Source organism: Ammospiza caudacuta, chromosome 1 (genome assembly GCF_027887145.1).
Source record: "Ammospiza caudacuta isolate bAmmCau1 chromosome 1, bAmmCau1.pri, whole genome shotgun sequence".
Lineage (NCBI taxonomy): Eukaryota > Metazoa > Chordata > Aves > Passeriformes > Passerellidae > Ammospiza > Ammospiza caudacuta.
In genome coordinates this window covers 23145160-23216774 of record NC_080593.1, presented here as the reverse complement: position 1 = coordinate 23216774, position 71615 = coordinate 23145160, and the positions used below count along the sequence as shown (strand labels likewise).

Genomic DNA, 71615 nt, shown 5'->3' with positions numbered 1-71615 from the left:
TCTACACAGCCATGATTTAAGTTCACCTGTCCTCAGCTGGCAGCTCCCTGTCTTTAGCCCAGATACAGTATCAGAGTGCATGCTCAGTCCTGCCACACTGCTGCATGAGTAAAAGGGAGTTGCTTAAAACCTGCATCATTAGACTGGCAGGGAATGCCTATGTAGGCAGTTATACACATTTTATATAGGCCAAACTGTTGACAAGAGCTGTGAGATAGTGGTGGAGGCTCTGCTGAGTAACTTACTATGAATTTTTCAACAGCAACTCACAGTTCTGCCTCACTACTCCTGCCTTTCAGAATCAACTGTCCAAGCATACAATTACAGAAAGCAGAAGACTTTTCAGCTTTCACATTTTTCACTCCAGAGCAAGTGTTAATACTGCTTCCTTTTCAATATTACCACTGTCTGCATACCTACTATAGCCTCTTGTCCATAGAGATGCTGAGAAACAGTCTCAATGATGGGCCTTTACAAAACAAACAAAAACTTAAAAAAATAAAAGACAATTCAAGTTATCAGTTATCCCTTCTCTGCATGATCAAGATATTTCAAAGAAGCCTAATACGTAACAGGCACTGAGCATTTACCCCAGAGTGTACTTGAAGCTGGACACTAAGAATTATAGTACCTAAAAATGAAGAGATACTTTGCAAATTCTTACTGAGTGCCATTCAGTTATAAACTCCTCCTGAAATTTCTTCCAGTTTATTATACTACACTGAGCATATCTATCAAATGCTCAAAGTCACAAACCAATCCCTTAAGTACCAGAAGTTCTGTTTAATGCATATACAGGTAACTGAGTTTCTGTATCACAGAAAGGTTACAGACATGGCTGCAAACAAAAAGGCAACCAGATCTGATCCCTCACTCTTCTTTTATACCTGCAAACATCCAATTACCAGGGAGCTCCAGTTTTCAGGCAAGGAATTCCCATGTATACTGGAAAAACACTAAAAGCATTATCAAGCCATACAGCTAGCCAGCATTTTATTGATTTATAGACAAATAAATGAAGTTCAATTTGTTTCCTAAGAAACCATTAGGCAATTATTTTATGCCATCTAACCCTGAAGAATTGCACTGGAATGTGGACACTTTCATTTAAGTGCTGATCACAGCCTAGATTCCAAAGAAGCACTCTGGAAAGAAACAATGACAACTACATTTATGCTAAAAACTACCTTATTTGTCAAAAAGACAGCATTGTATTGTTGCTAAGGATAGCTGAGCGTGGGCAACCTTCTCTTCCCATGGTAGTAAACTTTTCAGATGGCAGGTCACTAACAGGAGAGCCCCTGGGTAGGGGGACCAGAGAAGTATTTCCATTATGATTATTTTAATATGATGCTTTAGTAAGGTCAAAACAATCAACTTGCAAGAAAATGGAACTATAACAAATGAACTTCAGGGCTAAATCTAATATTACATCAAATTTTGCTCTCCTCAAGCTTGATGCTTTTGCTCTTCTATAAAGAGCTTGCCTTTACCTGGACAAAACTTCCATGCAGACAGGGCATACTCTAAGATATGTATCCAAGATAGTATCACTTCAAGTGTTACTCCAAGATACAGCTATATGTGAACCAGCTGGAATAAACACGACTGACCATTTTCAGAAACCTGCTGTTTCTGAAAATTCATTTGCAGTAGTAGATTACAGCAAATAGGCATATTACCCACCATCCCTTCCATAAAGGGAGACCTATCTCATCTTGCAAATATTGCTGGCTTGATGACTGTAATTATAGCTTCAGGTCCCTGACAAAGAGAGTAACAAAACAGGTGTTGTCTTAATTAGATGGCTTCAGTGCACTTACCAGCAGTGTCCTCAAACCAACAGAAACCTTAGCAACTTCTGTAAGCAGGAAAAAGGTGTTACTGCATCTAAGAAACAGAACAAAGAAAGAGTCAACATCACATTTGTTTCATGCAATTTCAGCAACAGCATTTACACTGCAATTCAGGAATTAGGAATATCAGTTATGTTTGCATTAGGCCAATTACACCACCTTCTACAATTTGCTCTTATTTAAAAAACACAACTCAAACTACTTTTTTTTTTTTCTTTCTTCAATTTTTTTCTCCAGAGCTTGTTCTCTATCTATTCATCTCAAAAGACAAAGGTGCAAAAAACTGCTTCTCTCATGGGCGTTCCAAGACACAGAGTTTGCATCCTGAATTTTATGTTTTTAGCAAAAAATCCATAAGAAGTCATACAGAATGATTCCTGCAGATGTTAGGTTCCAGGCTGCACTTAACCAGCAGTGAGGAAAGGGTGCCATGATTATTTTATGTCAGAAAACAAAGAACAAACTCTAAATTGTTTATATATCTTGTGGGTCTTTATTCCTTCCTGCCTTCTACACAAAGGTTTCAAGGAAATTGGAGAAAACCAGGAAACACTGGTAATGCCTTTTCAATGGCTGTCCAGATTTTCCAGAGGAAAAGATCCTCTTGTGGATTTTCTACTCCCACATCTAAGTCCCAAGATCAAATCTGCAGGTCATAATAGGTAAATCACTTTACTACTGGACAGCATCAGACCTCCAAATATGTCAGTGTGCAACTGTTAAAAGTTACAACCTACAGCCAAATTAGTTGGGCTAACACGTGCAAAGAAAGAGTTTATTCTAAACTACCCATATCAAACCCTGAAATATTATTAAATTCATATATGAATAGGCTCCATCACCTACAAAAACATCAAAGAAATCCTTCTATCAAACTATCTAGGGCAAGAAAGAGACTTTACAACACAGCCATGAACCCTGATTTTTTCATTGAATGAGAAAGAGGGTTTCAGATTTGGAAACTCATTAATAAGAATGCTATTGCACATAAGACACAACTGCAGTCACACAGCCTGGAGCAGCAGCTTTTGTTCACCAACATTACTTATGAATTTTCAAGCTTTTTGTGCACTTTGCAGCTGAAGCCAAGATAAACACACAGACCTCCCTCCTCTGCAGGTTCACACCCATGAACAACCACAACAACATAATTAAGTAGGAAATTAGTGCAGGCAAACAAAGATGTCAGAGGGAGCTGTGCCCAGCCCAGGAGTCCCTCCCATTAAATGATGAAACTTGTGTTGTAATAAACAGATTCAGAGCAGCTATGGAATATTCCCCAATACCCAACTCATTTTTGCAGAAATGGAGTTTCTTTTGGTTTTCTCTTCCTCTCCTTAGTCCATCTGATTTTACTGTCTAATCCTGGTGGTGTTGAACAACTAGGGACCTCAATCACTTGTTAGCTAGTTGTCCAAGGGAAGAAAATACACTTTGGCCAGATAAAACCCTGCCTTGCCTTAGATTCTTGCCTTCAGCTTCTTCCATCCCAAGGATTTTAAAGCTGTACTGTGGAAGGCCCTTCTATCTGATCCACAGAAGCTACCATTCCTAATAGCACCCCTTAGTAGGGACAGATTTTACGCCCTATTCTAAAGATCCATGTTGCTGTAAAGAGATGCTAGCTGAAGCTGGTTAAAAACTGGTAAGTCATTAAAGGTCCACAAGATAAAATAATGAAAAAAAAGACAACAAAAGGACATTTACTATAGACATAATTCAGAATTTAGTAAAACCAGCTCTGTTCCCTTGCATGGCCTTGAGAAGCCCACGGTCTGGGAAGCATCACTGTTTTTTAAAGCCCTGTAGGAGAGAAGCATTCAGTATAATTCGTCAACACAAACCACTGCCTGACTATCCACAACAGCATGAGCAGTTCAAAATTTTTCACGACTTTTGACTAACTGGCCACCGGAACCGGAGGCCTAAAGCTCGCCAGTTTCAAGGGACTGCCTCAGAACCACTGCCACCACTCTTTGATTCTGGGAATCAATCATGCAGTTCCACGTTCTACAAAACTCCTTTTAAAATTAAATATAGATGTACCGGGTTAGAACTAACGATCGTAGCTAACAAATTAGGACTTCCAAGAAAAACTTGAAACAGGGGTAATTATTTTACCGACTGAATCGGAAAGAGTAGCTGACGCACGGAGAGAACACATAGCGTCCCCCCCGGGAAGCGCCGCCGATCCCCGCCCGCCACAGCGACCCCGGAGTCGCGGGGGAGCCGGGAAGCGCCGCAGGGCCCGGGCTGGCCGTGCCGGGGCCGAGCCCGCTCCCCGAGCCCGCTCACCTTGCCGCCGCGCTCAGGAGGCGCCATGGCCGCCGCTCCGGCCGCGGAGCCGCCGCGCTGAGGGGAGGCCGCGGCCGCGCGGGGCCTTGTGGGGCGGGACGGCGGCGCCGGCGCACTGCGGGCTCGGCTCTCGCTCCGGCCCAGCTCGGCTCCCGGCCGCCCTGCCGGGCCTGCCCGCCTGGGCTCTCCGCTTCCTGCAGGGTGGAAAACTTCGCCAGCGCGGGCTGGAAACGGCGATGGTCTAAAACACGTCCCTGCGATAAGGCAGCTGACCGCAGGTCCGAGGAACCCGACTGCGGCAGGCAGCTGCGGCCCACGGCGGACAGCTCCAGTAAACCATGCTGCCTCTCAGGCCAAACACACCCCCACTACCCCTTAACCTCACTCATTAAGACCAGCTTTCACAAAGTCTGGAAAAAACAAAATGCTATTTTCAGCTATGAAATAGGGAAGGGGGCTCAGGGGTGATGATAGCGCTGTCCAACCCCCTGAAAGGAGGTTGTAGCCAGGTGGGAGTCGGTCTCTTCTCTCCCAGGAAACCAGTGACAGGCTGAGAGGAGATGGCCTCAGTCTGCATCAGGGCAGATTCAGATTGGACATCATGAGGAATTTCTTCACAGAAAGGGTAATGGGCTGCCCAGGAAGGTGGAGGGAAGAGGTGTTTAAGGAAACACTGAATGGCATGGTCTAGCTGACAAAGTAGTGTTTGATCATTGGTTGGACTCAATCTCACAGGTCTTTCCCAACCTAATTAATTCTGCAACTCTGTAAAACAGACGGCCTATTCTTAGCATCAGTGAAAGCATATTAGCCCTGAACACAGTAAAATTAGAGGAAAATCACAGTGAGAGCCAATACCAATGATAAAATAGACGCATTATTGTGGAGGGATAGAATGTAAGAAAATAGTGCAGAAGGCAATCTCACACCTGAGGAGATGCAGCTGTACCAATCACCAAAGATTAGGAACAGGCCTGCCCTTAACAGGCCACAGCTGTGTCCAATACAACAAGTGCTACAAAAGAGTGGGGTAGCTGGGTGAGGGGAGAGTTGGAGTTTGTTGGCTGTATTGAGAAGAAGAAGGAATCACTGCTGTGGTGTGGAGCTGCACATGAAAAATCACCCAGAAGGTATGCCACTTTTGCAATAAGATGACAATGCATTATGACAAACCATACCTTTCCTCCCAATTACTGCTTTAACAAAATCTAAAGAAGCAGGGTATGATACATATATTACAAAAGCAAACCAAACTAGAAGGCTTTGATGTATTCAATCTTATTTTGCTTTACAAGCAATTTAATAGCTTTGAAGTAGAAAACGCCCTGACAATACAGGACTTCAAATTTTTTTAAAAATTAAAGTGTGATTGTGACTTCTTGTAATATATAATCTAGAACACTAAATATTTCCAAAAACATACAGTTCTGTTGAGAAAAAGCCATTTTCTTCACCGAAATGTAACATAAACCAAACAACTCCATAAAAGGAGGGGATCACAAATTAAGCAAAGGAATTTGAAATCAGGATTTATACAACTAAGATGACTACAGTAGGCACCAGCAGGTGCCAAAAAAACCTCCAACATCAGTCTTGCTTTTTGTGCTCCTACAAGTCACTTCCTAGTAGCCATTTATATGTGTTTTCCTTTAAATTCTTAAAACCAACAAAGCCTGTCACAATAGCAGAACTTAAGTTCACCTTAGAAGGCCCAGACCCTGGAAAATTCCTCCATCAGGAACTTCCTTTGGTTCTTCTGATGCCCACAGGATATGCAGAGTTGTTGAATTTGCTCCTTTGTGCAAGTTATATTCCCTCCATTTCTCTCACTTGGCAGAAATATTCCAGGGATCCTCAGTTGTTAAGCAGTGCTTTGAGTTACACATGCTTTGGTCTTTACATTGTTGAGCTTTGTAGCCAACATAAATAAAAAATCCCCTTGTCTCTTTCTCAACTGTGCCCTACCCACGTGCCTCAACAAATGGAGGGAAGAGGGAACAATTAAATGGAAAGTCTGCACAAAGGTTTCATGTGCACAGTTAAAATATTAAATGTGCTGGATCCATTCAGGAATGTCAGCTTCTATTAATTTGTTCTTCTTTGGAAGTTTGTAAAAGCAGGAGTTTCTTTTTCCGATATTCTTCGTTCACCTGCTCTGCTTGCTCATCTATGGATTTTCTTAGACATGTTTTGAGTTCCTCAATTCCTTCTCCAGTATATGTAGATACAGGAATCACCTCTCTGAATTCAAGAGTATTTTCTGGAATCATTTCTTCCTCTAGTAAGTGAAAGAAGTCTGAAAATTTGTATATAAAGTGTTAGTACAATCCCCAAATACTGTATCACTACAAAGCCCATAAAATCCCATTAAATGTAGAAAATAAACTTTAATAAATTACAGTTATAAACATGGCTGCAATTAATATACATACTATCTGCACAATTAGTCTTCTCAAATCTCAGAAGACAAGCAATAATATAGCAGTTATACCATTCTTAATGCTGCCATGAGAAGATTCTATACACTTCCAGTGAGCACAAAGAAACCCCAAGTTGCAAAATATGAGAGAATATGGTCTTAAGCTTTTCTGGTTTCTACACTCCAGGAAAGAGAAAGCAATTCACCCCAATGCAACTGGAAGACTAAAATAAACCTACATAGACCTTTCCAGAATTTTCCCATGTTTATGACAAATGGTACATGTGTCAGTGCCTGTGAGGAGACCTTCTGTGCAGGTTACTGTTATTCCAGACACCTAGACTGGAAGCTTACTCTCTCATATCATGGTTGGGAAAGATCATCTGGGATATCTCTATTTTATTACAATCTTTTCCAAACAGTGAAGCCATTACAAATGCATAAAAACAGAGCTCTTAATGCAGGAAGTGATTTTAAACATATGTTCAAATAATAAATTTAATAGCTGACTTCAGTTTCAAACAACTCTCTGCCAATGCAGAGTTATCCATATGAAATCTTACTACTACTTTTGATGAAAGTTATTACTGGAATTTCCTTTACCCTGAGGGTTCTCTAGTTGTGTCATAAGTTCATCCAAGTTATCCTTTGCACAAGGCAAATCCATTTTATTGATGGCAAGAAGTGCAGGCTTTGTTACAAGTTCCTCTTTGTACAGCTCCAGTTCCTTAAAAGAAAAGTAAATTTCCCTTAGTAAGTATCTGTAGTTTAACAAGGGCTACTTCAATTTTACATCTCCTCTTGCATTTGTTTGATTGCCCAAATAGCCCTTCTTGCCCAAGCAGCTGTGAGTTTGACTCAGGTGCTCAAGGCTGATATATTACAGCACAGGAGAAAATAATGTTCAGTGATTCATATTTTTGCTCAAAAACAGATTTCAGGTAAACAGGTTAGCTCATTCTGAAATGCCAGTTACAGAAAGAATGAGAGTTTTGGTTTCTGCTTATACTGACATCTATGAACACAAAATCAATTTCAGAAAAACTTCAGACTATAAAACATATAAGAAAATCCTTTGCAGAGTGTTATAATTCTTAAATATTTTAATATTAGAAAATCCCAACCTGAATAAACTTAAAATAAACAGCTATACCTGAAATGCATAAGATTCATGAACTTAAGTCACACAGTTAGAGATAAATTTAAAATGACATAATATGTATTATTTGAATCAGAAGCATAGTTAAGAGGTGCAAACAGTGAATGTCTGCAAAGCTAGGGCCTGATGTTGGTCTATGCAGTAAGGGCATCAAGGCAGGGCTTTAACTGTAACCACACATTTCTACTTCTTAAAATGCTACTGGATTGGGGAACTGAAAATTATGTGTCTTTTTACCTTTACTTGACTTGTAAGAAATATCCCACATGCTGCATAGATTAATCAATTCTATTAATAATTGGTACCCAATATAAACTAGAGCAGTTTAACCTGGACAAGTGAAAATAAAAACTTCATCATTTTGGAGAATCTCTTTGGTCACTGGCCTTATAATATAAAGCCAGAAGACACCCTAACATTTGAATGTTTCTCAATCAAATCTGAGCCATCCTCTTGACTCAACACATAACTACAGCTGTCACACAGGAAGAGGAGAACTTACCTTTGTTAGAAGCAATATCGTTTCAAATGCTGTTCTGAACTGAGTCTTCATAGACAGCTGAAACCCAGAAATATCAACCTGGAAAAGTTACACAAAAAACAAGTTTTGTGGTGTAAAATTTTGTTACAGTATCAAGGTACTCTCAATCAACTACTTTGCCCTGGAATGTCCATAGCAATGTGTTCACTCCTGGGCAAATAACAGAGAGCAACTAAACAGCACAGAAACATCAGACACTGCAGGCACAAACTGGTTAACTCTCATACAGTGTTTCTCAAAGGCCTGTTTTTTAAACTTATGGGAATCTTACAGAAAAAAACCAAAACATGCTTTTGTTATGCTTGGAACACTTCACTATTCTAAATTAATCAGAAATTTTCAATGATAAATTCTATTTAAGAACTTAATTTATCATTAGTCATTTGAGTGGTCCATTCTGTAAACACAATTACAGCTATATTTATAACAATCACACAAATTATAAATTATTTTCTAAATTCCAACTACATTGCAATTAAGATATATTTTATTTATTACACTTTGATTTCAATAAACTGTAACTTTTATTTAACTTACAACTAAGAGAAGTTGTTTGGTTCTCTCTACATGTTTGAGAAATTTATGGCCCATTCCTTTGTTTGCATGTGCACCTTCAATCAGTCCTGGGAGATCAGCTACTGAAATCTAGGAAAACAAAAGTTTCAAACAAAATACTTCCAGTGAGCAAACCCAAGGACTTTAAACTATCAACAGTGATTATCACTATACATGGACAAAAGAACCCAGACAAAATAATATGCATTGGCTGTTTCAATACATTTACAATCTATTATTAGAAGCAGATTAAACAAAATGCTGCTATTACACCAGACCTGGTGCTCCTCATGTCTCCCATTTTTTATAGCTGTCTGCAAAGTACAAAATAGAGGGTAATAATACCTCAGCAGAGATCTTACAAAATGTAGCTAATACCTGAGAATAAAACAGACTCTGAAAGGTGAGCTTAGGCTATCACATTTGCAGAGAATTCAAACTGTCACTGAGACAGCAAATAAAGTCTGTTCCTTGTGGCTACAGAGTATCATTACTCCAAATACAAACCCACTTAACAATGCTCCCCTGAGCATGAGCAGCTACAAGAATTTGATTTCTGCTCTTCCACTCAAATGAGACTTTGATTAATCAATCAGCTTCCAGACAGAGCCCAGCAAAGACTGCCACAATGAACAGGGACCTTGTCACTTTCTCTGCTGGTTGAGAGACCTGTTGGGACAGCTGAGGCAGACCAAAAAAAAGCAGAATGGTAATGAAACCCCGAAAATGGCTACTCAGTAAGTCACAGAAAGCCAAGACAGAGTGAAGTAAAGAAGAGCAACGGTAGGATCTTCAAATCTATCTAATGCCCATTTAGACAGGAACTGGATTAAACTGAACAGTCCCTGAAGCCAGCATACCATAAAATTTCCAGTGTGCTACTTAGTGCAGAAGGGGGCTCAGATACTCTGGTAGAAAATGTAAGTGATTCTGCTAGTTTTCATGATCTGGTACTGAGACCCGAAACCCAACTCTACTCAGGTCCTCTGCTTCTGTGTCTTTATTATTTTTTCCCTGCAGTAATGACAGACAGCACTGGGAAACTTGCACATATTTTTTTTTTTATACTGTACTAAGATAAAATGAGCAAATTCTCACATATCTCTTTAAAAATATCAATGTTCTTTAGGAAAAAATGAATCATTGTCCTTTGAGTGATACAGAAAAGACACCTCAATTATTGCTGTTAATTACATGGTTTATGTTTTGGCTTCAGCAGTTGCAATATGGAAAGTACTTCCTCTTACCCCAGAGGTTCCCCTTGATCACAACCCTTAGTTCCCTTGACTTTAGGAAACAAGTATTTTGTCCATATAGTTCCTATATAGCCCCCAACAGTTTGGTATAAAAACCATAAACTGTAGAAATGGCCAACAAAAAGGAACACTGGCTATGACAAGAAAAAGACTTCAGAAAAGAAAGCCAGGAGTTCAAGTAGATCTCTTGCTGGAGAAAAATACACCAGTATGAGCAAGAGATCCTCACTCATGATAGACAGTTTTTTGAAAGGGCTATGAAAAATCCTGTTTATTTGCAGCATAGCATTCCAGGATAAACTACCCTAAACTAGCAGATAAAATGAGTATTAAAAAAAAAAATTCTCTTAGACATATTGCATCTCTGCAGGGAAGCAGACAAACTAGACTTACTTTCTTTAATACACAGTTTACTTGAAGTTTGTTAAATTAAGGTTTCAAGCATCAGCTACTGAATCTCCCTAGCATTAGTGGTTCTGAAAGCAGAAACAATAGTTTTTTGTCTTTTCATATCTGAGGGTTATGTTTTTCTGGTTAACTCATCTGAAACCCTTTTATACACTCGCCTTTTATCTTGAAAATGATGAGTCCAGTGCTGCATGTATCATACGTTTCAAAAACAAAGTAAAAGCACATCAAAGAAGATTCAAGCTTGAGGAATGAAAATGTTTGCTGCAATTTTTAAGTGAAGCTGGGGTCCAAAATCTATTAGCCTCTCTAGTCTCATTTAACACTGGTTTCCCCATCAGTGGATACCGTAGAAAGGATTCCAGGCACCCCAGAATTAATCTGACAACTTTTATCTGAAGAAGCTGGGTGGAACAGAGCTCACAAAAATTCAAGTGGTAGGGCCATAACTCCAGCAGTCTTTCACAACCACAGCCTATTTCAAAAGGAACTGGACCCAGGTGCCTCACCTCTCAGGTAGTGCACTATCCTGGCTGTTCAGGTAATCACAATCACATCACACTATTTCAGTTTTAATTCAAAAACCCAATCCACTAAACAAAAAATCCTCTACACCCCCAAAAACAAATCAAACCAACAAAAACGCCACAAAGACAAAAAAAAAAAAAACCTAAAAAATGTTAGAACAGCCAATCTTGAAAGTCATAACAAGAAGTTATGGTGGCAGGGTTATAATCACAAAACTCCCTGTCATTCACTAACGTAGACCTTCAGCTATTGGACAAATCTGCCATTATTTGCATTCTGAAAATTACTCAGTCCAGAGCTCTCTGTACAGGCAACTTGCAAGAAATTCGCTTCTTCTAAATAAAAATAACAGGCTGATTTCTGAAACAATGATTTTTTTCCAAGTCCTAAACTTTTAAGAGTACACTAGGACACAGCAATCTCAATTCCATAAACAATTTCATATCTCTAAGATTGTAAGCCAGGATTAGAACCACAGAAGGGAGGGAAGGGAAAATGGGAAGCCATTTATTAAAGTGACTTGAAATAAGCTCTACATCATAATACTGTATTTGGCTATGAAACTCTCTTATTATTACTTCATAAAACAGTATTTTTCTCACAACTCCTGTTAAGCCCATGCAATTTCATTTGATATGGATACACATATGAAAATACCTACAAGTTTTCATTCTCCTCCTGAAATTCTGTTAAGTAACATAAGTAGTCAGTCCTTATAACTTTAACAAACAATCAGAGTGAGGTTTCATACCCACCTGCTTATAATCTGCATACATGATCTTTCCTAGTTCAGGCTGTATTGTTGTGACTGTGGCAAGGGGACAGGAAGAAAACAAAATTGGTTTCAACATTTAAAAAAATGTTAAACTTACAAAACATTTAAATATTGTAGAACTTTCTCAGTGTATTTAAATTAAACAAATGTGCAGTAGCAAAAAAAATTTAAAAAAGGAAAAGGAATAAAGAAAAAGCAAAATAAGATAAATGAAAATTAGGCCAAAAAAATCCAGTGCTTCACTAAAGTCTTATCTCTTTCTGCAGTTCTGCCCCAGTCATTCCAAAATGGGAATAGTGAAGGTAGAGAAGTCTCAGACACAAAAACTATTACCTAGACTATGGATTAGCTTCCAAACAGGGATAAAACAATGACAGATAAAGTGAGATAGGACTCTTCAAACTGAGAAAAGGCTGTAGAGAATTGGGGATGGTGCAAAAAGGTCAGTAGGAATTACTGGTACTTGCACTCTTTAATTAAAGAAGTTCAGATACTAATTTGAACTTACTGATAGAAAAAAAATAAAAAATTTCTGTCTGTTTTTCAGTGGACAGATTAAAATGCCAAAACCTTCTCTGTTGCAAGTGACAGTAAGTTCTAAAGCTTGTAAGATGTTTAGCCAAAGGAACTTGACAGTACGTATTCTGTAGGCTGAGGATATTGCACACCACAGAGAGTCTCAGTTGCAATAAAAGGGGCTGAGACAAAAATAAATGTTAAATAGAGCCTGCATTAACAGGTTGAAGCATTATGGGGTGTATACATGAAAAACTGAGATGGGTAAAGAACTGGACATTGAGGCAGCAAATATCTCCTTGAAGTATTTCTTATAACTAAAAAGCCAGGCAACATTGCTACCCTATTCTTTATTATAAACTTTTACTATAAGCAAGTCAGCAAAAAGACTTCTTTTCTTTCTCAGGAAATATTGCTGCTCTAAAAATAAGAGTAGGAACTTACATGCATAATTTGCAATCTCAGGTTTGGCATGAGAAATCTTGCTTAACAAGGATGACTTTCCTGCATTTGGAAACCTAGAAGGAAAGTCAGGATTAATACACTGAATAAACACCTACATGATTCCTGTGTATTTATTTCCAAATATGCTCTTTGATGCTATCAACTCATTTTTGCACTCATTTACTCAGACTATTTCTTTTTTAACAAAACAAACAAGCCCTAGATCATTATTATTTACTTTTTGACATCAAATCTGAATAATTTTTCTAAATCCAACATCCAAATCCAACATCCTCCTAAGGATGCAGGCAGGAGAGTTATGTAAATTCAGGTGTAATATATTTAAGGGAAATCTTTCAAAGTCAGTCAGACAGAAATACAGCATTACCATCCAGGTACACTTGGATTCACTCTTCATGTGCTATAGCTAATTTTGTAAATTATGCTTCCATTCTAAAAACCTGTCATGCAAATATATCTTACCAGCTGGATTTACAGTCTCTCAGCATACACATCAGGGTTTACAAAGTCTACACTATAAGTACCAATGCTACCTATGCTAGAGTTTAGCTAACAGAGCAAAGCAAATGTGAACTCAGAGAGAGTGGTTTTAAGGCAGTTGTATGAGGGATCCTGAAATAATTCCTAACCTACCTGTTCTGCTACCGAGTAAACCTAAAAGAACACCTAGGAGCTGGTCTGTGCACACCTGTCTGTTATAACATTTTCACTTTACCAGGGATATCCATACCTGCATCCTACAACAAGTGTTCCTTAAGGGATACACTAGCTTTTACAAAAGCTTCTTCACAGAATGCATCTACCCACTGAAATGAAAACCTAAGTTAAGACTGAAATTGTAACACCCACTTGTTTTAAAGATTAACCTGAGCTAGAAAAGGCACAATAGCTTTGACGCACGTGAAACTTGAAGTTAATCCTGACACTCAAGGGTAGACTACAGTCCTTATTCTTAGCACATACTCCACCCAGAAAGTCCACACAAGACTTTGTTCCAATCAAATTCATAAATATTCATCTCAGAATGATCAAAGAAAACTCTGTCTACAGGGAACTCAACACAGTCACAAGATACAAAGGCAGGTGTCCCACAGAAAACCAAACAGTCTCCACTTGAATGCACGGAGAACCATGGCCTGTTAACAAGGCTGGTACTATACTGTAGGCCTTTATAAAGGGGCTGTACATAAATATTTCTTAAAAAAATGAAAGCAACCTAATGGCTCTTGTATAAATAGGGAAACTACTGAGTGCAGTTTTCATACACTCTGATGTTGAAAGGTGCCTTAAAGACATTCCACAAGGTTACTCGGGTCATATACTCAAGAAAGCACTTTGTTACTGCTGAGGTAGATTATGTTCTTTGAAGTTTAAATTGCAACCTAGACTAACACATCACAACCTGTACCCAAACTTGATGGGCCTTTCTCAAGTCTACATAGTTTTTTTTACCTGATCTAATAGCAAACCACTCACAAAAAAGCAAAAATAGCAAACACAAAGAGATCAAAGTACAACCACAACCACTGGAGGCTGATTCATACTCTCAATAAGAAAATTATATGCTTCTCTAATTGACTGATAATGATTTTTGTGTCCATTTTGAAAGCAAACTGTCAGCTGAAATACAAGATTAAAGAAGCATCACCATCATAAAACTCCTGTACTTTCACACTGATCAAAACAAGAAAAAAATTCTGTCATGTAATTACTGAAGACCAACTGAAAATTGTATAACTTTAGAGAAATTTTATACTGTCAAAATTATTTGTAATAAAAAAGAAAAATATAGTTAGTCTATCAACCTGTCTTCAAGTTTCCATTTTTTATCCATGCTGTCTTCAAGTTTCCATATTTTATTGGTATATACCAGCAAAACTATTTGCACCTCAAACTCATCATTTCATGTTTCCTGTTTTTTATTAATAAGGACCACAGGGCTGATTTATGTTAGCAGATGCTGAATAGAACAAGAGTTGTACTGCACTACAAGTGTAGGCTGTTGAAAGCTTTCTCCAAATAAAAATATATTTATCTGCATTGTTATAAAAGAGCAACATGGACATGCAAGTCCTCCTCTTCTAGTTTGTAATTACTTCCTTCCAACATTACAAACTGGTTTTTTGGGAGAGTAGGAAACATAGCCTTTGGCATTGTCTTCAGAATTGCTACTGAAAGGATCTACCTGGGCCAGTGCCATGAAGGTAAACAAGCAATATGCAGTGTTCTTGGCTCTGTTTTGCACCTCCTACCTACTTAATAAATATTGTGCTAATAATATTGTGACCATCACCACAACTGCTAAATACAATTATATTACTAATTATGTATTATCCTGATTCATGAAGCCCTTCACTCATCAAAACATAATGAACACTTTCAAATGTTAAAATTAATTTTAAGAGCTTTAAACTCAATCTCATTTTTTCAAACTGCAAATAACTTAGGTGACAATGCAAATGTACAATTAACACTCATCATCCAAACACCCAAATTTCTTTGAAGTCATATCTGAAATGTACTACTTTGTTTTCTAATATTAGTTTTCAAACTACTGTACTTACCCAACTAAGCCAACATCTGCTATAAGTTTCAAATCAAGGTGAACAGTTCTCCTCTGACCTTTGCAAGGCAGAAAGTTTGTAGCCAAAGAGCCTCCAAGACCTCCACGAGCTGCTAAGAATCTCTCTCCTGCTGCATTAAGCTCTCCTGAAAATAAATTTGTTAGTGAAAAAACACAATCCCTTGCAGTAGCTCACTTGTGATTTTCCATTTAAATGTCTCCAGTTATAAGACAGTTTTGTGTACTCCTCCTTGCAAGAACTGTGCCCTCAAGGTGATGGTGATTTTTTTCCTTGTCTGGCAACAAAGGAAAACCATCACACCCAGTATCCTTCTCTGTCATACAATCAGTCACCTCAAGAAAACTGCAGGCAGGCCAAGTATGGCCAAGATGAAGGTTCTGAACCCTCCAATATTTAATTCAAGAATGCAAGGAAAAACATTCATTGATAGAGATGTGGCTCCCTTCAGATGGCTCACATTTTTCCATTAAGATGCAGACTATGATATCTCCCTTAGGGTTAAAATAATTAAAAAAAAAACAAAAAAAAGAACAACACTTGAATATCTTTAGCCCCATGATATGCCTGCATCATAAACAAATCTTGCAATACATCCAATGTAGTTAAACATCCAAACCAGGGCAATTTGGGAATTTAGTTTGAATTCTAACAGTCTGAAAAGAAAAAACTCTGAGAAACTGCGAAGGAACCATTGAGAGCTATTCCAAGAGTATTGAAAGAGATCTTCCTGGTGAGTAAAAAACAGAAATGCATTTTAAGTAACCTATAATTCAGCAAGGATCTTTGTCTTTTGAGCATTTTCATAATTCAGTAAAGATATAGGGACACTTACTTGGGTTTATGGAGACATAACTTATGTGAGTCATGAATGGTTCTGTGGAGCATCAGTATGGCTTCCAGCCTTTAACACTTGTTTCCAACAGCAAAGGACTTGTATGTAGTGATACAGATCAACTACTCCTAATTTCTGGAAGGGGTCCCTGCTTTTCCAACAATTTTTACAGTGTATTTGTCAACTCTTTGCCCAAACAAAGAAAAACATAGACATATTTTGGAAAACCTCTACCCTTAAAACATCCTACTATTAGAAATTCACCAGATGTTGTCAATAAACGTGACAAACATTAGATACTTTAAAACTAAGCAAAGGTTCTTACCAATCTGCTTGCCATCATCGTCAACAACTGAAATTCCCAAAGGCACATGAACTTCACAATCTTTTCCTTTTTCACCTTTTAGAGCTTTAACACTGGGAGAAATTAAACCATGCTTAGTACTTTAGGCTGACATTTTGCTTTTTGGAAAAGATGTCAATAACAACTTTCATTAAATAAATTCTTACCTGCTGTTGGCTCCTGTTCCAGCTACAAATCGCTTCTGGGGATATTTCTCCCTAATGCTCTTTAAGGTAGTCCTTTCTCGGGCGACGAACCAGACATCACCACCTCTTCCTCCTTCCCCTCCCAGGTTAGGATAACCCATTCCACCGGTTCCTCCTCTCACATAAACCCGCAAATCGTCTATGAAGTTGCTGTACTAATAAAACAACAGTTTCAACACCAGTTAATTACCTTCTCTTTGTATTTCGCTTCACAGAAATACAAACCCACGTGTAAAACCGCTTGGACTGATCTTTCATGGCATTGGATGAAACTTCAGAAAGCAGAGCGTATAGTTTTTAATCAATGTTTGGCATGGCTTCCTCGGCAGCGACCCCTCACGGCGCGCAGGGCCCCGGGCCGGGCCGGCGGAGTCCCGCGTGTGCCGCCAGGGCGGGACATCGCCGCCGGGCCCTGAGGGCGCTGCGGGCAGCCCGGGCGGGACGGGACGGGACGGGACCGGACCGCACCACCCGGCACATGGGAACTCCTGAAGAGGCCCCGCAAGCGGGACCGCGGCTCCCCGCCAGCCCTCCCCGCCACCCGAGCGCCGCCTGCGGCACCGTCCCCACCGCTCCCCGCGCCGGCCGCACTGACCTTCCGCAGCACCGCCGCGCCGCACCGCACCATGGCGGGGGCAGCCTCCGCCGGGCCCGAGCCCAGGCCCGTGGCTGTGCACAGGGCACGGGGCAGGAGGGCGGGTGAGCTCCGGGGACCGCACGGCGGCAGCGCAGAGCCGGCCCCGCAGACGCGCAGGCGCGGCCCGGCCTGGCCCGGTCTTGGGCTCCCGCCGTCGCCGCCGCTGCTGCTGCTGAGGAGCCGGCGGCCGCTCCGAGCCCCGGCGCTGCGGGGCCGGCGCCGCTGCCTGGCACGGCCGGGCCCCGCTCCTGACACGGCCGGGCCCGCACCTCGGGCCGAAGGGCGGCAGCGACGCCGGGACCCGCAGGGCCAGAGGGAGTTAACAAATCGTCTGGAGAGTTACAGACGATGAGAACGGGTCCTGCCTCTCCAGTGAAACAGGCCTCGTAACCTCAAAGGAGGGACCCTGGGCAAAGGAACACCTGGGCGTTTATTGCGCATTCCTGTTGAGGAGTCGGCTCCTGCTATGTCACTGGCCATCTCTTGTCCGTTGATTGGCGCCACAGGTCCCCGTACCCTTTGTAATGCAAGGGATTGGTGCCAGTTCATGGGCTTTAGAATCCCGCAGTGGGAGGTAGCGACCACCAGTACACCAAATGAAGACTGAGCATGTGGACTAAATAGTATAGGAAAGGAAATAACAATTTAAGCAAAAGAAGATAGGATGCTAATAAATTACTAGATAACTTGTAGCTAATGAACTGTGACTTTGCTTGCTAAAATGTATATATATAAAATTTTGAGAATTGGTGTGCTTGATTTGTGGAAAATTTCCACCTTGCACCCTGTGCAGAATAAACTGTCTCCTTTGCAAAAGAGAGGTTTGAAACCTGGCTCTGTCTGTATTTAGAGAGCCCCTAAATTGGCAGCAACAGGAGTGCCTGAGAGGAGAGCCCCAGCTGCAGGAGCGGCCGGGTTTTGGTGAACAGCAGCGCTCTCCAGCAGCGTGTTCTCCTTGGAACCTGTGTGCTGGCTCGAGACAGCATCTGCTGTTGGCTGTCCCCATGCAGCCACACTGCTTTAAAGCTGTTGGTCATACTGCCGGTGTGTCCTCCCTCAAGCAATTGGGACCTGATCTTTAAATTATGCTAATTTTCAGGATGACAGTTTAAAATGCATTACTTTAATAAGGTTTAAAGTACTTTGTAGTTTTTAAATGGTCATAAATAAGAAATTATTTTGTAAATTGTGATATCAGTAAGGTCTGAAGAGTAAAATTGGTGAAAAAATCATAAGAGTCATAGAGTGGTTTGTATTGGAAGGGACCTTAAAGATCATCCATTTCCAATTCCCCTGTCATGAGAGAGACACCTTCCACTAGACCAGGTTGTTCCAAAGTCCTTGTCAACCTGGCCTTGAACACTTCCAGGGATGGGGCATCCACAGCTTCTCTGGGCACCTGTGCAGTGCCTCCCCACCCTCACAGTAAAGGACATTTTCTGTGTACCTAACCTAAATATTTCCTCTTTTGGTTTGAACCTATTGCCCTTGTACTATCACTACAGCTCTGGATAAGTCACTCTCCATCTTCCCTGTACAGCCACTCCACATACTTAAAGGTTACTCTGAAGTCTCAACACAATCTCTGCCGGGCCAACAGCCCAATTTTTCCTGGTCTGTCTTCAGAGGGGAGATCATCCCATCCCCTTAGCAGCTTCATGGCCTCCTCTGGGCTTGCTTCAACAGTTCAATGTCCTTCTTGTGTTGGGGACACCAGAACTGCACATGGTGCTCCAGGTGGAATCTCATGAGAGAAGAGCAGAGGAGAAAAATCACCCCCAAGTTCTTTCATAAGCTTTTATTTTGTAGGTAAATATTTCTTAGACAATATGACTATGGTTTTTTGTGGGTTTTTTTAAAGCACTAATCCTCATCAAAAAGTAAATATTTTCCTGTTCCTTTTTACAGCTTTCCACAAGGTTTTACATTCTTGATTGCACCAGTTATCTGCCTGAGAAGAATCATTAACATTTACAGTAACTTAATACTAAAAATTACTTTAACAATGCATGTTATCTAGAAAACAGTGGTATGCCTTATACATTCTAAATGGCTCAGCAGAATATTTAGGTTCATGTGAATGGCAGAACAGAAATGATTACCCCAGCAAAAAATTCAGAACTCCCATGTTGTGCTTTCAGATCATGGGGAGCACATCTGCAGTCCTGAAGCAGGTAATATGTGAAATCTGCTGGGAAGTGTTTTGAACTGATCAGATAAGAATGTCATGACTGGAAAGTAGCAAATGTGGGCCTGCCTTGAGGCATTTAACTGAGGGCTTGCAGGCTGAGACTCCTCTTCTGTACTCAGATGTCTCCAGAGGTCAAACCTCATCATGAACAGCTCCCTGCTATCTTCATCTCTCTCTCCAAGTCTTTGAAGTTAGGTCAGCTGAACGTGGACTGTAATTGCTTATCTTTGAAAAGAAGAAAAGTGACCTGGCCAACCACAGACCCTAAAACCTGGTCTCAGTCTCATTGCAAAGCTTTGGAAAAACTCAAATTTGCTGTATTAATTCCCAAAAACATTTGATATGGTATTACCTGGGAAGGAATGAGCATATTGGGGTTAGGAGAGAAACTGAAAAAATGAGATAGCCACAAATAAGGTTGAAAAGAAACGTGTCAGGCTTAAAGGGTTTGTTTTAGGATGGTCTTATTTGATATTTTTTGTAGTAGTCCTGATAAAATCAGTAAGAAAATGCTCATGAAATTTGGAAATGAGATATACTTAGGAGTCACCATAAGTACAGAAATGTGCTACTTTTCGTTGGGATAGAGTTATTTTTTTTTCACAGTGACTTGAATGGGGCTGTGGTTTGGATTTGTGCTAAGAAGAGTGTTGATAATGCAGGGAATTTTATTGCTGAGCAGGGCTTGCATGGAGCCAAGACCTTTTCTGCTCCTCACCCCACTCCACCAGTGAGTGGGCTGTGAGTTCATGGGAAACTGGGAAGGGACACAGCCAGGACAGCTGGCCCCAGCTGACCAAAGCATATCCCATACCATGTGGCACCATGATCAGTAAAAAAGGCCAGGAAAGAAGAAGGAAGGGAGGAGAACAGTTCAAAGTCAAGGTGTTTGTCTTCCCAAGTGACTGTTAGGTGTCACAGGGCCCTGCTTTTCTGCAGAACACCAGCCTGCCCATGGGAATGATTCCTTGTTTTGCTTTGTTTGCTGCACGGCTTTTGCTTTCCCTATTAAAGTGTGTGTATCTCAACCCACTTTTACACTGCCAATTCTTTCCCCCATCCTGCTCGTGAGGGAGTGAGGGAGCAGCTGCATGGTGCTTAGTTGCTGGCTGGGATTAAACCAACACAAGTATCTCAGGAGATGGATTTCATTTAATGTAGGGAGGTATTAAAGTCATTGTGTAAGGCCCTGGTGAAATCTCATTTGGGGTACTGTGAACACCTAATCAATTGTTCTGTAGCTGAGCTACTGTTGAACTAAGAGAGGGCTAGAGGGAAGCTGGGTTCATCATCAGAGACCTTGAGGGCCTTGCAAAAGAACAGATCTTAGAATCGCTCAGCTTGTTTACTGCAATAAAACAAAACCAGAAAGGAGACACAAGTGCTATGTATAAATATATCAGGAAAATAAACATAAAGGATGAAAACCATTTAAATGAAGGGGAAAGACACAAGAACAAACAGATATGTACTATTCAGTAATAAATATATCAGGAAACCAGAATCATGTTTCTAGTCATTACTGCAATTGACTAATGAAACTGCTTTTTCATGGAATTAGTGGGAACAAAACTATTTCTATTTTTAATATGGCACTTGATAAATGTATGAGGTGATTGTACAACAGAGGGTTTTTTGTAGTGGCAGGGAACGAGTCCCTGTCATTCAGGAGGATCTTGCTGTTCTGTGTTACCATGCCAATTCATAGTACAAACAGCAGAACATTTTGTGCAGGTTTGTGATTAATAATATGGGAAGGACTTGTCAGTTTTTTCTGAATAGTAGGCAAGGTTCTGAAGTCCTTATGAATGCAACAGCTAGACTGTGTTACTGTGACTTCAGTAAACTATATGATGTCAACATTCTATAGAAAAGAACAGAAAGAAGGAAGTAAGCAAAAGAACTTTTAAGTGAGACGAAAAAAGCACAGGTAAGTTGTAGATAGTTCTTCAAGGATCAAGTGACAGGCCCAGAGCCCTCCTTGGATACCAGTACAAGTATGTATCAAATTACACCTTGGTTTTGTGCTGTGTTATGCTTTTGTAGTCCACAGTGTTTGAATTTAATCCTTTCAGCTGTTAAGAGCAGCCTAGTCTGAAGCTGCTCTACTTTAGCAGAGCCTTAAATTCAGTGTGCTGCACTTCCTTACTGTGCAGCAGAAGATGAATGTGTTAATGTGGGGACTGGCCCAGAGGTGCCAGCAGTACTAACCAGTGTTAATTGATGTCATGTAATCAGTCCACAACTTGACCTCAAAAAACAGAAATAGAGGAAAGATGGTCTCCTATATGTTATGAGTTAAAGGTGTTGAACTTATTGACATAACACTGTATTTGTTTCAACAGAGAGCAAGTTTACACCAACAAGCTCATGCCAGCAGGGAATTAAGCAAAATTTCATTTGAAATGTGGCATTGTGCATTTTCTGAAACCATCAATAACATTAAGTGGCTCATCACACATACATGATGCTAAGAATTACTGAAACAGAATCATTTAACACACTGAAGTTTGAAGATATTTAGATGTTTCATTGTCTAAATACCTGACTTCAGAAATGTATCTGGTCTCCTGAAGAGACTCTGTTTGCCAGGGCAGGACGATTCCATCACCTTCCTCTCCTGCTTGCATCGTGTGTCATACTTGATTTTCAGTAACAGGGCAGGCTTCATTGTCAAGCCTGATGGCAGAACATCACTCTGTCATTTTTTACTTCAGAAGCTGCTAATCAGTGATGCAGAAGGTGACTCAATTCTTTATCCTCAGTGAATCAATCCTGTTTATGAACAAGTGTGCCTACGTCACAGATATATATATATATATAATTCAGTCACAAAAGGCTGGGAGCATTTTAAAGCTTTCCAAACTGACTTATATATAGTCAATGCATATTCTGAGTTTCATGATAAGTAATGCTTCAGTTCCTGCTCTTTCATTTTTACTGTGTACTTCACATATTTGTATATGATTGCTTGAAAATCACAGGGGTACCACTACTCAAATCACCGTTTCACCCCTCTGTTTCTTTTCTCTCATGGTATAAATTACTAAGTAGTGCACTGTCATCAACTCTAACAAGAAGAAGCCATAAAATCTCTTCCCCCAACAATTTTAGAACTTCCACCAGCAGATTTTTGAAATTTGCTTTATGTGATGCAAGCCAGTCAGTCTCAGACTTTTTCTCAGTCTAGAAAAGAATTAAATTAGATGGAAATATGTAGAAAATAAGCAGAAATATTTTAGCAATACAGTTTTATTTAACATAGAGTTGAAGTAGTCAAAAAATGAAAGTTGTTTTTTCTTTCCTTGCCTTTCTGAACGTGCACATAGCTGGTAAGTTTGCATAATGGTCTTTTTAATCAAGAGAAATAACTTCACCAACATACCCAAGGTCCAAATATTGTAAAATATTGATGTATTAATTTTACAGTTTTATGGGGAAAGATAAAGAGAGATTTACCCAACAGCAAGGGTACACTCTTCAGTACCATAAAGTCCCACTAGATGGAAGCACTTCAGCTGTCATAATGGAAGGAATAAATAGAAGTACAACAGTTTAACACACCTGCCATGGGAAGGTATCACTGCTGGAAGAATTTTGAGGGAAACATTTTATTTTGCCCAGATTAAACCTATCAACTAAAAAATTAAAAATCACATAAATAGATACTTTTACTATAAGCCATATGAGCCATCTAATAAAACTCAGTGTCAAGCAGCTGTGCTGGAGTCCTTGGGTTTATATGTAAGCTCTATGCTGTATGCTGCAGCTTTGGAATTTTTTTGGAAGCCCTGCAGAATTAAGAACACAACACAGTTTTTCTCTAAATCCCATTTACATTTAGTCATTATCTCAAAAAAACACCTTTCCAAAGTACATGGATATGTTCTCTGCTTTAAGGATTTCCCCTTCAGCCCAAGCTTTTATGTAGCTTTCAGATATGTTAGATGTTACAAAGTTGGTCACAGATTGATTTTTCTTGACTTTCCTTGACTTTTCTTGTTCTGAAATAGAAATTTAGGTGATTAACTTAATAAACATGATCAGTGACTGTCTTCATAATGCTTCCATCCTACAAACTTCATGTAACATTTCACAGGATTATTAGTTTCCATTTTGATCTCTGCTAACTTTAATTCATGGGTTCATCCTTGTTCCAGGTGGCATTCCCCCACAGGTGATGATCCCTCACTGCATGACTGACAAAGTGGATAACATCAGAAAGGAAAATAAAAATAGAGAAGTCAGCCTTCAGAACCTTTTTCACATAGAGATGGGATTTTTTAAGACATTATCATTGAATCTTCATGTAGATTCCTAAGAGAACATTGTTGACGAGGTGACATTTTAAAAGAAGTATTTTTATTTGAAAAGATTTTCCCAACAAAAATCTATTCCTCAGCGTTTTGATTTCTATAGGTGTGTTCTGCAAGTACCATGTTTTAGGACTAAAATGGTGGATTTAACTAGAAAAAGGAAAAGAGGAGAGTGATAAAAATGAATTTATAGGATGAAGAAATATGATGAAAGGCTGCATTCCGTGGCTGTTGGAGTAGAAGGAAAATCACTGTGTTTGCACCAGTAGCCTGTGCTACACCTAGATGTTTTAAACAGAAATGAAATGAGAAGGCATTGAAACAGCCAAGCAGCTGTGGAACTGCCCACCTCTTTACATGCCTTAAAATGCCTTTGAAATTTTGGCAGTTTCACTGTGACATTGACAACACTAATAAGTTTGATAGTGCATAAACCAAACAAAAAGGGAACATTTTCTTAACTTGAAAACTTACTGAATGCTGTTTTTTATTAGTGATACAAAGGAGCTCACTTAAAGGTAAGTTCTTTGTGAAGTCTTTCTAACACTTTAATTTCTTTTTTATGAACACTGCCTTAGAATTTCAAGGAATAATTGCCTCTAACAGAGCTTTAGCTCCTTTCAATGATACAACGAGTTCAGAGATAAACTAACTATATTCCTGTCTTGCAGATATTTCCTTCTATTTAGTTAGGTAGGTTCAAACATGCCATACTTTTTGAAGCAAGATTTTGAAACAGTGTTGACATAGCTTAGCTGGTAAGGCTTCCAGAAAATACAAAATTATTGTGAACATTACAATATGTAATGACATGAACATTATAATATGTTCACGACACTGTCATTTCAGAGCAGATTTGTATTTGTGCTTAAACATTCTATATTTTGATTTTTGACAGAAATTACTAAATTTCTACTTGAAAAAACTATCTGACTGTTCCTGTCATGTTGAACTCCACCAAATCATGTTGTGATTAACCCTTAGCAGACCCAATTTTACCACATATTTGTTCTTTTTCATTACTTTGAACACTGTCCCTGCATGTTCTGGTGGGCAAACGAGAACGTGCATGGAAAGCTAGGTTTACGATGGGAGTTTATTAGATGAGAGTGTTCCTGTTCCTGATTAGGACTTGCTATCCATTATGTTTGCCTCCCTCCGAGAGCCCTCTGCCCCTCCCCGAGGGCAGTGTCTGCAGGTGATGCCCCAGCCCAGGCTGGGCTGACGCTGGGCGCTGCTGCAGAGAGAGGTGGGGCTGCCACAGCTCCCTCCACCCTTCCCCCGACCCGAGCTCAGCTGCTGCTGCTGCCTTGCCAGTGGCACAGCCGTCCCTGTGCACTGTAACCTCGGCATCCTCGGAGCATCCAGCAGCTGCCAGGCACTTGCAGCCCTCCCATGAATGTCTCTCTTTATCTCCAAGTGGCTGACTTCTCTTTTTCAAGGCTACTGCTTTCCATCTCCTCGCTCAAAGACTGTAAGTACAACTTCTGCTGTGGCTCTTTAGTTACTGCCTCTGTGAAATTCCTCTCTCTTGTGCTGAATAGTGGGTTACTAGTTCAAAGTCTCTGACGTTTGTTGTGTTCTCTGCTCCTGTTTGTGCTGTTCAAATGGGCCTTTAGCATTTCAGTTTTTAGCTGGATTAAAACATGAAATCAGAACAACTGAAAATGTTGGTTGTTTCCTGGCTGCCGTTTTCCTACTTTGTAGGAAATTGCCAGTGTGTCCTTCCTCTGAACGCTGGTGCCTAAGTGGAAATGAGAAGAGAAGCATTTCCATCTTTGCTTGTTTGCTGGAACCAGTTTTCTAAGAACCCAAAGAAGAAAAGTAATGCATGCTGATAAACTCTCAGGATGCTGAGGCAGGTAATCCTGCTGCCTGTTGAAATGTAGCTGCCTGGGCTTTTAGGAAGGAGCTAAGTTGGAGGGTATCTGTCCAGCTCAGTTCCTTGGGTTCAGAAGCTGAAGTAAAGGAATACGTGATTAGGGACCTCAGGTGGCTGCAGCAGTGTGACTGATTACACATTCAAACTAAAAATCATCCCAGGACCCTGAGGCCACAGCAAAAAGGCCTATTTCAAGCTGTCCTGGTTCTGACCCAGTTTGGTGTGACTGTGAACTCCATGGTGTCAACCCAACTCTGTATTCTTACAGACATTCCACATAAATGTTGTATGATCTATGGATTATTCCCTCTCTAATTCCATCAGTAGGAGTTGCAGAAAGGATGTCAGTGTGTTAGCACAATGTGCTAACACAATGTGATATTGAAGATATCACAGACTAGCTTTTAATATTGACAGTGACCAGAGATATTTTGAGTGGAAGAGCACACTTGCAATTCTGGCCAAATTCCTAGTAAAATCTGCACAGCTGCCCAAAATGTTGCCTTTTTTCTGTACAAAACCTCACATCATTTTTGTAATTGTATTTTACACTCCAAATTGGAAACTGTGAGAATAAGCATGGCACCAACTACTTAAAATGGAATTGATTCAGGATACCAAAATAAGGGGCACTGTCTGAAAGTTTTGACTGAGTTTTTTTCAGACTTCTTCCTATGCTTGTCTTTTTCGTTTGATTTGTTTTCTCTTTATGTTTATTCTCCTGCTCCTCTGCACTTTATCTTGATAAAAGGGACTGAATTAAAAAAAAAAATAATCAGGTGTTTCAGTGCTGTTCTGTTTAAACTTTATTCAAGGATATAGAATACACATCATAGGAAGACTGCATTTTTCCTAGGGGGAATCTCTGTATGGTAAAGAATACATTCTCTGTAGCATTTGAAGTTCTTATTATGCCTCCTGTTTTATTGCTCTTTCCATCTCCAATTCTCCAGATACTTTCTCTGTTTTCCATATATACTAGAAATAATAATGCCAAATAATGCCAAAATCTTACTTAATTTTCTAATATAAGCCAAAAAGGAATTTTACCTCCTCCATTCTTGGAAGCAACAGCTGCTGAATGAGTTCATAGCATGCCTACACTCACCCAATACACTGTACAGTCTGATTTACCATTCCTTCATTACCATCTTTCTGAGTCAGACTTTCCATGAAAGACTGGCTGTTTACAATTGTTATTTGTTTGCAGTAACTTAAAATAGCATACCACTAGGACTCTTTAAGCATCTGATATTAACCTGATTTTACTGACAATCTAAGCACAGGAGGTTAAGGTAAGAAGTGCTGGTCTCAAAGAGCAGTTCTGACATTGGCTGTAACTTTTTGCTTTGGGTTTTCATATTCTAAATGGCATTAACAATTTCAAGGTGCAAAACTAGCTTCCAGCATTAGGGCTCATTGACTGGTATTTATTCCACTGTTTGGTAAAAAGGTATTTTTCTGAATAAAATGATCTCTTCTAAATGATCTCTTGGGGTACCCATGAGAGTTATGTGACAATGAACTATATAATGTCAGAATCACAGTGATTTTATTCACTTCTTTTCAGGTATCTTCTTCAAGTATGGAATTTGTGTGGAAACGATGGTGGTGTCTTCAGCTGGGCTGTATGTTATTAGTGAATTTGGTTTATGCCAATCTAGAGTATCAAAAAGAAACTCCTCAAAGCCTGCGTGAGATTGACCATCAGTGCTGGGAGGTATCGTCCCATGGGCTGGTGGAAATGAAGAAACTCAAGGTAGCAGATACAGTCATTGCTCTCTGGGACTTCATGATGTTCCTAAAGGAATCCCCTAAGCCCAAGCACAATGATCTCTTCAATGATTTAGCCCAGAACTTCTGGGACATGTATGTAGACTGTGTGCTCTCGAGATCCCATGGAATGGGCAGAAGACAATTAACATCTCCCAAATATTCTTCCACGTACTCACACAGAACTTTAGGAGGTAACTATAGTTATAGGATATGGTACTAATATTGAACTGAACCAATGCTCCATCCTCACCCTTCATTGTTTAGACAGCTCAATACACTAATTTCCAATTTTCTGTCTCTACTTGTCAAAAGTGTTTGCATCTTTCAACGGTAGCTACTTTCACAATACACGAGACACTGGTAGTTAAGAGTACCACATTTCTATATTTAACAAAGTGTAAAAAATACTGGGTATGCATGTGGAAGTGTGTGGAAATGGATGCTGCATTGTCTGTTTATCACAGTGTGCATATAAATGACAACACATGGATAAGTAATTACAATACTCAAAGTTTCCTGGTATTAGGAGTTCAGACTCAGCTTTGGGGATTCATTGTTCTGCAGAAGGGAAGTTCAAACCCCTGATGGTTTGAGTCCTATTTTTCCAGTAAAACTACTGACATATAATGTGATGTCATGGTCACTGTGAATCATTAAACAGTTACAGGGTCTGGTCATCATGATCGGGTTAGAGTCTGAACTGAGATCATGTAGGTGACTTTACATCTTACTAACCACTCCTAGATCTGTTGACCTCATTCCTCCTCAGCAATAGGCTTTTTTCTGATGTATCCTGTCAGATGATTCAGGTTCTTGGAATGAACATGAAGAATATTTAATCATAGCATTTCTAATATATTGCTTGGACAATAACTACCTGTCTTTCATAATCTTGCAGGGTCTGCTTTCACCAATCCATTTTAGGCCAAAAGGAGAGAAAATGAAGATACTTAAACAAGGCAACATCAAAACGAAGGAGCACAAAATCACAATATGTATTGTAGATATTTGGAGAAATCCCTTGGCATGGTTCAACCCTTTTTTTTTCTTTTCTTTTTGTATAAAGTACTTAATCACTCCTAAACTGATAAGTACATGAACCCCCACACTGTCCCTTTTGCTTTCCTGTCTTGCAGTCTACTAAGCTTGCCTTTTCCTCCCTCCATGTGTGAATATGTTCTGAGTCAACACATTTGTTTTCCCACATAAACTTTAAAGTCTGGATGTATCATATTTTTATAGAGTCATGTATTTTCCAATAATTCTCTTTTTAAAAGTTAATTTTGATGGAAACCCAAATTTCTATACATTCTGCAACTGAGAAAATGTGAACAAATTTATTTTATAAATTGTCTTGCACATACTATTAGCCTTAAGAACTGAAGAAAAAAAGAAAAAAAGAAGGAGGTGGGACATTAAGCTAAAGGGAAGGATTATGCTCATTGTAATATCCTGTGCAGTCTAGACTTTGTATTTTATCATTGCTTAGACTAAGCTATGGATTAATTAAAGTATTTTTCTAAGCAGCAAGGTCTGAATAGCAGTAGCTTTCTTGCCTATTAATATGTTATTTGATGCCACTACTATGTGACATGCTTTACACAAGCCAGCAAATAAGGTGATGCAGCCCATCCCTGTCATTGCACCAAGTGGTTCAGAAGAGGGACGGGCTGATTCAACTGCTGCTCTCAGTGTAAACCATTGAGCATGGATAAAATAATTCAAGGAGGTCAACTGCCTCCTAAATCCAATTCTTCTGAGCATAAAAAATCCTAAGAAATGCTGACTGTTCTCTGCTTTACTCCTTGGGCAATGCAGCTTGTTCAGTCCCTGTTGTGTTTTAGACTTTTATGAGATTATAGTTGCTTTTAATTATTTTAGGAAATAGTACTCATGCTGTAAAAGCATATATAAGGAACAAGAAATCCATCCCACAGAATGCCAAGCTCATATATAGTTTGTAAAATATCCAACAAGTCTCATAGACTTGTAAATGTTCATTTAGGTAAATACAATATTGAACTGCATCTTCTAAAATGTATCTCCTACAGTATTCTGGAGAGGGTACAAAAGTAGTGAGAGATTTTTCTGACCCATGAACATGAACATCACTTTGTTCCTGATAGAAATAACAGTTTTGAGCAGATGGAGTTATTACACACCCAAACATAGCAACTTCAGGAATTGATACGTTATGATGAGCAGCAGGTTGAGAGCAATTATCTAACCTGCCCCAGCAGTATCCAGTTGATAAAGCTGTGTACTGCATTGCATTTACAACACAAGTTTTAACTGGCATAAACAATATTAAAAAATGCCCCTTGTTCACCTACACTGATCACCTACGGAAGTGTTAAAGTATAATAACATTTTAAAGGGATTGTTTCCTCTATTATTATTTCCTATTTTAATTGAATGTCAGAGCAAGGTATCTTATGCAGTTTTAAAAGCTTCATCCTTCTTCAGGCACTAAGTCTGTTTTAGTTAGTTTTCTATAAGACACTAAAGTGCTTAGCATCCACCATAATTGCTTCCAGAATGTTTGAACAATCAATTGCTTTGGTCACCCTGTGCTGTCTGCCAAAGGGGCAGGTGATTACGAACCCCAGGTGGCAGCAGCAGTGAAACAAATTCCAGGTGGACATACTATGGTGTACATCTCTGGCTTTCCACAGCTGACTGCTCCTGGCCTGTCAGCATGAGGGGTGGGATTATCTCTCCTTCCACCACTACCCCCTCTTTTTGCACCCCTGGGTTACAGCAGGGACAGCAAGCCCAGCTTCCTGGGTGTTGAATGTTTCTCCCTGCAACAGCCAAACTATGGTCCATGGCTGTCTGACAAAATCAAATGCTGTTTGTGCTGTGTGCTGCTTGTGTCAGTACTGATTTATGAAGGACAAATGTAACTATTTGGGGAAATTCTGTCCCCTTCATTCTCCAGTCATTATTAATTAACATCAATGCTTAATTACCAAGAGCATTTGCATTTGCAGCTGCTCATTTACAGTCAGGGTGTCTGTAGCAGAAACAATACAGTTGTGGGAGAATGCCATGAGGCTCACTCTGTGACTTTTGCAAAAGCAAAACTGATTTCTGGTTCTTTATCCATACCTTGGCTACAGTGTATTGCTGTAGTTTTTGCTCAGAAATTGGGAGGACTTACATGTCCTCTACATTTTTTTTAATGAGCCTTTGCCTTGCTGCCAGTAGTAATGAGTCACCTACACATTCACATATGTGCATGTAAAAAAGCAAGTAAAAACCCCTCCAAACGTCACAGTCTTTGGTCTCCTAGTAAAATATGTATAATTTGGTTTTAATTGTAAAAAGACAACAGACCACACATCCTCTAAACCAGTAATAAAGCAGCAAGGCTTTATTAGCCTTGTCAGAGAAATGTAAACATAAAAAACTGAGCAAAACTATTCGACACAGGACTTCAGTTAGAGAATCTTTATATACCTTGGCTAACTTTTCTTGTAGGCAGGTAAGAAATAAAAATAGGCTAGTTTAATAAAACAAACTTTATACAGATAGTCTTGGGAAAATGTAATAATTAAATTAGATAATAGCTAAAATTATAAGTCAGCAAAGGGTCACCATAAAAAGTTAAATTAAATTAGCACAACTCAATTTAATTTCTCTAAGTATTAGATGACTTTTCTACTCTACAATGTGATGACCTTCTTACTCAACAAGGGTGTAACAGACCTGCCCATAAAAAAAAATCTTTCTGATTTTTGGAAAATGCATTTATAGAGGTTTTTCTAAATGTCAAATATCATTTTTCATATGTATGTTTTATTTTATGTAATTAGTTTCTTAGGGTTCTTCTTTTTATAGAATTTAGGTAGTCAGTTTTGAAACAAAAGTATTTGCCTTTATTTTTAATGCCACTATTTCTATGTTTGTCTTGTTGTGTGAGAAACATTTTGAAGATACATTTATACACACACCCTATCCCATCCCTCTTTCAGGAAGTAAAAAAAAAGTGAGTTGGAGTATGTTTAGCTCAAATTTATTTCCTTTTTTTTAAGCTGGCAGTTAAAAAAACAAAAGTTTGTGCTTTTCTCAAGATATTGGTGACAGGCAAAAAAGACAAACTAAGTGCCAGTTTGTATGTCACGGCATAAAAGCTTGCAATGTCACAAAAATTTATGCCATAGCACTGGACAGCAAATGGTTTTAGAATTAAGAGCCTCAGGGAGTCTTGTGCTATTGTAAAACAGTGAATTTTGGCATTGGCCAAATTAAAAAAGAAAATAGCTCAGAAATTGAGTCATCTACACAGAGGTCTGCTGCTCACCAGTTCGTGTAGGCATTCTAGAGGTGCAAAGGTGGAAGAAAATGAATTCTTTCTGGAGACAACGGGGATAAGAGCCCAACAATTATTAGATTAGTAAGATCAGTTAAAGAGTTGTGAGCAACCCAAATGGAGAAGGACATTCCAGCAGGCCTCTCCAACAGGCTGGGAGAAACTACTGGCACAAACAAGCTCCTTAGCGAGTGTTTGGATGAAAACTTGGATGTCAGAAGTCCTGATGCTAAAAGTGGCAATTCAGAAACAGAATGGGCTTGGACAAAAACCATGTGGGTATGGTATTCAAGAAAATGAAGAATCAAATGTGTTTATGTGAAGATTTATGACCCTGTTCAATGAGATGCTTAAACTGCAATGTATGGAATGTGTCAGGAAATTAAAATAGTGGACCTGTTGACAGTGGATATTAGCACACAAAGTCACTAGACTAACATACCTTTGTACCATCCTGTACAGGGGACTTTATTAATAAAACATCCCTGTATTATATAATTAAGAGAAAATATAATTTTACTCTTTTGATGTTCTAAACAATTTTTCAAGTAATTGAAAACAGATTTTATCTTGTATCTACACAGAGGTAACTATGTATTAATATACCACTCTTTGAACAGCATCTATTCTACAGGTACTGATTTTTTCTTGACTGAGTCCAAAGTTTTATCTCTTTTGATTGTTTCTGATGGCTCTACCAACAGTGGACTTTCTAAGAGCAGGGTCTGTATCAGCCCGCAGCCCTTCCTGACAAAGCCCTTCCACAGTTACACAGCGACCAGGTGCAACCTGAAATACAAAATAAATACATTGCTTAACTCTCATGCTAGCATTTAAAATGAGAGTAGAGTTAAATCATGAACTGCCTTTTGAAAATATTATTCAGTTGGTGGAGATGCCCTCAGGTTTCTGAGGGCCACTAAAACTATCCTTTATACTAAATTCACAGTTTGTTTCCATCAATACAAAAGAAAGGAGAGAGTGTTTTTTCAGTGGGTGCTGTTACATGCTTTGCTTTTCTGCCTTCCAGTCTGATTTATGAATTGCAAAAAAGAAAATCAAGCCTTTATCCAATAGAAGTTTGCTGTACAATGTTATTTGGATTCGTATAGGATGTCAGCCACAGTCTGTGACCTCAGAATTCCACTATAAATTATTACTTATTACTCCAAATAAGGAAAAAAAAAAAAAAGAACGGGCCCTCTTTCTCTCAAAATGCAATTGTATAGAACTACTGCTCCAGGAAATCTCCAAGACTGAAAGACACATATCCTTTCCAGACTCATTACTACTCTTTATATTGAATAGGTTGGGAGTCTTGGAATAAATATCCTTGAGTAACAGTTCTGTCTTCTAATCATGACCTACTGAAAAAAAAATACAACTCCTTGCATGCATGTAGCTCACATGTTTGATTAGCTGACCATGACTGGTTTGCAATAACCATCTTAGCTTAATCTTCATCTCTCCCTGCTGAGAGTGTTAGGCAGATTGTTGCATTAAAAATTTTCCAGCCATGTCTGTCATTTGTAATTCTTCTAAGCAAAGTACCTGTGGAATGTTATATGATGTTGCTGATACATTTGTTTTCTCAATACACCTATTCTGCAAAATTGACTAATCTTCTCCTTGTTTTTATCTACTGTTATTGAAATATTGATTGTAGAACCATGAAGGTATTTTCTTTTTAAATGCTCTCCCTCTAAGATATGAACATTCAGAGCTTGAGGTTCAAGCCTTTAAAATAAAATCTGACAATATATTTCTCTCCACTAACAATTTCCAGATTACTCATGCTTATGTAAAAAGTTTTCAGATACTTTCTGCAAAATATTGCTGTTTAACAGCCTCACTATTGTTTATGCAAGTACCTAAATAAGTGTTTCAGCCCACTTCATCTTGCATTCCCAGATGTGTCTTTCTATATCTTTCTGAAGTTTAAGATAATGTGGGAAAAATCCTAGTCCAGCACTCTGAGACAATCCTCTTGCTTTCTATTAGGTTCCTTGCTTCTCCATCACTTCAAACATGAACCTTCTCTTTTCTTTTTCAATTTGCAGCCACCTTAGTTGTCATTATTATTCATGCCAGAGAGCCCAAAATAGAATCTCTTACCTTCATACAAGTTTGAAAACAGCACCTCATGTTTATTTTTTTCATTTTTCCTCACATGTAAGAGTAACTTATAAGCAACAAAGAAACTATCCCCCTTAAACCCTCCTTAGCTGTGATGCTTACATAGAAATAATCCAGTTAGCTCAAAAACAGTTTATTGGAACTGAGGATTACCCCATGTTTTGTCAAAACTCAACATCTAAATATGCTGTTAGGTGTGAATTAGATCTTAACAAAGGCTTTCTATTTTCTCACACTCCAATTAACTGATAGAAATGAGAACAAAATGGTTTCTGCAGATGCAACAAGTGGTGTATCTCCAGGCAGTCAGGGACATGGTACTGATAAAGGACACCTCCATGTATGTATCAAAGGTTGCACAGATGTACTCAACAATGAAAGGAGGAGGTCTTAACCTCAGCAAGGTTATCATGAATGGCTGTCTCACGACAGGTACATGTCACATAGCAGAAGGCCCATCTTGCCCACACTTTTTCAGAGTAATCTGCAGATCTGAATCTCACTCTGGCCAAGTGCTTGTCTAAGGCTATGTCAGAATGGGAAGTGGTGATTTGCAGAAGATACAGATTCTTTCTTATGTACTTGGAGCTTGTCAACATAAACATTATTAAAGAAAGTGTAAGCAGCAGCATGTATACAGCCACTTACCTATTTATGAAAATAAAACAGTGTTATTAAGGATTACTTACTGTTGTATGGAGTTTTGGAATATCAGTAGAATGTTCTGGTCCATTGTGAAGCTTTGCCTTAGATCTGGAAGCCTCTATTAATGTTTTCTGATGCATTTTTGCTTTCTAAAGATAGTCAGAAAAAAAGGTAAAATAGTTTTAATCTACATTAATTGTGTCATTTGCACTCATTTGAACATATACAAACAACGTGACAAAATAAATCAGGTTATAATTCTATTTGCCTCTAATTGTAAGTACCTTCCCCCTGTCTTTTTACTCTTTTTTGTACTGAACACCCAAAGCCAGACTAAATGGCCATGGCAGTGCAAGGGTGGGAAGGGAATCCCTGTTTGCTGTGACCTGCAGGGTGTGCTCTGTGCAATGCAGCCCTTGGTGCTGCGAGCCTCCGTGGCCACAAGAGCACACTGCTGCCTCAGCTTTCACCCCAGACAGGGCACAGAGCTGCCTCTCCAGGCAGACCCAGCTCTACTGAGGCATCTCAACACAGTCTCAATACATCCCAGGTGAATGACTTCACATTTTCATTTCCTGAAATTCATGAGCTTTTGGTCAGCCCATCCATCCAGTTTCTCCCAGCATGTGGACTGCTTCCTCCATTCAGTGTCACAGAACTGCAGAATCACAGAATGATTTGGGTTGGAAAGGACCTTAAAGTTTATCTAGTTCCAACTCCCATGCCATAGGCAGGGACACCAAACCAGGTTGCTCAGAGCCCCATCCAACCTGGCCTTAAACAGTTCCTGGGATGAGGCATTACACGTTGAACTTGATGAGGATGGATACTGATTCAAGATCCAAGTCACTAATAAAAATGTTAAATCAACATTGTATTATCAACCCTATAATTAACTCAGAGGAATATAACTCAAAACTGACCACTACTGAAACTTCAATCACTGACCACTGTCCTTTAGAGCCCATCAATCCAGCCAGTTTTTCCCACAGCTTGCAGTTGACCTGTATGTAATCTACTCCGTGTATTCCCATTTTGACCACAAATGCTACACAGAACCATGCTGAAAACCTTGCTAAAGCCAAGGGAATAGGCATCCCCTTCCTCTTTTTCCAGAACAAATAATTTTATCACAGAACGCAGCAGTATTGGCAAGGCATGATTTGTCCTTGGTAAATTCTTGACAGTCTATACCAACCTCCTTCCTCCCCATGTGCCTAAAACTGCTTCTCAGTTTAACTCAGTTAAAACTAATGAGTCTGTAGTTGTTCTGTCCCTTTTTAATTTCTAATTCTAGTATACATCTTTCCACAGGCCAGGAAGACGCTTGCATAGAAAGAAAATTGTTCTCCTTTGCAAGTCCTTTGGGAAATGAAGAAAAATTAAATTTATCTGCAAAAGCTTTTCTTTTAAGTCTGATTTCATTCATTTTCCAACTTAGTCTGGTTGCCAAACCAGGACCCTAATATTTTTACGTTGTTTTGGGAAAGTGACAATATTGCTAGAAGAAACTCCTTTCATCATAAAATATTTCCCATCTTGAAAGATGTTTGCTGTTCTAAAAAAGAGAATGAAGAATTAGAAAAAATAAAGAAAAGTAAGAACAAACAGACTCATAGTTTCAGCAGTTTTAGAAGAAAAACACATATATACACCCACTCCTCAATTGCAAGTGACAATGCTGATCCCCAATTTGTGGTTGTAGTCAGAAGAATCAAAGATTGTATAACTTTTCCAATACATCTCACGGTTACTTCTTCTATGTCTGTGTGAATATAAAATTTACTATCACTTCTACTTGAACATCCTTATAATTCATTAAGAAATGTGTTTGGAACTTCATAATTATTATAACAACATCACGATTGTAAATTTTTTGTTCCATGAGGTTTCTTACCTTCAATGCCTCATAGTTCGATGTCCGAGCCAAGAAATTTTGCCAAGATTTATCTACCATTTCTTTCTGTACTAGGGTAGCTTGGATCTGTAATAGAAATGAGATTTACAGCATTTATGCAACACAATGCTGGTATCAGATGTCTTCTGATTTCATTGCTTGTGCCATTTGAAAAGAACATTCAGCTCTGCCCCTTTGGCTACCTTAGCTCATCCCTCTCACCTGAGACTGGACAATAATGTAGTAAAGTACCTGCCCTTTAAAAACTGCACTTATGCACTGCCCTTGTAAACAAAGAGGTTTTTGTGCAAACTAATTTTCCTCTCTTCCAACATGTATGTTGGATGAGGCCCAGCTCTTTCAGGAGTTCCTTCTGTATATTCTCACTCTCAAATGCGGAGTAAAAGTAATAGAATAAGTTCAGGTGACAAAAGTGCTGTCATAATAATGCAGGACAATCCCTCAAAATCACTATCATGAGATTGCAGACAACTGGACCAAATGACCTTATTTCTTAGAAAGCAGGAGAGGGTGAGACAACAGATGAGCAAAACCATGAAATGTGTGCCTCATAACCAAAGCTGGAAAATGTCTATACTTTCTCATTCACAGCATACTGGGAAGCACAAAGCCCTACTTTCTGAAGTAATAAAGACCTGTGAATATTCAGCAAGGGAACTTATAATAGAGACTTGTATTTCATTTTAAGAAGCAGGTGTAGTTGTAATAGGTACTTTGTACTGTCATCTGCTACAGATGGACACAAGTGCAACTCTATAGTAAAATAATGTTAATTTCTCATTACCCCATTGCTGATGCATCATTGATGATGCTGCTTCATTTTTTCATGTTACTCTCTAAATACTGTGGAATTTATAGAAGCTGGGAGGACTGAGGTTAACCTAATTTAATTTAAAGTTAAAATTTGGCTGCTGAGACAGATTTGAACTTTTCAAGCAGTGTTCAGGCACAGGATTCTCAACATTATATAATAAGAAAATCTGCATAAGAATGGGAAAAAAAGCTTAGGTGGGCTTTCCTTATTTAAATACTCCTTTGTCTTACTTCCTTGTAAATTTTTTTCTCTTCCTTGATTTCCTGGTTGTGTTGTCTTTCAAGCGCTTCATTCTGCAGACCAAGAACCATTCTTCCAGTATTTTCTGACACCTCTGAAATAAGTTTCAAGGCTCTCTCATCTGATGTGACAGGCCTGAATTCTTCTTTTATTTCAGCAGATATTTCACTCCAAACCTCTCCAACCTGTGTGTGAAACATACACCATATTCAGTATTTATCATATTCTTCAGTTCCAATTATTCAAAATAACAGAGCAACCATATCTCTCCTTATTTTTGTTTGACTTCTTAAAATTTTTATGCAAGGTAAGACTGCACTACTACTATGCCAGATTCAGTCATGATAAGCCTCCCTAAGCCTTTCAAAGACCAAACTTGATTCAAAGAGGGGCAACAAGAATGCTGATAACTACAGAAATTCTGAAGGAATTTACCAATTTACAAGAGCAAAGTGTTGAGTTCTACTTCTACTTCTTAAAATCTTAAATTGCAGACATTATTAGAGCAAACTGCAACACAAGCTATCAACAGAAGTTGGAATTATCAACCTAAGACTGAGTCTTGCTATTTCCTGAGCACAGCAAGCTCTCACAGACTTTGTTCCTAAGCATAAATTTATCATAAACTAAAGCATTTTTTGAGCAAGACAGTTCTCCAGCTCTCACAAAGCTTGTTACCCTACTGTAGTCCCTATAGGCAGACCATTCTTAACTTTACAATGGATGGATGGATGGATGGATGGCTGGATGGATGGATGGATGGATGGATGGATGGATGGATGGATGGATGGCTGGATGGATACTGCACATAGGGACAAAGACAGCAAAGCACAGAGGAAACTATAAAAATGTGGTTTTAATGTAATTTTTAATAGTGTCCCCTTAAACTGACCTTACTGTGCAAGGACACAAGGACACAGTCCTACTGTCCAGTCCTTCCCCAATTTCTTACTCCTGGCACATTCCTGTCTTGATCTGGCAAACAGTTAAAACTATTTTTTTCTGAGTTATTTTTAACTAGCATTAGTTTCTAGTCTTATTTGCTGTGTGGTCACAAACATTTGTAGCAATATGAAGCAAGAAGATGGTGATTGATGCCATGCTGGAGGTGGGATTGTTTCTTTTGCTGGTGAATACTGGCTTCACTATGTAAAATTATAGGTGCCTTGTGACATAGGGGATAGCTTTTGAAGGGTTGTTTTTTTGCTGTGTCCTGAGATATACTTGCTATTTTTGGGAATGCAGGTACAATAGTATTATTTGCTTGAACTATACTCACTTTAAAGTCAATATAATGTTGTATAATAGCAAGTGTAACAACGTCCTTAGCAGATAAGCCAGGTAAATTTTCAAAACCTAAAAGAATATTAATCACATCAGTATGGTGAATTGATCTTAAAATATAATATTCTAAAAACCTTATTTGTCATATAAACACATGTAAAATCTTCATCATACATACATCAGGCAGTCACTTTTGATCCTGAGCATTTTTTGCTGACAAAAACCCCCTGTTTCTCTATAATACTCACTCTGTACTAAAATCTTTACTTATTAATGGCTCTGTCAGCCTTCCAATCATTTGGATATTACACTTTTGTGGTAAGAGTTTGATTTCTATTAAAGCAGACAAACAGCTGAGTCTACTGATCACAGGTTCTACAGCAGCAGTTCAGCACATAAAGTTTGCTTTAACTGTGAATTAGCCAACAGGAAAATTATACTAGTGCTTTGTTCCAAAGCTGTGAAATGAGGGTGTCCCTCCTTCTTGTAGATTATTGTCTTTAGCATAATGCCTTGAGCATCATGACTCCATTTTTACAAAATGTTCCCAGTATGTGGAAAAGAATAAGGTAGGGAAGTATGGTTGCTGAGACTATGCTTCATTTGGTTTTTTGCACACTGAAGGATAATGGCACTTAATTAAAAAAATGTAAATATAGTCTATCAAGTATCAAATCTTTCTGGACTTCATCATATCATCTGTGTGATAACTGGGAAAGTAGCATCTACCTGGAGTATAATTACATCATGTTTTGAAGCTAAGAAATACTGTAAATAAAGACCATTTAGCACTAATGCTTTTCTAGTTTCCAGGCTGTTATGGAGCAACCCAGGAAGTTGCTGATAAAAGAATATAAAATATGTCCATATGTTATTGTCAAATTTCATATAATTTCAGTACTTCACAGGAGACAGTACTATGTATATAACTAACATGGAGGGTTATCTGTGAATATAGAAGCAAGCTGAAAGAAAATCTTATGCCTTTTTATTTTAGTAAAGAATCCAGCTGTGATTCAACATTCAATATAATTAACATTACTAAAATTAGTAGGAGCCTGGAGCTCCTACAACAGAGAAGCAAGTAACTATAGATTATTAGAGAAACTAAGGATGTTTTCAAACCAGCTCATTCTCTAGGTAAAGCAGAGGTCTGGCAAGCAATCTCAGAGCAATTACTAATTATCTTTGATCTTGCAGAGGATGGACATGAAAACAAAAATAAGCCTAAAAAAAACCCTGAAACAAATAATTAGATAATGTTTATGCAGCTAAATATTAACAGAAAAAAAATTAATATCCACATGAATTACTGAAAACTAAGACCCAACTTTTGTCTGCAGACAGAAAAAAAAATCTCATGGATGTGGAAGAATTTATCACTTATCTTGAATTCAGTCTAGGTTTTAAGACAAGGGTATAATGAGTATTCATATTCAGTGTACAAACAATGAAAAATTAAGAGGGACTGCCACACTTTGAAAGTAAATATTAAAATGCAAATTAATCTTGCCACTCTGAAAAACTATCTAAAACCACAGAATTTAATTCAGTAAGGACAAATGGAACATTCTACTCTACAGGAATAGCCACCTGTACAACATCCTAAGTTGAATGAGCAAACAATATCATGGCACCAGGAATACAGCTACTGTTACATTTATGTCTGAATGTTTATTTACAAGATGTGTAAATAAACTCTGTATGGCTGTGAGGCTTCTGTTGGAGTACTGTGTTCAGCTTTGGTACACTACAGACCAAGAAGAATTTGATTCAATTGGAAAGACTACAGAAAAAACAAGAATAACAAGAGATTATGTTAGAAAATGCAATCAATGAGTAATATCTTTCTCAATCTAGAGAAATAAATGTACGAGTACTAAAATATATGAAAGTGATATTGTGTGTAGGAAAATAAATTGCAGAGAATTTCAAGCAAATTTTAGGTTTAGTCCTAAGAAAATTCTTCCTGGTGGTAGGGGCAGCAAAGTAGTGGGAAAGTCTTAAAATCCTAATAAGGAGGGACTCTAAAAAAAAACCATAATGACCAAGCATCTATCAATTAGAGAGTACTGATGCTGAATCATGTTTTCTTTGACTTTCGTTTTTTTATTCATGGAAACTTTATTTATAAGTTCAGTTTAATAACAAATATGACACTAACAAGGCAACTCATTTGTCTTACCTAGCTTCCAAAATAATGAATAAATTTTTGCCCGTATGCTCTCTGAAATTTCCATGACGGAAAAACTGGGACAGCAGGCAGGCACTGGAATGACCTTTTGCTGTCTCTGGAAGCTGGTAATAACAGGTCTCTTGGGGTCTAATACAAAAACACAAAACCAGAGTAGAAGAATGAAGTAGTAGTATGATCCCAAACTTAGAGGAAATCCATCTTACTTTGTAGACACCATGTAAATAATTTTGATTGTTTGGCCAAGAGTTGAACATAATCTGGGTCAGGAAATTTTAATCAGCATGACTAAAAATTTGTGAGAACAGCACTCACTTCTTTTTACAACATAGAACAAAATAAAATGCCTTTCGTAGAAGAAATTAAGCAGTTCAACTGTCTAGCATTAGAAAAGTTGGTCATTGTTCTGTTCAATACTTGGTCCATTCCCAGCTGATCTAGAAAATGCCATATAGTGGCCAGAATAAAATGAAAATAAATGAATAACTAAAATGAAATAAAAAATAAATGAAACTGAAGATATTTTAGGTTTGGTAAGAATTATAGTGTAAAGTTATAAATGATGTTATTTACTGTCATCAGAATTCAGACTACAAGAGCAAAGAATGTCATTATTTTACTGGACTGCTCACAGTTCCACGTGCATCACAAAACTTACCAACAATCTTTCCATTTTGATCACGTTTGACTCCCAAATCCTGCTCCTCCTGTCTCCATAACTGCACAAGAACGTTTGCTGCTGTTCGGTCTCTCTTCCCTCGCCAGATACTCATGTGCAAAACGGTTTTAGGGTTGTCAGAAAATTCAACCAAGATTCCAAGAATTATATTGCACAGGTTGTTGTCCCTTACCTTCATCAAGGATAAAGTAAATAAAGTTTTAAACTGTTCAAAATACATTGATGTCTTCTTTCTGAGAAATTGTGTACTATGAAATCAAGTAACTGCAAGCTTTTAATCACTAGTATTTGCACAAAATTAGTGTATAAGCTTGTACATCCTTAAAGTTTCTGTTATCCTGCTATGCAAAGTTCCATAAATCAAGGAACATGAGGATAGGATCATATAAGATGCATTCCTGTGTGTGGCTCCAGGATCATATGCTGTTACCAAGGTTTATTGTTGTAAGAAACAGCACTCTGAAGGCAGAGGCTGAGCAGTACCTCACAGCACACCTTCTCTTTTGTGGCCAGATCTTTTGGCAGCAGCTGAGAGGAGGCAAGGGCTTCAAACTGAGAAAGGGTCAGTTTAGATTAAATATTGGGAAAAAATTCCTTCCTTTGCGGCTGATGAGGGACTGGAACAGCTTGCCCAGGAAAGCTGTGGGTGTCCCAACCCTGAAGGCTGGATAGGACAGGCTGGAGGTGGCTTTGAGCAACCTGCTCTAGTGGAAGGTGGCCCTGCCCATGGCCAGGGGAGCTGGAACTGGGTGATGTTTAAGGTCCCTTCCAACCCAGGCCATTCTATGATTCTGCTGTTCTGAGGGTCTGCAGCCTTGCACTGCAAGAACATCAGGGGCTGACAGCACAACCAGTGTGAATGAGGAGAGAACGACCCAAGGAAGGTGCATTTTTATTTCCTAAGAGTTGAGATGTCTGTGCCAGCTCCACGTCCAAGATCCACAGAAGTAGCTATACACACAATGCATATGTGCAAGGTAACTTCAAACATAAAAACTGTTAAAGCCATCAAGTGCTCTTATTAACTTCAATATGAAGAACTGAAATGCTTTTCTAAAGAGAGATGTCATCCAAACTGAGAGCAAAGTTTGGGTTTTCTTTTCAAAAATAGTATAATTTTGTTAAAATAAAAACTCCCTCTGTCAAATACGTATTAAAAAAAAAGAAAAAAAAGATACAGGGAAAACCTATACAATAATTTCTGAGCAGATATCTGGGTATCTCTCAGGCAGTTAAATATACTTGGGTTTTTTTTGTTTGTGTTGGTTTCTGTTTGTTTTTTTGGTTTTGTTTGGTTGGGTTTTTTGTATCATACCGGTCTTAGGAGATACTGCAACAAAAATAACAAAATTTGCCATGTTGTTTTCCTACTCTTTCATTCTACAAAACCAGTAATAAAAATACCTACTGCCAACAAATCCAGAAGGAGAAAAACACCCTGCTTCTCAATAAAGGATTCCTCTGCAATGAAACATCCAATGACACAGGACCTTAAACAGAAATAATATCCCTTATGTAGAAAAACTTTTATGATTCTGAACATTCTACAATCATCAGATTTATTTTACTGAATTTCATACCATTTGGTATGCAATATTCAGGGAGCAGAAAAATCATGTTTCACGTGCCTTTCATTTACACCTATAACTAAATATACCTGCTTGACTGCTCTTTCTTCTCCTGCAGGTGGCACACCTTCCTTGAAGCAGCCTGACAAATTTGGCAGGCTCTCAATCAATTGGAATATGTATTTAAACTGAAACTAACTCAGCAAACGAGTTTGAAATTTAACCAGGTTATGTCCCTAATTTGATTTATTGTAGGGCTGCATGAGTATTTCTGCCAGCAAAAACAAGGGGGTGAGTCAAGCAATACTTTTTTTGGCAACAGTTTGCTTCTCCCAGATTAAAACGATCATAAAGTCAGCGTTCATGTTGCTGTTGCTCCTTTATTTCCTCTGCTATGGTCATTAACAGAGAAACTAGAGATCTCCTGCATCAGTATTTTTTCCCAGCAAACATATTTGATTTTTAATGTATTTATCAACCTCTGCCTTAAAACAAAATTTTTATTTTCCTCCCATGTACTGGCAATCTTTAAAATATTTTTAGCCCAATATAGCCAGTTTACAGACAATTCTTATGTTTACATAGGTTTTTGCTAATATTGGTCTATTCTTGCCTGCTGTTTACCTCTCTAAACTTATTTACAGACTCTAACCATATGCCTCTCTTAGAAAGTCTTGAGTAACTCTGCATGTCAGGAGGTCACTCTGTGTGGGGAGTGAGGTTGTCACACTGAATACATATTTAGAAAATCTTACATGCAGTGTATTTCATTTCTTTTGCATAATTTTTAATTAGTCAAATTTTATGAAGAATTTTTATACACTATAAACAGAAGAAAGGCCTACATATGCAGAGAAAGGTCATAGCATTGCAGAAAAAATGCAAGACTTGACATTTTTCCAAGTTACTGCTGCTAAAATACTTCACTAACCACAAGCAGTCCAGGGCACTGAGGAGGAGACAATTGTGGCCTATTCCACTACATAACCTCGTTGGATCCATCTTTAAGTATGAGACGAGAATATCAATTCCTTCACAGCTGAATAGTTCCTGTTGAAATGTTAATCAAAGCAATGTTTCTAAAGCCATATTTACTAAATTTAAACATGTAAGAAAATACAACGGAAAATGGGAAATGTAAATATTTATATTGCAATAAATTTGGTCCACTTGTTAGAGCAGGAGGTACACGTAGGAAAAAAGACTTTCATTTTTTCCAAAGTTCTAATTAATTTCTTAACACACTTTCATATATCAATTTCAAAATAATGTAAATTAATAATCAAATAGGTTCAACACTTGCTAGTGGATTTCTGACTGCTTTTATATTTTAGCTGGGTCAAGAAACATGACTCATTAACAATGAACTGCAATTGACACCTGCTTTTCAATTAAAACACAAAAAAGCAGTCTCCCTTTTAAGAAAATACAATATGTTTTGACACTTTCTGCACAGTAAAAGGTAGAAAGATACATACCTTTCTGTCGTTATCATCCTCACAGACAACAGACAAAATAAATAATATGTCAGCTTGGATTTCCAGTAGAGCAATACTTTCTTTTTCTTTAGATATGTCTGCTGCATACTTTAGGATGTCTGTGAATGGATATATTTTATATATATGAAGGCCCCTATACACACATCAAAATTCTATTACAGCTGCTGCTTTTTACAAAACTCAAATTTATATGAAAGGATTTTTCAAGTAAATTCAGTTTTATCTCTTGTGTTTCAATAATAGCTTCCACAAGTGGTGCACTCTGATGCTGCAGTTTCATGGCCTTTACTCTTGGTGACAGAGTTAAAGACAGCAGCTTGCACTGACTTCTCCCTTGCTCAGACTCTGTGCTGCCCCTTAGATTGTGCCAGTGTAAGGAATTCAGGGAACTGATAGGAATTAAAGAACTCTTAGAAAAAGACAAAAAACTGGCTGCTTCACTCTACTCCACCGCTTCACAAATGTTTGAACAGACAGTGGAAATGTGGGAAAGACATGAAATACCACCTTTGCTGAGAAAGTCACTCTTGGAGCCACTATGTGGAAGAGGGCATTCATACACAAAATTCCCCTAGAGTAAAAGTTACTTGATTCTGATATGTAAGGTATAGTAATAATTTTACTTTCACTAAAAGCTGTAGGTTCCCACAGAGTTTTCACTGGAGTTGAACTGAGGCTATAAAATAATTAATTTCTAGGCTTTTTATTAGAACACAGTCTTTGAATTCCAAAGGATCTTTCCTGTTTTGTTTCTTACAGAGTACTGAAAACTTTCTGATATTGTAAGAAAAGAACTTAAACCAGCTTATTTTGGAACTTAAAACCAAATTTAACAGTAGGTATGTGTTACTGAACAAGAAATGCTCTAAAATTGCAGGAGCAGAGATTAAGCAGTTTTATTCTGCTATTTTTCTTCATGTTGTTCATATAAAGGTACCTTGCTATTATTTTTATTCTGTGCTACAGCAGAGTTGTGGAAAGCAACACTCTGATAGACCTAGGTGGAAAAATACTCATGGGCTGGAGTTTCTGGGGACTGCCACAACAAAAACAAGATCTTCCAAATGCAGTAACATAAAGTGAGAAGGGGCAGCTTTTGCTCTGAAATTAAACATCTAGACTTTTAAAACTGTCTGGTTTGCTTATCTCATTCCATGTGTATTGAGATGAAAAAAAAATTAACATCAAATCAGTTACATCTTGGATTAATTGGCTGAGGATTTTTTAGTTTTTCAGCTGTTGAAGGACACACTAAAAACACAGCACACAAAAACACATGAACATTCTCAGTGTCAACAGAAATGTACTATTTAAAGAACAGCAATACAAACTGTGCTTTACCCAGTAGCTGGCTAATTGCTCCCTGGTCACACAAGTTACTGTTCACAGCATCATTATAAAGGGCCACAACAGATCTCAGAACTCGAAGGCTGTAGCGCATTTGCGCGAGTTTGGTGCCGCGACCGCCTGTTCCATGGAAACTGTTACCTCGACCAAAGAAAGGATCTGTGGAGCAATCACAACCAATACTGGTTTTGGCACACAATCTATGTTCAGAAGAATGTGCTCAGAAAAAATAAAAACAAAACAAAATAAACCCCAAGAAACCCAAAACACAACAACAAAAACCCCCAAACCCTGCTGAAGTTAGAAATTATTCTTGTTTAAAACCATCTAGTAATAAGCCTTTTTGTTTAGCACTACACTTTTTACATGCATAAGAAAGGTAACATTTTGGTGAACATTTAAAATTATTACACATTTTTTACCCTTACTAGGTTCATGAGCAGTTTTACAAACTCAAAATGTTATGTTTGGTATGACATTTAATATCCACCTTTTGATCTCCATTCAACCCAATTAAAAATTTCTTAGGAAATTTCTTAGGAGAGCTAGGAAGACATACCAATTTTAGGATGAAACATACCTATCCTTAGAAATCTGGGCAGGAACACTGAGTGCACTTAGTTCTATTTTTGCTTAGCCCACACTCTTATCTGATGCCCAGAAGCCAGCTGTAGTCTGGAACCTGTCTCACCATGTACGACTCTGAGTTAACATGTCCTGTCTCATGGCAGGAATTCCTGCTTGGACTTCTTGCCACAAGGGAAGGGCCTGGCTCACTTAAAACACAGACAACAGAGGTGTTTGTCTGAAGGAATATCAATATAGTGGTACACAGGGAGAGGGGCACCAGCTCATCCTTCAGTAGGAAAAAAAAGGTTTGTTGTTTTTTGGAAACATTTGTTTCTTAGGTGGCCTATGAAAAAGAACCATTCTGACATCATGAGTTTTACATTTTCCTTTCCTGTTAAGGAAAGTAGGTTCAGCTGAACTATTTTGAGGTTACCTGTGTGTGAAAGCCATGAGAACCCACTGACCTTGGCTTATACACCATTCTAGAAACACAAGGAGAAGAGTATTCGCTTGGCAGGACAAATATTTGTCTACTAACACAGGAGCCACTGAAGCTAAAACAGCAAGTGCATGAAGCTGTAATTCTTCATATTGGGCAGCAGACCAGTCAGGAAATGCAGACCTTTGATTTTGTTTTACATAATAAAGCAAAGCTGGGATCACATGATTTTCACTGAAGAGCTGCAGAGTCCAGACAAAGAAAAAGACAGTTTACAGGTTTCACATGCAAATAAGAAAAATCTAAAGCGTGAGTCAACTTTATCTGTCCTACAATAACAAAATTAATTTTTAATTGAGAAAATATGTCATGAATGCTACAAGTACAGGCAAACTCTTTTTATATTCTGTAGCTTTCCCAGAGATTGTGGTTTGCTAAATTTTATTATATTCTTCAGGTGTATTTCAACAATGCTCTGCAGTCACTTGTCAGCAATTTCCCTAGCATGGTCTAAGTTTGTAACTTTCTAAAATAGAAATTGTATGCTACTTTTCAACAGCAGGGCTTGGTCTGAAGCTATGTATTAATTCCTAATTTGGAGAACAGAGAATTTCAGTGTACTGTACTATGGTAGATGGAGAGATAAGTAATATTCTCATGATTCTTTTTTCTTTAAAAAAAAAAATAAAAATTTCTGTTCTGTTACAACTCACCTGCGCAGAAGATGGGTCTTTAGATAAGATTCCTATTATATTAAATAGTAACTTCTTCATCTCAAAATCCTCGTAGGAATAGGTAAGTTTAAAACCTTTTACCAAAGGATTGGGAAGTTTAACTATGATGGAAATGGTAGATAAGTTACAAAAAAAATCATAATTAAAAGCAAAAACTGTGTAATTATGCACTACGGAATCTCTTACCTTCAGTACATGTTGCAAGTACTATTAAGATGTTTGCAAATCCACTTTCCTAATAGGCATTCAAAAAACACACATTAATTAAATTGCAGTGAAATTAAGACTTATGATTTAATTTTGGCATGACTTTTTTCTTCAGAACACAGAATTTAATGTATCCTATGGCAGAATAAACAGAATTTTATCAAAGAATTGAACAACCATTTGGACATTATACAACAATAACTAACTGCAGTCCTAAGGGTACAATTAGTTAAACCCATGCTTCATTCAGTACAAGTCTGAACTTCTGTGGGGAAGTCCCAAACATTTGTATTCACTACTATAATCTAACACAAAAAATATTCTCAGTGTTTTTAGAGCTGTTTGTTAAAATGCATTTGGTCATGTTTTACATCAGGGTCATCAGTACCTATGAAAACTGCATGTATGGGGAAGAAGAATTTAACAATACTACATATGAAAAGCTCAGAAATAAAATCTTGTAAATCACAGCTCCCAGAGAGCTAACAGAAGGACAATAATGTCTAATATAACTATGGATAGGACCAAAGCCAGGAGGTGTCTCTGCAGCACATTAGAGGCAAAGGAGAGTTGTTTCTGAGGTAAGCAATTAGCAAACAGGTTTTTTCCTAACACAAAGATAATGATATCAATATGAACTCTACATAAATTTTACAGTTTGCTTGTGATGAGAAAACTTTTCCTTTTCAAAAGTTCAGACTCCTGTGCAGATTTGTGAACTATATAAGACTAACTTCTCTGAAGTTGCTTGGATAGTATATTAAGAAGAAAAGGGAACATTCTGAAGCAAATTGCTATAGTATTATCTGTAAGGCAGTATTAAATAGTAATGTTAATGTTTTTTCCACCTTATATTTATACCTTGTAAAATCTCTAGGCAGGCTGAGAGTAAAAAACCTAAATTAAAAATTATTTTAATATTTTCTTTGCATAGAAACAATTTTTCTTCCTTTTATTATACGGAATTAAAAATACATATCTGGTTTACTTACTTTGTAGGAATAAAATGCCCTGTTTCTACAGCCAGATAAACAATTTGAATGTTTTAGATATTCAATATGTTGCTGCAATTGTATAACAGACATTTCATACTAGTTGGTGTTAAATTACAAGCTTGAATGAAAAGTCTGGAATCTTCATTTAGTAATACAGCCAATTGGTAAACTTCTCTTCAACAGGAAAGTAATATATTCCTGAACAGCCAATTAATCCACAGGGATCTGATTGCTTAATTATTCAGTCTGTATGTCCCAACTTCATTTGAACCTGTAAATCTCAAATGTAACAAGAGACTAAAGCAATATTAACCTCTATATAAAGTTAATTTCTCTGCAAGTTTCTCATAAAAATTCTGGAATGTTACAAAAGAATGAGTCATCTACATTTCAGGCAAGTCATGGTAGTGCATTATGTGATGTAGTCTTTAAAAGAATTTATGTGCCTCTTATTAACTGGACCTAATTATTTTCTCAGAATCTTAGAGCTCCTGAGCTGATTTTTGCACATCCCTCTTGTTCCCAGTTATGAGGCACACATTGGATTTCAGTCATCTGAATATAGGTTACATCTTCAAACAAAAAAATGAGATTTAGTGTAAAACTCTTTTTAGGAGAATGGCATATTCAAGAATCCATACAAGAATACAAGAATTAACATTAAATTTTGCACATAGATAATGTTAATGTGATTTTCTAAGAATTAAATAAGGTTGATAGTATTCTGGGCTAATTACCTACAGATTTTAAGTCTCTTTGAGGTAAAGACAACTACAGAAAGAAAAAAAGTTTTCTTGCTCAGCAAATCCAAGAAAGAAAAAAGCACTGGAGACACAGGAGAAATAAATGTTAGAACCCAAATGGGGGAGAATACCAAGCTTATAAAAGCAAAGAAGAAGGTATTAGTGTCTGGAATACAACTCTAAATACTTACAATCAGAGGTACTGCAGGGCTTTCAGCTAGTAAGGTGGCAATCACCAAGAGGTCATTCCGCAGCTGGTGATCGCAGTGCCGGAAGCCACACACGAGCTCTACAAACGCTTCTTTCAAAGCACTTAAAAGAAAAAGAAATGCATTTTACCTTTTTCTTTGATATTCTAATGTTGGACAGCTCCACATATATGAATCCTCATTCAGCATCATACTTTTCAAAGCCTTGGGGTTTAACTACAAGAGAAAAAGCTTAAAACTTTATTATGAACTTTATTATGAAGTGGATTCATTTGGGTACCACCAGACATCCCATTTATTCGTAGATGCAAGATGCATATAGTAAAAATTGCATCTTCCACTGTTTGTGTTTTAACTAATTAATATAAAGACACAGTATTTACTAAATGTGGAATGGGACATTGCTCAACGATTATTGAGAAGGAATAGCCTAATCTTAAATAGTTAAAACAGTCTAACTCACTAAGGAAGAACCTGTTATTTACTCCAGAAGAGGATCTAGAAATAAAACTTGTATATCATGGCATAGAAATTCCTTGTAATTTTGTAACATCAGCACTTCAATAGTGAAGAAATACTGGCCTGTTATGCCTAATGTGGGAGCTTCAAAATGATGCACTTAACTCTTCTATTGTACAAAGCAATAGATAGAGCTATTCCTCCTGCACTATGCAGCAGAGCACCTTGCTCTTGCCCTGTAACAGCAACTACTATCTTAATAATGAAATCTTAACGAGGATCTAATCAGAGATCCATTTGCATTTCTATCAGTTAATTTCCAACAAAATGCTACACAACAGAATGCTCCAGATGTCTCCACAATGACAAAAGTAATGCATTAAATGCTCCCTGTACTTACTGTACACATTCCAAGCTTCTGAGTTGATTAACAACTTCTTCTTTTGAGACTTTTTCTAGCAGGTTCCATAGGATATCTGAGGAACGGAACAGCAGCTGTCCTGAGGGATCAGCACCATTCAGACACAAACAAAGCCTCCTGGCTCCTTGGACGTTCACCATTTGTTCACAACTTTCTCCTGAAATTATGTAAATCACAGTAATTAATTCTCTATAGGTCAGTAATTGTTTCAGGCATGTTCAAAGAACAAATTATCAAGATCAATGGTAATAAGATTATTGAAAGAACAGTTTGTACTAACCAGAGATGGAAAGATGCTGGAGAGCTTTAAGTACCCACAACTTCTCAGTAAGTTGATTTTCAACTAATGTTAGTGACAAAACAAGAATTTCTGCTAATCCTCCTATTTCAGCCATCCGGATTTTATAGTTTGGACTTGTTGGCTGGTAACCTGTACATACAGTAGCTTTAATTAAAATGCAGTAAATTGCAGTAAAATTAAATGCAGTAAAACCCCAGAATTTTGATTACTTCATAAACTGTTCATACTGAAAGGATTGAAAATCAAGTATCATATTTCAAGCAGTTAAGAAAAACAATCCAATACACAAGAGCTGCTTTTCTTATATCTGAATAGTGCCTATAAAACATCCAACTGACTCACCCTCAAGCAGATTTCAATGCTATAGAAACAAATTACTTGCTTAGAATTTAGACAATGAAAGTAAAAGCAGGGCTATAGAAGTGAAAAACTTTCTTCAGTCATCAGTAACCTAGTTCTCTTCAGTAGTCTGTTGACTAGAGAATTATTGCATTCTATCATCATATTACTTAAAATAGGTGAATCCAAACTTTGATTTACAAGCTTGACTTTCTAATGTGTCAACTTTTTTACTTTTGTCCACGCATATGCAAATCTGTATTTCATTGCTAAATTATGGGGAAGGTGAAGCATGGAGAAAATAAATTCATATTTATTCTCATATTATGATAACTCACGAAAGCAAAGCTTATTTTAAGCAGCTTAAATACATATATATGTGTATATACACACTATATATATATATATATATAAAATTTCATAAAGTACAAATTGATAAATACAGATAATTCACATGGTGAAATGAAGTTTAACTAAGCACACACTCTGATAGGCTCAAAGTTGATATTACTTTACAGATAAGAGAACTCTGCAGGGTCAGACTTTGGCAAGATGTACATATATGCTTCGAAATGAAATATTTGACTTAAAAAATCAGACTGAAACACATTCTTCATTTCAAGATAACATATCCTATTTTCTAAATTGGAAGAAGAAAAACAAAATTGCTCAATAACATTCATTTATCCTGATGGAATTATTTACAGATACAGAACTAAATGCACACATAGCTACATGCAGGATTTGAGTCTTGTTTGCAAGGTCAAAACAGATTTGCATGCTTTCCCATTTGTAGAATTTTGAAAGTGTTGTAGTAGCAGCAGCTTCTTTAGGCCTCCTAAAATAGATGAAAACTTGTAAAAGGGCACAGGATTAGTGCCCCACTGCAGAAATACAGCAGGGGAGCACAGTGACATCAAGCATGCTCCTTGACCTGCCCTCCCGAGCCACACTGTGGCAATATTGACTCGAGGTTGGCTGCCTATAGAGACAGTGTGGTCTCAGAGCACAGGATGCTGTGCCCCTCTGGGAGGGATCCATGACTGACTTCACCTGACCACAGTCTCTGGCACCATCCTAAGAGTCAAAGGGATTATATAATGGTGGATTCTGATCATGCCTCCTTCTGCAGAGATAAGTCACACCATTTATTCAAACCCACGGTCAAAGGTGTCCATATAATATGAACTCAAACAAATTTAAATGGATTCAGATCTATCCCTCACAACACAAGTGAAAGCAAAGCTGCTTCTTTCCAGGCTACATATAAAAACCTGAAAACTACATTTCCCTTCTTATAATTCTGATCCTAACTACTTTTTTTTTCCCCTCCATTACCCAGATTTCAGAGATCTTGTATCACTTCACATTTTCTGGATGCTATTTAATGATAATTTTGTAAGTGCAATAATTAATTCCTTGTACATTGATGAACTTATTTCAGATTTAGAATATGCACCTCTATAAAAATATGGTAATTATGTATTTGCCAATGTTATATATTTAATATATGAGATACAGTAACCATAGTTATAAAGAAAAACTAATAAATAGCTAATTAAAAGAGGCATTTCAAAATAGTTGGGATCATTAAAAAATAAAAACACCCTGCTTTACCTGAAAGTAGTTTTCCTGGTAGCTCCGTATTAAAAAAATTAACAACACTCTTACAGATTTGTATTCTAACCTGAGAGCTTTGTATGCTCATCAAGTAACCTGTCAGAAAGAGAAATAAATGTAATTAACAGACTTTATAACTTCTTAGAAAGTATTCTTAACACAGTGTTCTTCTTTTTACAGCACTTATTATTACCTACAAATTTGTAATTGCATGCAAAGTTTCATTACAAAATATTCAAGAGGCAGTGACTCCCACACTGGAGATGACAAAGGCATCTTAGAAGAGTAGCCTAAGTTTAATCAAAAAGTTACCTTCTCTGCTTTATGGCTACAGACACTTCTACAGCACTGCATGGTATTCCAGAAGTTGGGGAATTCTGAGGAAAGCTACTAACACTAAGCTGCTGTCATCACTACCAAGCCATTAGAAACTCTTCTAAGCAGATATGATATGAAATAAAAAGAGCATAGAAGCAGGAAGGATATATGTTCCTGGCATCCCAGGTTTCAGTGTTTACAGTGACACCCCCGTTTCTCAGATCAAAATGAAATGGAACAGGCTAGATACACGTTTACTTCTTCATGTGCACTGATAACATTTTCTCATGTAGCTTTTGACATTGGCAAATAGGTAATTCTGCAGGCTAATCTTCAGGTTAGCTGCAGAGCAAAGTAAAAATTGTCTCTAACATGAAAAAACACAGAGGATTGAATGAATAATTTAAAGAAATTACCTCCATTTACTAAGGAGTAACAGTAAATTAAAATCATGCTAATAATACAGTTGATTTTATTGTGGCATAATAATAATTTTATTGTGGCGTATCAGGTTACACTCACCCAGTTGTGTAATGGATTGTGAAACTTCAACGGAATAGTTTGCTTCATCAGATGATTTCCTTTTTTGAAATGGTAACCTGCAAAATGAAATTAAAAATATTACAACTATGTAATAGTTAATGAAGTCACCAGAAAAGTTCAGTAGCTCTTCTCTTCTTCCTTGACAAGTTTTTCAGATAAGGACACATTTTCTAGGATGAATGCACTCTTTGCAATGCTGATTCTACACTGAAAGCTTCATAATCTGCAATTACATGTTGGTAATTAGTGGCACATGTTCATAGATAATATTTTAATAATTCAAATATGATGCAACAAGACATGATGAATAAACAAATGTAATTTAAATGTGGAAGACTAAATCCTAGAACCTAGGCACTATCAGGCTATTACAGAGCTAGGCTATGCATAGACATGTGCAGAGGTGGAAAAAAGGGATCCTATCTCTGGGCAAGACTTCTTGAAATGGATAAAAGTAAACCCAATAAATGGACTCCAAATAGCACAATAACAAATTTCTTTTTAAAAACAGGATATTAATAAATACTCAATAACATATTCAAAATACTCAGGACATAAACGTGTAAGTGCTAAAAACTGTCTAAACATTACAATGTTATGCTAGGGTCTCTGCAGTACATACTGTGGAAGCAGCTTTCCAGTAAGTTTACCTCTGTAAACACTACCAGAGGAAAAGGAAGCAGAGAACAAACAATGAAATAAATGCTGGGAGAGGCAGGGGAGGAAGAAAAAAGACATTAGAAAAAAAGAAAATGGGAAGAAGACAGGTAAACAGAAGCAGCTACAAAAGACTGGACTATTTTACTATTTTACTGGAGAAATTAATGTATCTGAAACTGAATCCTAAAAAAGGCTCCTCTGTCATATGAAGTAGTAGGGAATTGTCGTTGAATTTCCATAGTACAGAAATTAAAGCAAAACCCAAGGGTGCAATTTTCCAAAACATATTCATTGCAGAAACCACAATTAGTGCTGAACTGCTCTAAAAGAGGAAAAATCTCACAGATACATTTTATTGACTTTATACACTCATTCTCAGTTTTATCATGCTTCTAGCAAACACCAAAGACAATTAAACTCCATGATGTACCTACTCATTCCCCACTGTGTGGCAGCAAAGAAAAACAGTACATCTCAGGGTGCTGAGGGAACTAAAAGATTCAGCTGAGAAGTTCTGTGTTTATTAAACCTAACGGTTGAGAGGAAGCTATCTAAAAATTTATCTGAATATCTGTTTTACTATGCACAGGTTTTTTTTTTTCTTCCTTATTCTCCTGAAATGAAATTAAATACAGGAGTAACTGTAGCTACTAGCATACCATAAATAACTTGACTGAATTATTGAAGAGGAAACATCTGACAAGTGTGGATAACACCTAAATTCTATTCTACAGATTACTTGAAATACAGTATGACAACAAAGATGCCCAAAAGTTCATGCAATACATTTTAAAAATAAATATAAATCCTGTTGACATTCATTCTCCCCTGTAATATGGCTTGTCATTTTGTAATGCTTACCTTCAGGTATTAGAATGTCTTTGTGTCACCCTAAGTTTTTAAACTCACTTAAGAGCTTGTCTGAAACAGCAAAACACACCTCAGTACCACTCAGCTGCCGAATCCTTTGAGGCCAGCAGTCCCAGATTGACTTGGGCAATAAGAGACCCTGGGGAACCTCACTTCCAAGCAAGCTGGGGCCCAGTACAACACAGTTTTGAATTCTGTAACATCTAACTGCACAGATACTGAACTGTTAAAATAGGAACCTCATCCATGTCACCAGAAACTGCACACAAGTAAAAAACATTTGATAAAAAGGATGATCCAATGGATACCTTGCAGTTACAGGTACTTTGTAGGTAAATGCTGCATGAATATGACAGTTTCCTTAGAAAATATATAAACCTGTTAATAAGCAGTATTTAAAACTCTAAAAGAGGGGCTGAGGTACTTACCCAAACAGTTTAATAAGTTCACATAAAGGCTCAGTGAAAGCTTCTTGATCATACATTTTGTCTGCACACAGGTTAAGAATGTCAGTAATTTGTGCAATATCCTTAAGGGGCTTTTAACGTGAAATTAAGGAAATAAAATCATCTGTACCACTATGAATCAGCAGAAAAAGCTGAAAACTGTGCTCATCAGACTTCAAAGACACAGCCAAGAAAACAGAAGACCAATATTTACAAAGTTAGGTGTTTTAAAAGAAGTATGTGAGTCAATACTTAAGCTTTTCGAAGCAGCCTTACTTTTACATAAGTATAACTTTTGCAAATCTGATTTAGGTGTCTTCTCAGCTGAACTCACTGGATGCTCAGCACTAAATTTCTAAAAATGGAGGATGAAAAGCTTTTACATCACAATGTCAGATTTACCTACCTAAATTCTGAGACAGCCTTGTGATATTTGAATTGCTTTCTCCTCTAGTCCCAAGTGACTAACTGAAATTTGAAAATCTGGACCCAAATACATATGGAGATTACTTAATTTAAGGGTAGAGGCACAAAATCAAGGCTGAATTGAGACTGAGAAGTTACTACCAATCCAATGACTCACAGAAAGTGCCTTGAAGTACACAACTCAGTTGTAATGTGATGCCTTAAATCACTGTGCAGTTATCTGAACTGTATGAAATGAATAACATTTTTCCACATACCAACACCCTCCTTAGTACTTCTTATTATTGAAACCTTTCAGTTTGTACTGTAAATATGAAAAAAGGTTTCAGATAAATTAGTCTGACTTCATCTTTCTTTAAAATGTCTCCTTACTGGAAGTCTCTTTTATCTTGCTATTTTATCTGCTGTTTTTTAGGTAGTGGCAATTATTATGCTCTTCTGTTCTGAGTTTAAAATACACCAGTTACATTTTGGACACTTTCAGCCACTGTAGAGGTGAGAACCTTCTATTGAAATTTGTGACAAATGAATCGAATATCCAAGAATCTTGTCAATCTGCCAACCTTGGCTGTGTGCACACAAGGAGGCCAGTGATGAGAATGCATATCCCTATTCTCCACAGGGAAGCACAGTACAGCATCAAATGCTTTACTGAAAACTCAGACTATTATCATACAGAAAACACCATGACTTTAGAATTCTAAAGTGGCAAAAAGGATACAAATCCATTTTCAAAATGCTTGACTACCTTCTTCAGAGTTTTCAGCTGCTCTTCTTCCAAATCTTTCTTAAATAAAAGAATGAAAAACCGGTTTTAATTGCAGTTTTCCCAAGAACCTTAAATGATTGTTTATGCCCCTTTAAGTTTAAATGAAAATGGAAACCAGATTTGAAAGTTTACAAGACACAACAAAATTCTCAAAGTGCTTTGAAGGAGGATTAACTCCATGATGAAGCCCTCATTTCTAGGTATGAAGTCTGTTCTCTTGTAACTGAAGAGGCTTTCAAAAACTCCTGTTCAAACGTGTTGACTCTTTCTCTTAAATTCTTTGTGATTCTTTGTAAAGCAGCTAAGAAGACCAAACCTATGTTACACACAACATAAATGTGTAAGCATGTAGATCTACATGGCTTAGAGTGCTCTACACCACTAGGAAACAGCCTTCAAATCCAAAGCTGAAAACAACTGAAGTGAGGATATGTCAGGCTGTGTCAGTGATGTGCAGCTTTCATTTCGGCTCTCCTGAGCACCTGCAACTTGAGGCAGGCCAGGAAGTTGTTTCAGGACTCTACAAGCCCAGAATCCTACAGGAATTTTATCATATCTACATATTATATCTACAGAAGCAGTAAACAATAACATATGGCAGTCTTCCTTCATTCAGTAAGTTTATTATATGAGCTCTGTAATAAAAAAGGGGAAGAGGTAAGAAATAACTACTTCTCTGTGGGGCATTAATTTAAAATGTGCTAGGTTAAATCAGGTCCTTGTTTAAGAGCATAAATTATCCATATTTTGGATCAAAATTATTTGATGGCTTAGTGAGTTTAATCTGCCAAATCATCTTGTGGAGACTAAAAATCATCTGTGAAAGCCCATGAGAGATGATGCTACTCCTGTATGCGTAGGTAGTTGTATTTATTCTTCAACATTGACCTTTGTATATTTCACCTTCATTTAAGATCATCTCCCTGGAGAACTGTTAGCAGTTAACTTGGGCAATTACATAAATTCATGGCATACTTTTAATAAGGTTATATGTACATCTATTTCCCGGCTATAGGTTTCAGTACTCTAAAATTCTAAAATATGCTAGAAATTCTGCATGTCTAGTTTTTGAATGCTCATGCCTTTGTCTTTTTTTTTAAGTTCCTGTGTGATCTTCTCTTTCTCTATGTATTTTTTAAACAAAAATCAATAATTGACAACATTTTTAAAAATAACAATTATCATCTTTAGAAGCATTCAAATATCAGAAGAAATACTCATCTTTGTGCTCTGTAGCTCCAGCCACTTGTGTTGGATATAATAAACCCATCTGAGTTTATTCAGGGTGGGTGGTAAAGTTACTGAACAAAAAATTTGTCAAAACCCCATTACCACGTGTGTAACAGAGACAGCAAGGAAGCAGGGTTACTCACTGAGCCCGAATCTCCGAGTAGTGCGATGACGTGATTCAAATCCACTGACCTCGACTGTGCATCCTGAAAAAGCAACACTTTTAACCTTTTTAACCTTTTTTTTTTTAAATCGATTTTTAAATTTTGTTTTTAAGGCATTTAAAATGTGAAATGGTGGCGTTAAACCAACATGAATTTACTCAGGGATGGGTAAATACAAACACACATCGGGGTTTGTTCCAGGTCCGAGAAAGACGCAGGGCCGGGCTGAGCAGGGCACAGGGCAGGGCAGGGCACAGGGCAGGGCAGGGCAGGGCAGGGCACGGGGCAGGGCAGGGCAGGGCAGGGCACGGGGCAGGGCAGGGCAGGGCCGGGCAGGGTAGGGTGCAGGGCACAGGGCAGGGCAGGGCACAGAGCAGGGCTGAGCAGGGCAGGGCTGAGCAGGGCCTGGCAGGGCAGGGCCGGGCAGGGCAGGGCAGGGCAGGGTTGGGCGCAGGACACGGGGCAGGGCAGGGCACAGAGCAGGGCAGGGCAGGGCAGGGCTGAGCAGGGCCTGGCAGGGCACAGGGCAGGGCAGGGGAGGGCAGGGCAGGGCTGAGCAGGGCCTGGCAGGGCACAGGGCAGGGCAGGGCCGGGCAGGGTTGGGCGCAGGACAAGGGGCAGGGCAGGGCACAGAGCAGGGCAGGGCAGGGCACAGGGCAGGGCAGGGCAGGGCTGAGCAGGGCCTGGCAGGGCACAGGGCAGGGCACAGGGCAGGGCACAAGGCAGGGCAGGGCACAAGGCAGAGGGCAGGGCAGGGCCGGGCAGGGCCGGGCACAGGGCAGGGCACAGGGCAGGGCACAAGGCAGGGCAGGGCACAAGGCAGGGCAGGGCACAAGGCACAAGGCAGAGGGCAGGGCAGGGCACAGGGCAGGACAGGGCACAGGGCATATGGCATGACCGGGCCGGACTGGGCAGGGGTCGGGCCAGCACCGGGGCTGGAGGTGCCCCTGCCCGCGGCAGAGCTCACCTGAGCGGGGTCCGCAGCGTTCGAGCGCCTCTCACTGCCGCTGCGAGAGGGGCCGAGCCCCGGGGAGCGGGAGGCCGCCCGTGGGGCGGGGGGCTCGGCCGCGGCCAGCGAGGCCATGGCGGCTCCGCCGCGGCGGCAGCGCGGCCCGGCCGTTGCCATGGGAGCGGTGCCGAGGCCCGGCCCGGCCCGGCCCGGCCCTCCTCTCCTGCCGCCTGCCGCTGCTCCGGCTCTCCGCCCCCCGGCCAGAAATGGCACTTCGCGGGCTGCTGTCTCTGAGAAAACCATTCCCCAGCCCGTCTACATCCTGGGCAGCTGGAAGGGAAGAGGCCGGTGGGTCCATAACAAGTAATCGTGAAAAAACCCTCTATGAGATGCCACCACGACAAACCCCAGACTGGGGCAGCCTGGCAGCGGGGAAAATGGCAAAAGTAACCTTTTCTGTGCATAGACTGATACAAAAAAGTAATAAAAGTCGGGACAGAATAGTGAAAGGATGCAGGTATCTTCTACTAGCAAACAGTGAGCAGCTGTTTGAGGTTTAATTGACAGCTGAGATTCAAGGACAACCCAGCGCTCGGTGTGCTCTCAGGTACTCTACTGGACTGCTCACTTCAGCTGCCATTCCTGGATCTGGACACACCTGCGGCAAGTTGCACACACATCACATTGGATGTACACATATCCCGAGTTTTCAGTGCCAACCTCGGTGTTCACTGACGAATAATTAACTACAGTGATTCCAAACAAATATTTGAATATGCAAATAAATTTATTAAATGCTAACATATCTGGAGATTTAAACAGCTAGCTTTTATATGAAAAGAAGTGATTGATAACAATCAAGAAAGACAACTTTATGGCTCCAACTATAACCAACACAGTCCTTATTTTCATTTTTCCCAGCTTGCATGCTACACTCTTCCCATTTCATACTTGCCTTCTGCAAAAATAAGGTGCATCTCATATTTAGTACTCACACATGCTATAGAGTTCTCTTTTCATCAAAGGGAAAATACACAATATAGTGTATTTGTGCATACACAAAAATATTCATGCACTCTCTGCATTTAGTAGAAATTCATCCTGTATGCAACTCTGAAATGATGGCAAAATTACAGCCTAGCATAGTATAGGACTCTGAATTTAGAAAATGCAATGGCCCCTTTGACATCCATGACATCCTGAGCTGCGATCACCGAACACAGGTCATACAAAGGCAGCACTGTCACCTCACACGATGTGACAGTGCAGGTGCCAGCCTTGGAGCTCGTGTTTGACACTTCATCCATCCATGTACACACATCTCTCCATTACTATAACCACCTTACTGGCCCTTCCATGTTCTACTTAAGTATTTGTTTCTGTGAACATTCTGTATTGCATTCGGGCTTATACTGGATGGAACAAGATTTTGTATTAAGCATCTGAGATTAAAAGTGCTGACAATGCTTGTATGTCCCCAGGCATTTAGCTGAAAAACCTGAATTATATATACTTTTTTTTCTCTTGGTGCCAAGATAGGAACTGAAGTTGTATGTATTCAAAGTTTTAAAGCTTATATTAGAAAACCTGCTTACATTTATTTCTATTGTAGCCTAAGTGATTTCAAGTTTGGTTGCTCTGTGTTTTTAATGTATAGAGAATATACCTAAATTGGGCAACTTAGTCTGTAAATTATAAGCTTAAGTCATATGGCACTTGTTGGCTCACTGTTCCAAAGATCATATTGCAAAGCTCCATTTGCTCACTGTGCACCTTCTTCAAAATGAAGCTTTTAAAATTTAGGATAAAAGCTACATTATGCAAGTTTGACTACTGCTGCCCTTGGCAAATGGAAAACAGCCATTCTCAAAATCACACGATCAACTGTGATAATATTTACTCAAAAGTTAATAAACCCCAATAGGCTTATATTGTATTTTTATCACATCTACTTTTTCCATTGGTGATGAAAATATTCAAGACACCAAGGCCTTACTTAGGAGAGTATTGAATTTTAAGTCTTACAAATGCTAATAAATATGTTAAAAATGTACACTTGATGTAAAGAGGATTTCTGTTTTGACTGAGGACAAACTATTTTGGTGTGAAGACACGGTTCAGCAAACTCTGTTCTTGAGGTAAAACTTAAATTTCATAAAACCACAGCACTCTGTGTAGAACACAGTTGCACGTTAGAAGATCAAGGTTGCACATCTAGATCTGCCGTTAATCTCCTGTTGACTTTGCTGAGTGAATTATTTCCTCTAGCACTCAGTATTTGCTGTTTTACAAAATAAGTTGTGAGCTTTTAAGGGACCATTATTCATGTGCTGCAATAGGGGTCTTCAGCTCCTAGTCAAGGGATGACCTTTTCTTGGCTATATCCAACATGTAGATTCTTTTCAAAGCCACCTGCACTCTTTATCAAATATGACACTGAGGTCTTTAAAGTACAGAAATCTTTCTAAGATTCTTTCTAAGTCTGTTGACTCCTCAACTTCCTTTTCATTCTCCTTTCATTTTTTTTTTGTCTGTCCTGACAGACCTTCTATGTTTGATATTCACAGAATAAAAGGAAAAGACCTTTGAAGTGTCTGGCAGTAGACTCAACCTTAAAACCACCAAGTCAACAGAGCTTCCAACATCTGGATTTACCTGCCTGTACTATTAAAATACAGTGCTGAGGTTGTGGAGTGGTATGGAATTGAGGGGAAATTTCACACTGATCTTTATAACTGTAAGGAAACACAGTAAATCACAGGACTCAGAACTTATACTCTTGTGCAGTACAAGGTAAGCCTGGAGAAGGGTGTAAGTTTGGGGCCCCAGCTGCTGGCATGATATCAACATTCAGTAGAACAAGCACTGAGATATAGAGAAATGGAGACATTAAAAAAAATAGAAGCAAAGAAAACAAAGACCTCAAGGTCCAAAATGTTACTATTAGGTTAGGCATGGCACAAACCAATATTAAATGTTCTGAATTTTAAAAACACCTATATTCCATTTGGGAGTCTGGGAAGGCTATGTAACCTAATGTGAAAGCAATGCAAATGCTGCCAGCTCCACTGACCCATGCATCTTTACTCCTCTGAACTCAGAACAGTTTATGCTGCTGATGGACAGGTAAGCAGCATTATACCTCTCATGTACTTTTTTCCTCTTCTGCTGGCATAAGCCTCTTAGAAAAAAAGTTATGTATTTCCAAAAGAAGGACTGCAAAGTGCTTCACCTGTTTGTTTCATTTGCAGAGTAATTCCCTTTCATACACACAACAGGACACTTTGCAAACATACTGGTGCGTAGCAATCTGATCATAGCCAAACTTTCTGTTGAATGAAAAGTGGACTGAATATAAGCTGAGAGTGCTGTATCTGAAAGCATGGAGAAAACTTAGAGTAGGATAAGGGATATAGCAATCCAGTGTGTCTGTGTGAAAAAGCTGCAATCCAGATATCGAAAAAGAAATAAACTGCCCTTAGAATATTTTTATGAACACACATTCAAATTTTATCTCTCAGAGAAAATGCTGATCAGAACACCCATGTATTAGAAAGAATCACAAGCTAAAATTTATTCTGCATAAGCACAAAATAAAAAAACAAAATACCTTACATTGATTTTTTATTGATTTTTGTGTAAAACACAGTCTGTGGAAAAATAGATAAGAGCATTACTAATAATTTATAATAGCCCTGTTCCGAGAGACAGCAGAAACAGTCTGACAAACACAACTACAAAGAGAATATTACACATGGGAGACATATGTTTACTGTAAGACACTGCCAACAAGGCATGAGAAACAATATATAATGACAGAGATCATTGTTTAAGTCAGTTAAATGTGTCACTTATTTTAAAGGCTGTAATCTAATTAATTCAAGCAGTATCACATGGTGATACAATATCAGTACAGCAACATTATTCATTATATTGACAGAAAATACTAGAGGATGAACAGCCAAGAATTCAAAACCTTGTGTATTAGGAGATGCACTGTCTGCAAGGAACTATGCATATGCATTCATTACCACTGCATATGTGAAAATATTAACACTGAAAAATTCAATCTATCTAGTTTTTATGCACCTGATATATCTAACTTTCAGAGGAAAGCTCTTTCCTAACTGTATTCATACCTGTGAAATTTATTGCCACTGGGGAACTCATTGCCTTATATTCATTAACCATTTCCTTTAATGCCAGTTGGGCAGCTAATACCATACAGACACAAACACAGAGACACACTCTTTTATAGGCAATTAATGACAAATAAAAATATTCATGACACATCATATAATTTACAATGTTGGAACAAAAAATTAAATGTGGCAACAATTCACAGTAACCATTACCACAAGCTAAAGAATTTGCAAAACAATTACAAAATAATTAATCTCTAAATCAAAACTCTAAATAATTCAAGAACATGTGCACTTAATTAACTTGTACATAGTTGCAACAGCTAGGAGAATTTTAAGATAAAATTAGACACATGGAACCTATGATAGAACTGTTTTAGACAGTGTTAATAAAGAACACCTTAATATCCATGGAAAAAAAATAACCTGTTGCTAAATACATAGAAGTCTCCATTTTATAATACGTGTACAATTCTGTATCACATATTAAGCTCTATTTTTTTAAACTGTACAATAATTAAGAGAATTAGGCTTATTTGATTACTTATTTTCATTAGACAGTTAAGCAATTTATATAAAGCTACACAAAAATAATTTTATAGCAACTATTCCCCAAATACATATTTATTCTCCTTAGTAACTAAGATGTCTAAATGAATTTAGTTGTTTATATTTAGGCAATCTAAACTAAACAATTAGCCTCAGGTATTTTTCCAATGAGAAGCCTATGGTGAGTTTATAGAAATCAATGTGTTTGGTCAGATGAATAAAGATCCCTTGTGGGACTAAACATATGCTGGATATAAAGTTTGCTAAATGCATGAGTGTTATTTACCTTCAGGCTTAACAGTGTCTTGTTAGAGCAAACTGGTCCTTAAAGAACACTACAAAATATTAAATAACAAGTCAACATGCTGTTCCAGTTAGAAGTAAATACATGGCCTAACAGGAAACCATGTGTCATTTCTGTAGCACAAATATTTCACAAAATGCCTTCATATAGTTGATCTAAAAATATTGTCTACTTATTAATACTTCAATATTTCAACCTTTCAAGTAACATATAAAATTAAAACACATTTTTAATTTTCTACACACAATTTTAAAATAAGAATGACTCATCATTATTCTCTCCAGACATCTTTGGCAATTTATAATGTAGGAGTTTAATCACTGTTGAAGAAATTTAATGATGAAGTAACTTTTTGCATAGGAAAGAGGGCCAGTACATTTCTGTATATACTGTCAGTGGATGCATTACAGTACAATATCCATGGCCTTTGACAGTAATTTTCAGTTAGTACAATATCATAGTTCTGCAACATTATCACTATTGTATCAAAATAATTAAATAATTGTAGGGAACGTGAATGTTAACTACATATTCCACAGAAATGTAAAATTACTCTAAAATAATAGCAGCATATTTAATTTTCAAATGTAGTCAGATTGTCAATGTCCACACTTTCTGCTTAAATCTGTTCAGAGGTATGAAATTCTACTCTCAGTTATACCAGCACCTTCTAGTGATTTTAATTAGGTTTCCCATGCAGGACTGGGTAGAAAGTAGAGTGGTATTTATCCCATTAAAATTATCCAAGATTTATTATGTTCTAAGATTTTAAAAGTTAATTTTATTTAAAGGAATGAAGTACAATGCTTCAAGTTTGTGTGGTTTCACCCTGCATTAATGAAATAGGAAACAGTCCAGGATATTCAATTCTACAAGCCTTTTAAGAAATATACACCTTTTGGAATGCCATTACAGAAAAAGCTAGGTTAGAAGTTGTAATTGTTACTTGTTCTTCATTTTTATGTGAAAATCTCATTTGTAGTAGTTTAGGCTCCTGTCTGTCTCCAGCAGCAACAGGGTTTTCAGTTAAGTCTAGAATGTTTGGTAAAAAAGTGTTGTACTTGTATATCACCACCAGTCTCACTGAAATAGCTGCATATTGGAGGAGGAACAATAAAATAAATACCCTGAAACAAACTTATTTGGTTTTGGAAAAAAGAAAGAATACAAATATTTATTTATTTATTTATTTGATAGATTAGTTGAAGCTTTTTTCCCTTCCTTATTTTTCTGTTCAAAAAATAGGAGAGTTTCATATTTCTGAAATCCTTGATAATTTTTTTGAGAAGGTAGCTATTAAATACAGCAATCTAGAGGCAGCACCTGTCTCGAATAAATCCAAAGTAATTGACTTCCAAGAGGTTGAGAAGTTGTGTTAGGAAAAAAAATCACTGGACACTTGCTTTCTTTTTAGAAGCATCTACCACTTGTCAGCTACTGGAGACAACTCTCAAAGACCTTAGCCTGACCAATTAATGCTGTTATTATAATTTATTTTTCCAAAAATGGTGAAATAAAATTAATTATTTTCCTTACAACTGACTGCTCCCCAAGGCTTAGAAAGGAGGATAAATCTGAGCTTTACAACTACTTGAAACTGAAAATTTGTGAACTAAAATAAAGTATCAAATATCTGTTGACCCATATAACAGTTGTATTTTTTAAAAAATGTATTCACAAACCTCCCTTTTCAAGAATCCACTGGCCTCTTATTCAATACAAAACATGTCTAAAGACATATCAAAATATTTTAATTCTGAAAAAACATCATTAAAGTATTTTATTTTTCATCTCTAGATTTGAACATGCTTAAAGTGAAAGGAAGTTCAACTGTCTCTCATTTTGCAACAAACCCAGAATATACACAGGGTTGATGTGTAAGTCTGGGGAATCTGGATACTAGAATAAAAATAAAATAGTTGTGGATATTTTGGATTTTAAATTAATTTAAGAACAACTAACAGGAATTCTTTAGGCTTAGGTTGGCATAACTGGGGGCAGAGTTTGATTCTAGAATCTTCTTTTTTGTGAAGCTCTTAATTTCATTACAAGCAGAGATAATGAGATTTACAGGACCAGTGATGTTTAAGGATAAATTCAAGCTTAATTCTATATATTTCTGATACATGATAGGACAAATTCTTTCAAAGCAATAAATAATAAGAGAAGGTTCAGCTAAAAAAATTTGAGATTTTAAACAGTGCACATATTTTAAATATAGATAAGAGAAAATATAATTTAATACAAGAAAATTAGAACCAAATACACAATCTGATTCACTGTAATAGAAGTTCTGCTAATTAAGCAGTAGCAGCCTGAAGGTATGAGCCGAGTTTGGTTGTTTTGTTAGAGAAGAGTAATTACTACTGACACAGCAGAAGTAATAAGCAATTGTGAACATTATTTAGAATCCAACAGCAAATGCAAATGTCAGGGTTTAGAGATTTTTAAATATAATAATAATTTGGTTTCTCAAAACTTCAGGCATATCCCAGAGACACTTGTAAAAGTTAGACCTTAATATAAAAATAGAAGATTGGATTTGCACAAAAAGATACTAAGAATTTAAGACACATTCTGGGAAATTCATATATAATAACTAAAACTCTAGTGTAGACACATACAGAACATGAGTATTGTGATGCTTCCAATATATTGGAAATTTCACAGTGAAAATGGATTTTTATTGTTGCTGAATTCTCAGCTTTTCTTTTTGTTTTAAAATATCTCCACATATTTCAAAGTCATTAAAAAATCAAAAACTAGTTTATACACGTATCTTCCTATAAATGTATAGCAATGTTTTGAATCTTCATTATGATGTATGGAAATAAAGAGATGCCAAAGGTCTAAAATCCTACTTAATACTTTGAAAAAACAAGTTTAGTACAATACCCTTTGCTTGCAAGATGTCACACCATAATTGAGACTGGGTTTGCATATTCCAATCATGTAATGGTGTAAAACCACACACAAATAAATATACTGTACATGTGCAATACACTTGACCAAGTGCAAGGTGCTGCCCCTGGGCTGGGGTAACCCCCAGTGTCCATCCAGGCTGGGGATGAAGGGATTGAGAGCAGCCCTGCCCAGAGGGGCCTGGGGGTGCTGCTGGGTGAGAGGCTGGACATGACCCAGCCATGGGCACTCACAGCCCAGAGAGCCAAACGTGTCCTGGGCGGCACCCAGAGCAGCCTGGGCAGCAGGGCAGGGAGGATTTGTGCCTCTGCTCTGCTCTGGGGACAGAGACCCCACCTGGAACTCTGCACCCAGCCCTGGGGTGCCCAGAGGAAGGACAGGGACCTGCTGGAGTCCCGAGCAGGGCCCCTGAGGTGGTCAGAGGGCTGGGGAGCCTCTCCTGTGAGGAAAGGGGGAGAAAGAATTGGCTTTGTGCAGCCTGGAAGGGATGGCTTAGGGGTGACCCAACTGCAGCTTTCCAGGTCCTGAAGGGAGCCTACAAGAGAGCTGGAGAGGGCAATGGCAGGACAAGGGGGAATGGCTACAAACTAAATGAGAGTCAGTTTAGATTGGGTTTAGATTTAGATTTTTGGAAATTCTTTATGAGGGTGGTGAGGCACTAGCAGAGGGTGTCCAGAGAAGTTGTGGATGCCCCATCCCTGGAAGTGTTCAAGGCCAGGTTGGATGGGGCTTTGAGTAACTTGGTCTAGTGAAAGTTGTCAAGGCCCATGACAGGGGCATTGCAACTTACTGATCTTTAAGGTCCCTTCCAATCCAAGTCACTACTGTGTGACTCTGTGATCATTACAAATTAATTTCTTTCAAATCCTAGTTATTTCCTAAATAATTTACTTTATATTCTGAACTCATTAACCCAGAAATGTGGTTTTAATAGAAGAAACACTGCCCAGAAAATGTCATATTAATAAGCAGCACTCTGACACATATACTCTAAGGCAAAAAAATATCTGTAAAGCCTGGTTCTAATAAAATATTATTGTGATATAACTGTGCAAAGGAACATTGATTTTTTTTTATTTCATAATCATCTGTCCTCTGTAATCTAAAACAAAAATATTTTTGTAGTTATCAGAAATAGTTGTCTTCTAGTTATAAACTTCTCATAGTTTGGTTAAGAGCTTGTACTATATGTCAAGCAAGAGACTTTACAAAGACTCCTACTTAACTAAACTCCTAAAATGCAAGTTTATTTGACATAGACAAAAAAAAAAACAAAGCCCAAACATGTACAACAGTGTTAACAAATATCATCACATTACAGTTATCCTTTCTGGGGAGAGATGTGGAACAGACCCACTTACTTCTTCTATAACATGGCTTTTCTCCCATCCTCTTCGAATTCTCCTCAGTTTCCTACTTACACATGGCAGAAGCAAGATGATCTTACCTACAATTACAATGGAAGGCAGAACAAGGGCAAGAACAAAATTTGGTGGTGTATAAAATCTGTAATACTCTTCTTCAAAAGCTCTCTTCCATCCATAAATCAGTACATGGAAAGTACTTATAAGCAGAGCAATGTATCCAAGTGTAGACTGAAAAAAAGAGAAAACAGGGAAAAAAAAAGGTTTAATAGCACTTGGTCCTTCACATGACAGCTCTAATACATTATTTGGATTATTTTAACATTTCTATTAGACATCAAGTTAAGATCTCTTACCTATTCACTACATTAAGTTAGCAATATATGGTTTTAAGTTACCACTCTGAAATTTACTGACTGAACTGAGCACTGATTTACAGAGTACCTCTGCTAACATCTACAGGCCTTAGTCAAAGCTGAAATGATGTCTGCCCAAATTCTAAGTAATGGAAGCCAACTTCAGGATAGGTATGCCAATAAGAAACAATTACAGAGTAGTTACTAGAACAATATTCATTGTGATTGGAAATTAAGTTTCCTAATTCTTAATTATGAGGATAGATCACTTCCAAGATTCCATGTTGTGGAACAATGCAATTCTGTTGGAAGAGATTTGGGCCTAAACTTACATATTTTTATCACTTTGAGATGCACAGCTTACTTCTGTCTCACAAAGGCCTACATCCACTTGTCACTTGTCTGATGTGAGCATAAACCATCCCTTGCCTTCTCCCTCAGTTGTTGCTGAGTGTTTAATGGCAATATCTGAACTGCAGGCCTTGGCCATAATAGCACAAAGCAGGGCTGCAGTCTACCATAAACCAGCAGAGCTGGATAAAAGGTGAAACAGAGGGTTCCCACAGCAGCCTGCAGAGGAAGGACCTCTCAGCAAAAAAATCTAGAGCTTGCCACAGAAGGTGGAGATAACAGGGATCACTCAGCAGTTCTGTGAATCCACCTTTTTAAGGACCCTGTAGCTGTAATGCTTCGTAGATTTGACAAGGCATCAACTTAACTTTCCCAAACCATGACAAAAGAAGACTACTATGCTTTGACTTCTGGTGGTGATGAAATGAAGGAAAACTCTTTCTGGCCAAAACTGACGTAAAGACTAACTTGGTTGGAAAACATTTGTAGAAAATCATTGAAACAGAGAACAAGCATTAAGAAAGGTAACTGGCTACCAAGGTATGGTCTAATTCCAGCAAACAGACAAGCAAAGAAAAATGCAGCCCAAGGGTTTATAATAGGTAGTGAAAGAATTAATTCCTTCTACTTCAAGATTAAGCAGCTTCTAAAGCAAGAAGAATGTCTGAGCTAATACTATTTGCAAGGATTCACAGGTATAAAAAGAAAATATTTCTGTTAATTTCTTGGGATTGCTACCCTGTTTTTTGACTTTCCAATATTTATGTGGTTTTTTTTGCCAATGGTTTCAGGGCCATTTTGTTAATCTTTAGATATGCTGCATACTTTTTCTTAAAAAAAATTTGTTCCCAAAATATCCCATAGTAAACAGAACATTTAGACAAACACTCGAGGATATGAAAATGGCATATGTGGTATCTGAATGGAACTTCTGGTAAGAAATTTGGACAACAAACAATACAGTCAAACCTGATGTTATAATATGTTGTTGCAGATTTTTGTTGGTATGATTGTCCTGAATTGTTATATTACTGGCAGCAGGCAGAAGGGCACAAGTGAATCATATCCCTCATTTCTTCATCAGGATTACTGATGAGAAATTCTTGAAAATAACAATTCTTGAAAATAGAAACAGAAGGGAAATATACATTCATTTCCAATTATTTAATTTTAGTGCTTATTTTAATTCCATTTGCAAGCTATAGTTTTGAGACATCTATATATGTCTATCTAATGGTCAAAATGGAAACTAAGAAGTACATCCAGTATATTTTAAACTAACAATAAAAGGACAAGAAAAACATATGATGCAGTTTTATTAAGTTCTTTTTTTTCTTGCCCTGTGAAGAGTTGCCTGAAGTGTCGGTAGAGCATGTGCTAGTGTGTACTGCACAATTCAACTACACATCTAAAACAAAGACATTCGTATAGCTTCTGTCAGCTATCAATGTCAGCTATGTTCTTCAGCTGGGCCCTTAATTACCATTACCAGGCTCCAGATGATAATTTCTTTAAGATCAGAGGACTTCTGAAAGCAGCAAGAAGAAATACTGTTTCTTCCCTGGTAAATTCACATTGAACAGTACAGTAAGCAGCAAAATCAGTTGTAATTCCTGGCAACCCTCTGCCTGGGCTTTAGGATGGCTGCTGGGAAAAGTGGAAGAGTATCTCTGGCTGCCTTGTTTTCTTATCTTCCATAATACTATGTTTCCTGAAAGCTGAGTAATAGATTAGCACATTTCCTATGGACTCCCACATCTTTTAGCTTTTCTCTAAGTCCTCCCTGTTTTGTTTCTTTTCCTTCCTGATCAAAGTCAGCTTTTAGCCAATATGGGAGATTTCCAGCCAAGGCTACTGATAAATTGGACAAACTGGTATTGTATGAGAAAGGAACCAACAAAAACTTAATGGAGCAGGAAAGATGAAAGAGAAAAACCCCTAAAATGTTACCAGCAAGATGGACCTATTTAGAGACAAAATGTGCTGTGAGGCAATTCTGCTTCAGGAATTTCCACATTCACAATGGTCAAGTAGT

The 71615-nt window shown here is 38.0% G+C and overlaps 5 protein-coding genes across 6 annotated transcripts in view; 1 reads left to right on the top strand and 4 right to left on the bottom strand.

The window, feature by feature from the left end:
* Window positions 1-4207, bottom strand: part of CLDN12 (claudin 12) — an 8414-nt gene extending 4207 nt beyond the window's left edge. The window contains exons 1-2 of the mRNA XM_058801971.1: window positions 4152-4207; window positions 1824-1890 (exon numbers count right to left, since the gene is read on the bottom strand). The gene's annotated coding sequence lies outside the window, so the exon portion shown is untranslated. The remainder of the gene's footprint in view (window positions 1-1823; window positions 1891-4151) is intronic.
* Window positions 4208-5459: 1252 nt separating this feature from the next.
* GTPBP10 (GTP binding protein 10) lies at window positions 5460-17435 on the bottom strand. 2 transcript variants are annotated; one of them, XM_058811082.1, is made up of 10 exons: window positions 17335-17435; window positions 16701-16894; window positions 16516-16607; window positions 15338-15482; window positions 12753-12826; window positions 11773-11825; window positions 8808-8915; window positions 8232-8309; window positions 7174-7297; window positions 5460-6447 (listed from the first exon to the last, which is right to left on the bottom strand). In XM_058811082.1, the coding sequence occupies exons 1-10, from the start codon at window positions 17365-17367 to the stop codon at window positions 6227-6229; spliced, it is 1122 nt and encodes a 373-aa protein (XP_058667065.1). In that variant the 5' UTR covers window positions 17368-17435; the 3' UTR covers window positions 5460-6226. The 2 variants fall into 2 exon arrangements, with proteins under 2 accessions (XP_058667065.1, XP_058667072.1); XM_058811089.1 differs by having other exon boundaries at window positions 16701-16889; window positions 17335-17421.
* A 9915-nt stretch (window positions 17436-27350) lies between these two features.
* Window positions 27351-28465, top strand: FAM237B (family with sequence similarity 237 member B). Its single transcript, XM_058815529.1, has 2 exons — window positions 27351-27732; window positions 28440-28465. Exons 1-2 carry the CDS (start codon window positions 27351-27353, stop codon window positions 28463-28465), a joined length of 408 nt encoding a protein of 135 aa, XP_058671512.1.
* A 3958-nt stretch (window positions 28466-32423) lies between these two features.
* CFAP69 (cilia and flagella associated protein 69) lies at window positions 32424-59727 on the bottom strand. Its single transcript, XM_058815518.1, has 23 exons — window positions 59611-59727; window positions 58623-58685; window positions 57202-57267; window positions 56037-56146; window positions 54058-54134; window positions 53215-53313; window positions 51238-51387; window positions 50937-51114; window positions 50060-50180; window positions 48110-48158; window positions 47903-48024; window positions 47215-47431; window positions 46175-46339; window positions 44813-44931; window positions 44266-44384; window positions 43175-43256; window positions 41746-41938; window positions 41079-41216; window positions 38889-38965; window positions 37600-37794; window positions 36535-36621; window positions 34682-34786; window positions 32424-32645 (listed from the first exon to the last, which is right to left on the bottom strand). Exons 1-23 carry the CDS (start codon window positions 59725-59727, stop codon window positions 32523-32525), a joined length of 2772 nt encoding a protein of 923 aa, XP_058671501.1. The 3' UTR covers window positions 32424-32522.
* An 8250-nt stretch (window positions 59728-67977) lies between these two features.
* The window catches only part of STEAP2 (STEAP2 metalloreductase), an 11846-nt gene continuing 8208 nt past the window's right edge, over window positions 67978-71615 (bottom strand). Inside the window, exon 4 of the mRNA XM_058812603.1 lies at window positions 67978-69104. Coding sequence (XP_058668586.1) covers window positions 68820-69104 — 285 coding nt within the window. The 3' untranslated portion in view covers window positions 67978-68819. The remainder of the gene's footprint in view (window positions 69105-71615) is intronic.

Excerpts from the sequence above, each read along its gene's own strand:
- GTPBP10 (XM_058811082.1), bottom strand. The coding sequence starts at position 17,367 with ATGGTGCGGTGCGGCGCGGCGGTGCTGCGGAAG. Across the intron at positions 16,608-16,700 it reads GGAACAGGAGCCAACAGCAG|TGTTAAAGCTCTAAAAGGTG; the intron begins GTAAGAATTTAT and ends AATTTCTCCCAG. Across the intron at positions 15,483-16,515 it reads CGATGATGGCAAGCAGATTG|GAGAGCTTAATGCAGCAGGA; the intron begins GTAAGAACCTTT and ends ATTTATTTTCAG.
- FAM237B (XM_058815529.1), top strand. The coding sequence starts at position 27,351 with ATGGAATTTGTGTGGAAACGATGGTGGTGTCTTCAGCTGGGCTGTATG. Across the intron at positions 27,733-28,439 it reads CTCACACAGAACTTTAGGAG|GGTCTGCTTTCACCAATCCA; the intron begins GTAACTATAGTT and ends ATAATCTTGCAG.
- CFAP69 (XM_058815518.1), bottom strand. The coding sequence starts at position 59,727 with ATGGCCTCGCTGGCCGCGGCCGAGCCCCCCGCCCCACGGGCGGCCTCC. Across the intron at positions 46,340-47,214 it reads AGAATGGTGTATAAGCCAAG|ATCCTTTCTTTGGTCGAGGT; the intron begins GTCAGTGGGTTC and ends ATTGCTCCACAG. Across the intron at positions 43,257-44,265 it reads AGTGCCCTGGACTGCTTGTG|GTCCTGTGTCATTGGATGTT; the intron begins GTTAGTGAAGTA and ends TTTCTGTTTAAG.